This window comes from Mesocricetus auratus, unplaced genomic scaffold (genome assembly GCF_017639785.1).
Source record: "Mesocricetus auratus isolate SY011 unplaced genomic scaffold, BCM_Maur_2.0 Super-Scaffold_100009, whole genome shotgun sequence".
NCBI classification, from domain to species: Eukaryota; Metazoa; Chordata; class Mammalia; order Rodentia; family Cricetidae; genus Mesocricetus; species Mesocricetus auratus.
This window is the reverse complement of record NW_024429193.1, coordinates 68009299-68081387: the sequence shown is the minus strand read 5'-3', so window position 1 is coordinate 68081387 and position 72089 is coordinate 68009299. Positions and strand designations below refer to the sequence as shown.

General features: G+C 43.7%; 2 protein-coding genes across 2 annotated transcripts; both read left to right on the top strand.

The window, feature by feature from the left end:
• The first annotated feature begins 21013 nt into the window (after positions 1-21013).
• Cd5l (CD5 molecule like) lies at positions 21014-34662 on the top strand. The gene is made up of 6 exons (XM_013120552.3): positions 21014-21142; positions 23827-23862; positions 29914-30237; positions 31285-31611; positions 32161-32472; positions 33858-34662. The coding sequence occupies exons 1-6, from the start codon at positions 21118-21120 to the stop codon at positions 33881-33883; spliced, it is 1050 nt and encodes a 349-aa protein (XP_012976006.1). The 5' UTR covers positions 21014-21117; the 3' UTR covers positions 33884-34662.
• A 10130-nt stretch (positions 34663-44792) lies between these two features.
• On the top strand, positions 44793-60002 carry LOC101842094 (Fc receptor-like protein 1). The gene is made up of 11 exons (XM_021233054.2): positions 44793-45015; positions 49019-49039; positions 51410-51694; positions 52554-52841; positions 53009-53287; positions 53568-53696; positions 54700-54724; positions 57457-57539; positions 57756-57827; positions 58371-58402; positions 59460-60002. Exons 1-11 carry the CDS (start codon positions 44985-44987, stop codon positions 59529-59531), a joined length of 1317 nt encoding a protein of 438 aa, XP_021088713.1. The 5' UTR covers positions 44793-44984; the 3' UTR covers positions 59532-60002.
• Positions 60003-72089: the final 12087 nt, after the last annotated feature.

The window sequence follows — 72089 nt, the reverse complement described above, 5'->3', positions numbered from 1 at the left end:
GCACTTTCTCAAGTGCCTCTCAGCCATTTTAGTCTCCTCTATTGAGAATTCTCTATATAGTTCTATACCCCGTTTTTTGATTTGATCCTTTAGTGTTTTTGCTCTAGGATGTTTTCTATTTTAGAGAAGCTTACCTGTGCTGCTGAGTAAAATATATGTTCTTTGGCATTTGGGTGGACTATTTTTATCTCTTAAGTCAATTTAATGTATGTCATTTAATTCTGATGTTTCTCTGCTTATTCTTTGTCCAAATGACCTATCTATTAGATAAAGTGGCATATTAAAATAATCTACTATTGATGTTTGATGTTAATCTTTATCTACAATTCCTGTAGTACATTTTTTAATGAAATTGGGCACACCAGAGTTTAGTACACATATGTTTAGGATAGTATTATCTTTTTGGCTAACTGTTCCATCGATTAGAATTAAGTGTCCTTAATCTCTTCTGATGAATTTCATTGCGAAGTCTGATTTTCAGGTTTTAAGATATCGATGTCTGCTCACTACCCAGTTCTATTTGTTTAGATGTTTTGTCCATCCTTTTACTCTAAGACAGTGCTATCTTTAGAGCTAATGTCTGTTTCTTATAAACAAAAGATAAGTAGATTTTGTTTCTTGACCCATCCAACAGCCTGTGTCTTTTGATTGGTGAATTGAGGCCATTAATCTTTTATGGTCCTACGTTGATTACAGTCAGCATACGATTTTTGGTGGTGTTGTTTATGTTCTCAGTGGTACTATGCATTTCAATAATTATAGCTTCTTTTGCTTTTGTTCTACAGTCCATTGGTTGTGTTCATTCCTTTCTTCAACCTGAGATACTGCTTTCTGTATTTTCTTTAGGTTTTGTCTGTTGGGTATAAATCTACCTATGCGGTTTATATGATGGGAAAGTTCATCTCTCTCCTTCAATTATGACAGATAGTTTTGCTGGGTACATTAGTCTAGGTTGGCAGTAGTGATCTTTTAGGATGTAAAGTCATTGCTCCAGCTCCTCTGGGTTTCAGTTTTCATTGAGAAATCAGCGGTTATTCTGTCAGGCTTTCCTTTTTGTGTGGTTTGCATTTTTTCTCTTTCAGCTTTCAACACACTTTCTTTGCTCTTTATACTTAGTGTTTCAGCTATTTCCATCATTCTTAAGCATCGCTCAGATGTGAATCCTCTTTAAGTTCTTTGAGCTGTTCTTTGTGTCTTCTTTAAATTCCTTGACTTCTTTGATGAAGTTTATGATTTTTTTTAAGTTCTGGAGTTCATCTAGATAATTCTCATTGCCTCATGTAGTTACAAGCAAAACTAAGTTATTTAAATATAATATGTGTATGTAACAATAATCAAAGAAAAAGAAGCCATGAATTTGAGAGGGAGTAATGGAGGGCATAGAAGGCTTGAAGGGAGAAGGGGGAGAACATGAGAGGGTTTCATGGAGGGAAGAGAAGGTGGAGATAAAATAATTATATTTTAGTTAAAATCAAAATTAAGAAAAAAGAAATTAATTACCGTAAGGTTCTCCCCTCAGCCCACTTAGAATGGTCATCATCAAAAATACAGATAAAAAGCCTTCTGGCATAGATCTTGGGAAAGGACACACTTTTGCACGGCTACTCAGAGTGTAAACTAATACAGCCACTTTGGAAATCAGTCTGGAGGTTCCTTAAATCACTAGGAGTAGATCTACAACTTGACCTAGCCATAGCATTCCAGGCATATACCCTAAGGAATCTGCCTTAGGTTTCTTTTCTTAAGTGATTTATTTTGTCTGTCTGTCTGTCTGTCTGAGGGTGTTAGATACCCTGGAACTGGAGTTGCAGACAGTTGTGAGCAGTCACATGGGTTCTGGGAATTGAACCCAGATCCTCTGGAAAAGCAGTCATTGCTCTTAACCACTGAGACATCTCTTCATCCCCTGTCTTATGGTTTCTATTGCTGTGATATACACCATGGCTAAAAGCAACTTAGGGAGGATAGATTTATTTCGTCGTACAGCTTATAGTTCGCCATCCAGGGAAGTCAGGGCAGAAACTCAAAGCAGGAAGCTGGAGGGGTGCTCCTTCTTGATTTGTTCCTTATCGCTTGTTCAGACTGCTTTCTGATGCTATCTAGGAAAACCCACCCCAGGATCACATCATCCACAGTGAGCTGGGCCCTCCCACATCAATCATTAACCTAGAAAATGTATCCTGCCCCACAGATTTGTCCATAGGACAGTCGGGAGGTGACATTTTCTCATTTGAAGTTCCCCCTTCCCAAATGACTATAGCTTGTGTCTAGATGACAAAACAGTACCAACAGAGAGCCCAAACCCTATTACAGAGATACCAGCACTTCCGTGTTCATCGTCGCTCTCTACACACCAGCTAGGAAAGGGAAACAGCCTAGACGTCCACCAACTGAAGAGTGCATATTGATATTACTGATATTACACAGTACATAAACACAACGGAATTTTATTAAGGTATAAAGAAACCCGGATCTAGGAAATCCTCAGGAAAATGGATGGAACTGAAAGAATTATGCTGTGCGAGGTAACCCAGCCACGGAAAGACAAATGCTGCATATTTTCTCTCCTAGTCTCAGGTGTTTGGTTTATGTATCTAACTTGGAGCACCTCCAGAAGGGAACATGAGAGGGAGCCTTGAGGCAGCGGTGTGTATGGGGCAAGGTGGCCTGAAGGAGGGGCATTGTGGTTCAGAGGTAAAGCGAGAGGAAAGAAGGGTGATGTTAGAGGCGGAAAGATTCAAACAGGGAGAGATGAAGGGGAGCAGGAATTGGGAGAAGGGAACTAATAAAAATGAGGAGGTATGAAAAAAAAAAACACCCAGAAACTTGCTCTCTAACAATCTAGTTAAGAAACATAAGAGAGTTTGAAGTCAGACAGCAGGCAAAACTGGTAGATAGTTCTAGACCTGGGGTCACACAGATAGCCCTAGTTAAATTCACTGAGACACAAAGCAAAACAGATGGTAATGAATATGACAGAAGTATCTGTAAAAAAGAAAGGAGACTGGCCAGGCAAGGAAAGAAATAAGCTGTGGGGAGGTAACCAGAATGCATTGCATATGTGTATTAGACTGTCAAAGAACAAAACTGATTAAAAAGAAAACTATAAGCAGAAGCAGAGATCCACAGCCAAGCACTGAGCCAAACTCCTGGAATCCAGTTTCAGAGAGGGAGGAGTGATGAACAAAGGGGTCAAGACCATGCTGGGAAAACCCACAGAAACACCTGACCTGAGCAAGTGGGAGCTCATGGACCCCAGTCTGACAGCTGGGGAACCAACATAGGACCATACTAGGCCTCCTGAACGTGGGTATCAGCTAGGAGCACTGGGCAGCCTATGGGGCCCCTGGCAGTGGAACCAGTATTTATCCCTAGTGCACGAATGGACTTCAGGAGCCCATTTCCCAAGGAGGGATACTCTCTTAGCCTAGATACGCAGGGGAGAGCTTAGGCCCTGCTCCAAATGACTTTAACAGATTTTGATGATCCCTCATGGAAGGCCTCACCCTCCCTGGGGAGTGGATGGGGGATGGGATGGGGATCAGTGGGGGGCATGGGAGGATGGAAGGGAGAGGGAACTGGGATTGATATGTAAAGTAAGATTGTCTCTAATTTAAATAAAATCTATTCTATATAAAAAGAAAGCTATAAAAATGAAAACAACAGGGAATAACTTAATTGGATGTCCAATAATTTGAGACTGAGTTGAGACAGCAACTTAGTTTGCTCACAATTGATGCAGATTTATAGAAAACCAGGAAATAGACTGACAAAAACTAGAAATAGGGGGCTAGAGAGATGACTCAGAGGTTAAGAGCATGGGTGCTCTTCCAAAGGTCCTGAGTTCAGTTCCCAGCAACCACATGGTAGCACACAAGCATCTATTATGTGATCTGGTTCCTTTTCTGGCATGTAGACATATATGCTGGCAGAACACTGTATGCATAATAAACAAATCTTTAAAAATTAGAAATAGACGAAAATTGTGTGGATTCAGGGTATCTGTGAGAAAGGGTTAAATGGAGGGAAATAGTTAAAATATTTAAGGAAATGAGACCAGAAATGGATCCGTTTGTACATTGATTGAAAAAATTTCTATTCACTCACAAGAAAGAGACCTAGGGACTTTTTAAAGCCCTGTCAGTCGGGGGTGCCGTGGCAGGGCACGGAGGCTATGGCCTCGATGGGGGTCACCACAAAGCCACAGCAGACTGCTCTTCTGCAGGCTCATGAGTGAGAGGTCCAGGCTCAGGCCAGACATGAGATGGCGCCCAAGAGTGGAGTCCATAGGAGGAAGCCTGCTGGCCTGGCTGCCTAGGCTGCAGCTACTGTCTGTGTCCTGCTGACTCCAGAACTGTCCCCAGTCTTTTCATGCCCCCACTGGGCTCTGCCTGAGCTGTGCTGGACTCGCTGGGAACTGCCCCTAAGTGAAGCATGGTAGCTGAGAGCTAGGAGTCTGGCCTTGCTCATCAGGAGACCCCAGTCCACTTCCCTTAGCCACGCTCCAGCCATGTGAGCAAGAGAAACTATAGCCCTCTGGGAGTGGTTTTGTTGGCTAGGATTTGCCCTGCTTTTTGCTAGCATGATCAGTTTTTATTTCTACAATTCATTAGGTAATGAGTATTTGTGTAACTTGATCTTGATTAACCCACATTCCTGTTCCTCTTTTCAGTGGGAAGTCAACAGAGACAAGTAGCTCCTAGATTCCCCAGAGAAGCAGCAAGAGGGGAGGCCAGCCACGTTAGTGCCAGTCAGTCCTCTGTGCAAAGCTGCTTCCCTGGACATCTCTGATCCAAACCTGGGCCTGGTGATGGACACTGACTCCCGTGAGAAAAGGCCTCTCACCTGAAGGTTTCTGACTAAACGTCTCAGCAGAAGGCCATGAGAAAAGAGGAGAGGCGCTAATCCGGGGAGGTCCTCCCGAATTGAGAAGCACCCCCACCATGGCTGGCCATCATTGGCTTGTGCTGCACCCCACGGAGGACAATGTCTGATGGAGAAATGAGGGTCCCCCTGGAGTCACACACACAGTTTCTTCCTGGGCACCTCTTACCTGCCTTGGGAATGGCTCTCTGGGGAATCCCAGTCTTCCTCCCTAGAGAGCGCATGGTTAGCTTTGATCCCTGTGACTAAGATGACGTCTGTTTTCCCCTAAGTCCCACGCCCCTTCTCGGTGTCTACATCATCCGTGCTGCATGTAGCCTGAGTGGTGGAGTGTCCTTTCTGTCAGCCCTTTTATTCCCAGAGGTTGGGAGTAGAACGATGAGATGATACAGCAGCAGTTCTGGAACTCTTTGCCGGGGAACTGAATAACGTATTTCACGGCATTTTTCCTTCCTCAGTCCAGTGGAGGTCAGCGGTCGGAACTGTCCTGTCCCCTTCTTCCTCCAGTCTGCTGCATCTCCATCCCTTCTTTCCTTCTCCCCACAGTTGCTATTCCAGGGTCGTCTCTCTCTGTTCATAGTGTGTTTCTTGTTTTGAATATGACTGATCCCTGTGAATTCCTATCAAGGACATGTTTCAACGTACTCTTCCATGTGCTGGTTCTAGTTATTGTTTTATTTAAGTTGTTTATTTCATCTTGGTTAAATTTTCTTGGGTCTTGGGAAGTTTGAAATTCATCCATTTCTTTAATCTTTTTTTTTCAATTTGATGGAATGTAAAATTTCAAGATGTGTCCTACTGTTTTATTTTTTAAAGAATTTCATTGGTACCTGGTAACATCTTCTTTTAAATCTCCAGTTTTATTAATTTGTCTTTTTTCTTCAGCTACTTTAGCAAAAAGAGCGACCAGATCAAATTAATAAAGTTAGAGTTGAAAAGAGGACATTACAACAGAGGCTGACAAAGTTCAGAGAATCATAAGGACACACTCTAAAAGTCTGTACTCCGTGAAACTGGAAAACCTGAAGGAAATGGAATGTATAACCTAACAAAGTTAAATCAAGATCAAATAAGCAAATTAAATAGACCCACAACCTATACTGAGATAGAATCAGTTAATTAAGTCTCCCAACCAGAAAAGCCCAGGGCCAGATGGAGTCAGCATAGAATTATGCCAGATCATCAAAGAATTAACTTCACTACTCCCCAAATTATTTTACAAAATAAAAACTGAAAGAACATTTTGTAATTTTTTTAATGAGGCCATAGTTACCCTGATAGCTAAACCACACAGACTTAACAAAAAAGGAAAGTATAGACCAGTGTCTCTATGAACATAGAGCCAAAAGTTCTTAATAAAATATTTACAAACTGAATCAAAGAATACATAAAAAAGACCATCCACCATGATCAAGCAGGCTTTGTCCAAGAGATGCAGGGATAGGTCAACATACATAAATCAATAAATGCAACCCAGCACATAAACAAACTAAAAGACAAAAAAATCATATGGTTGTCTCATTTGATGCAGAGAAGGACTTTGACAAAATTCAACATCCCTTTCTGATAAAAGTCCTGGAAAGATTAGGGATACAAGGCCAATGTCTAAACATAATAAAAGAAACAGACAGCAAACCTACAGCTAACATCAAACTAAACAGAAACTCCAAGCATTTCTGTTAAAATCAAGAAGAAGACAAGGCTGTCCACTCTCTCCAAGGCTGTTCAGTATAGTATTTGAAGTCTTAGCTATAGTAATAAGATAACTGGAAGAGATCAAGAGGATACAAGTAGGAAAAAAGGAAATCAGAGTATCTTTATTTGCAGGTGATATGACTTTATACATGAAAGATCCTAAAAACTCTACAAGAAATTTTTTTTACAACTAATACAAACTTTCAGAAAAGTAACAGGACACAAAATTAACACACAAAATCTTCAGCCTTCTTATATGCAAATGACAGATAGACCAAGAGAGAAGTTGTGAAGCACATTGGTCAAGGATGTAAGACTGAAGACCCAGGTATATCTGATTTTTGAGAAAGTAACAAAAAAATACTCACTGGAGAATGACAGTGTCTTTTTTTGTTTGCTTGCTTGTTTGTTTGTTTAGTTGTTTATTTTGGTGTGTGGATCTATTAGCCCTCTATTGTATGTGTAGTTTACCCCTTTCTGTAGGCTGCAGCTTTGTTTGAATGATGGTGCCCTTTGCCATACAAACCTTTTGGTTTTATGAGGTCCCGTTTATTAATTGGTGTTATCAGTGCCTCTGCTACCAGTGTTCAACTCAGAAAGTCTTTTCCTATACCAGTGATTTCTAGACTCTTCTACACGGTTTTTTTTCTATTAGATTCAGTTTATCTGGCCTCATGATGAGGTCTTTGATCTATTTGGAGTTGAATTATGTTCAGGGTGATAAGTAGGTATCTATTTAGATTTGCACACAGACATCTAGATTGACCAGCACTGTTTTAGAAGATGCTTTTTTTTCCCCCAGTGTGTATTTCAGATGTCCATGTGTGGATTTATGTCTGGGTCTTAAATTTGATTTCATTAATCAGCATGTCTGTTTTTGTACCAATACCATTCTGTTTTTTAAATATTGTTCTATATAACAATTTGAGGTGCGAGATAGTGAAGTCTCCACAGTTCTTTTAGTATTCAGGATTATCTAGGATGGAGTACAGGTTTTAATTATGTTTTATGATTCTGTGGATTTCCTCCTGTCTGTTGTTATGTCCCCCTTTCACCTCTAATTTTATTAAATGGTATCTTCTCTCTCTACCTTTTAGTTAATTTGGTTAAAAGTTTGTTGATCTTATTGATTTTTCTCAAAGAACCAAATCTTTGCTTCGTTGATTCTTTGTTTTGTATTGTATTGTTTCTATTTTACTGATTTATCCCTGAATTTTATTATTTCTTACTGTCTACTCCTTTTGGGCGTTGTTTCTTCTTTTTGTTCTAGAGCTTTCAGGTGTGCTGTCAAGTTACTAGGATGAGATTGCTCTGGTTTTTTTGGTTTTTGTTTTTTTCATGTAGACACTTAGTGCTATGAACTTGCCTCTTCAAACAACCTTCATTGTGTCCCATTAGTTTGGGTACATTGTGTATTCACTCAATTCTAGAAAGTCTTTAATTCTTTTCTGAATTTCTGTCTTGACCCATTTTTCATTCAGTAGTGAGATGTTCATTTTCCATGACTGTGTAAATTTTCTGTTGTTGATATCCATCTTTAATTTGTTGTGGTCTGATAGGATTCAGGGTGTTAGTCCAGTTTTCTTGTATCGATTGAGACATGGTTTGTGTCCAAGTATGCGGTCAATTTTGGAGAAAGTTCCATGAGGTGTAGTGAAGAATGTGTTGCAAAGTAAATAAAAGATCCAGAGACTGATACTGGGGTTCAAGCTGAAGATCAGAAAAGCAAGCTGGTCACTAGCTCTTACTCTATCTCAGAATGAAGGTGATCCTGTCTCCACCAAACCTCAGACTGTAATTTCTCCTCAGTTGTGGCTAGAGAATCCTGATACTTCAATATCTTCCTATCCTCAATGTGGCTGGAGAATGTATTTCCTGTTACTGACTACTGAAGACCCTGCTCTTATCTTTTATATCCCTCTAGTGCTGGGATTAAAGGCATGTGATCCCAAGTTCTGAGATAATCTTTGTGTGAGTTGTTTCTCTTTAGGACTAGATCAATCTTGTGCAGATCTAGGTGGCCTCGGACTCACAGAGATCTATCTACTTCTTAATCTGAAGTCCTAGGATTAAAGGTGTGTACCACTACCACCTAGCTTCTGGCTGCTGGATTTAAAGGTGGGTATCACCACTGTCTGACCTCTATGGCTTGAGGCTGACTTTGCTTTCTGAATCCTCAGGCAAGCTTTAATAAATCATAGAAAAGTCAGATGGAAACCTATTACAGTACAAGTTTAAGGAAATAGACATATAAAAAGATTTGAAATTCAGAGCTATGGAAGAGTTTCCCTATAATTGGTCAACAATACCCCCACTAGACATAGAGGCTAACAAATAAGCAGTCCAGGGACAGAAATGGCTTACTTCTTTTGAAGTTGTTATCCAGTGAGATATCATAGACTTCCAAACACTGTGGGCTATCACCGTTGCTCCAGGTTAACCTCCAGAACTTGATGGTCAGACCTTATTGCTGGAGACACCACCACATCCTTGAGTCACAGAACATGGAGAACAGAACTGGTTCTCAACTGAATGCTTCATCCCTACCGACTAGAATTCACAGTGTAAGAAGGTGCTTTTCACACCACTGCAGAAGAAAAATAGTCATCACTTGGGATGGTCCGAATGGCGATCACTGCTCCTTGACATGGTTCCAGCATTTTGACTTTGCGGATCACAGTTCTCCAGAACCTTCTGTTTTTAATGATTCTCACTATTACACCTTTCCCTTTGGGGAATTTTGTTCATGCTTTAAAGGATGAAAATGTGTAAAACTGCAGCCTCTTTAAACGAAATAACTCTTAGGAAAAACCCCCACCACTGTGAACTATACAGTGTGATTACTCCACTGTGCCCTCCTGATTATACCCAAGAACAGGAAAACTGGAGATTTACTAACTGGACACACCTGACCCCAAGGATAAAATGCCTGTAGTCCAGATCCAGAGCCTGAGGCCATTAAGGGCAAGAGTTTAATTAGTAAGTACAGAGAAATCAGAATGGTACAGTAAAATCAGAAAAAGGTAAAATGTCAGGACTTTCCCTTTTGGGAGCATATGAGGGGAACAGACCCACATAGTAAGACTAAGACAAAGGAACACAACTAGGGAACAGCTTACTAAAAACGCTGCATCATGCCCCTTGAGGAATGAAAACTGCTCTTAAATTGTAGTAGAGAGTCTGGTCCCCCAAAGGAGTCCTTTCTCCAAGGTCAGGCATTTGGATAAGGAGCTCCATTCCCACAGGGGCGTGAGGAAAGTTCCTGCTTGCTAAAGCAGTCTTTCTCCTAAGCTCTGACAGGAGGAACTTGTGGCCCTTACAATGTTGTAAGAGGGCTCTTGGTGGAGTCACTGAACCTTTGAGAACAAAGGCATTTAGACATTTGCTGAACTTACTGCTCTTGTCTCAGGAAAAATGTTCTAATGAAGCTAATGGCCCCTTTCAATCTTGCCTGTGGCTAAATTATTGAGTTACAAAAGGTGCATTCTTTTTTTTTCAACAAATGTGCTAGCAGCCATTCTCCCAACCCATCCCAGTGATTCCACACATCTTCTTTGGGACCTAAACTTCGATGAAGTAGATCTCTGGCAATCAATCATACCCCACAAACTACAATACTGACTGGTCTGGCAAGACATGCCCACTAGTGCAATATTGGCACAAAAAAATCATGTGAGTAACCAACCACTTTCTGATTGAATTTTAATTCCTGTTCCACAATGTGGAATTCATGCCTGGCACCAAGAACTTATGGTTAGACAGGTCATAGGCCCTAGAGAGAACCTCTTACTGTTGTTCTGCTATTTGGACATGGTATTAAATCAATTCATCGTTATGTATCTCAATTATAATCTGAGAAGCTTCTGTTTGAAACCCATCAAATGTAGTGACTAATAGACTGGGAAGTGCTCAGTCTTAAATGGATGGGCATCTACATCACACCTCTATCTCCTAAGACTTAGGAATCACTGTGGATGATGGGGTGGTGGGAGCAGTGTAAGAGCCAGAGATGGATGACTACAAGGAAACGTCTCCTTGGCACAGGAGGACAGCTGCACACAATGATTCACAGAAGTTGCAACAACATGCACAAGACCTATGCAAGCCCAAACCATACCACAACACATCGTGGGGATGGAAGCTGGGCACAAGATCCCACCTATCGCCATGGAGCAATTGTTTATTTCTGGGAGAAGAAGAGAAGAGACACAGTCTTCTTTCCTAGAGAAGAGATACAGTCTTCTCTAAGACTGTAGCCCCTGGTGCGTTGACTGCACCACATTAGAAAACCATACAATCATTAATATTTGGGCAACACAGGTTGGTCTTGTTTTTTTTTAGGTGGCAAAAATTAGAGAGGGTAGAGAAGGGAGGATGATAGATCTTAGAAGACCTGGGGGGTGGTAAATATGATCAAAATGCATTACATGAAACTCTTAGAGAACTAATAATTTAAAAAATAGATAATCTATTATTGGAGGGTAATCTATGTGAGAACCTGAAAAATATACACACTTCTGATATGAAACCTGCCTGTATAGATTGTTTCCCATTGTGGTTCTAGACAGCTAATTTTGAGTAGGCATATGAAGATTTGAGCCAAGGCTATGTCCATTCCTCCAAACTCCAGTGGACACATGCAAAATGTTCTGAGGGATATGTAAGATGTTTGTTTATTAGGAGAAAGGTAAAAGCAAGTACATGGAAAACTCTACTTAAAGCTATTCCTTGATTCCATTCCTTGTCATTTGATAAAGTCTTGGTTTTTCTTATAAAACCCAGATGTGCAAGATGGCTTAACATTGATGACATTGATGACAGCCTCACATATACCTGTGGTGGTATATTATTTATGATTTATTAAAGTTTGCCTGAGGATTCAGAATGCAAACTCAGACTCAAGCTATAGAGATCAGGTGGTCATGGCACACATCTTTAATCAAAGGACTCAAGATTAATAGGCAGACAGATCTCTGTTAGTTCAAGGCCACCATGGCCTACACAACAGTGAAGAGTAACAGTTCATGCCTTTGATTCCAGTACCTGGGAGCACACGCCCCAGCACAAGGGAGGTATGTAAGATAGGAGCAAGGTCCAAGAGCTGGAATTCAGTCTCAGGATTCTCCAACCATGTTGAGGAGAGCATAGCAGTCAGTCTGAGGTTTGGTAGAGCCAGCATCGCCTTTCGGTCTGAGGTAGAGGTTAGAGCTCGTAGTCAGCTGCTTTGCTTTTCTGATCTTCAGCTTGAAGCTTGAAGCCCATTATCAGTCTCTGGATCATTTATGTTTTGTGCTACATATGCCCCCAACCAAATATTCTAGTAATTACCTTTCTAGGCTTTAGTGTTTCTGCCCAAACTAAGATTATTTGGAAAACAGTAGTTTCAAGAAAGTAGCTGTTATCAAAGATTTTGTAGTGGTGAGTTGAGAAAGATGAGAGATGTCAACAGTTTATACTAGCCTCTCGCAATAACATAAACCAAGTGAAATCCTATAAAGTTTTAACTATCTTCAAAGTATCTCTTCTCAGTCTCAAAGATGGTGAGTCTTGATATTGCCCTTTAGGATATAAGGCTTCAGTATCTATGCCCCCTTAGTTCATATAGAAGTATATTGATGTTCTTATAGAGCTATTACCTCATGATGCCACAGGCATGCTTCCAGTGTGGAAGGCAGCTGCTGTAAGTTACTGCTCTGCAGTAGGTTTTCACATGGATAGTAACAGGAAAGAAGATACTCAATAAGGGAAAGGTATGGGGAGCTTAGATGTGTGCCAGGCTGTGGGTTGCCTTCAGGAGGACAAAATGGGGCTGAAGAGTGGACTAGAGGTCTTTTACTAGTCATTAATGCAGCACTCACTTCTCTGGATTCTTACGACTGTGCATGCTCTATTGAGTGAGTTCCTGAGAATAAGGGTTTCCAGGCATTCTCTACTGCCACCTTTCATATGTTAATACCTGGACCCTTCTCTTGCCTCAATTCTTTCATTTATAGTCGGATGGAAATTGCATTACCAAACTTATTTAATAACGCTGTTTACAACTTATTTATACTGGCAAATGATAAAGATTCATATTAAGACATTAATACTAGGCTAAAATTTTAGCCAATTACTATTTATAAAATTTATTAGTATATAGTTAAATATTAATATTGACAAAGTGTTAAGGATGAATACTATATGAATGAACAAAAGGATGCAACAGGATCACAAATAAGAGTGTACCTTAAAATTCTGATGTTTAGATACACATGATGGTGCATGCTTGTAATCCCAGAACTTGGAGGGCTGAGACAGGAGGATTGCCACATATATGAAATGAGTTTGGGTTACTGAATGATATCCAGGCAATCCTGGGCTACATAGTGAGTCTCTGTCTCAATACAACAACAAAAGAATCCTTGTTTACATGCCGGGATTAAGCCTTTTGTTATGGTACTTAGGTCTTGAGAAAATGTTATTAGAATTGGGATAGAAATATAGTGGATATTACAGCAACATAGAAAGGGAAAGAAGTCCTATACTTGGGCTCTGGCTGAAGCCTCTTACCAGCGGACAATTGAGAATTTCAGCACAATTAGCAGCTGTTGTGAAGGCTGCCTACACAGAAATACTATTTCAGTTCATGGTGATATTTCAGATAAAATGATCAAATCACAATGAACCATGATTAAACCCTAAGTATTAATTACCTTTGAGTAAGGCCTTTCTCCTTCCCAGATCAAATCTTCAAATTTCTAGATATGTCACTAGAAACTTCATTTATAATATATATATATATATATATATATATATATACAAACAAAACAAAAACAAACGGGTTTTAACTGTCTTGTGCAACCCCTGCGACCTGTCACAATCCTATCCAAATATCTTCAAAAAGTAGCCACCCTAGAATCTCTTTTATTTACAAAAAAAAGCAGGAAAAAGAGCCTCCTAGCAAACTTTTGAGATGTAACATAAGAGCAACCAAAATTGTCCAATGGCTTCAGCTAAAACATTTAAACATGGCTTTTTCAAGACCCCGCAGAAATACTCTTGGTTGTGTCTTATTCTTTCCATTAGCTGGATGCATAAATCTATGTTAAAATTTATTCTTAATAAACTCCAAGTCCTCCTCATAATTGTTTGTCCCAAAATATTTTCTGTGGTAAAGCCAAGAGTCCCATTTTAATCCCTGAGTAGAATTCCTTGAAAAGAATTCCTCAGGTGGCATTGCGATGGACTCACTAGCTTTAATAAACCCCTCTCTAACTGTCCTCCTGCTACAGGGGCGATCAGTAAGAGCTCCCCAGCAGGGCTAAGATGAGGTGAACTGAGGTCGACAAGTAAGGATGCAGGCGACAGAATGTCTCTTCTTCCTCTTCCTCCATCTACTTCGTGACTGTAGTGTTTCTGCACATTACCACCATCTCCACATCTCTACCTCCTTGCCAAGAGTAGACAGCAAGTTCCAGTAAACGAAAGGGCTGACTGAGAGGACACGCTTCTCCCGCTTAGGTCACGTGCAGGAGGGATGCTGCAGACACGGCGTGGGGGGGCAGGGAGGGGAAAACAAGCGGTCTTCTTGGTCACAGGGATCAAAGCTAACCATGCGCTCTCTAGGGAGGAAGACTGGGATTCCCCAGAGAGCCATTCCCAAGGCAGGTAAGAGGTGCCCAGGAAGAAACTGTGTGTGTGACTCCAGGGGGACCCTCATTTCTCCATCAGACATTGTCCTCCGTGGGGTGCAGCACAAGCCAATGATGGCCAGCCATGGTGGGGGTGCTTCTCAATTCGGGAGGACCTCCCCGGATTAGCGCCTCTCCTCTTTTCTCATGGCCTTCTGCTGAGACGTTTAGTCAGAAACCTTCAGGTGAGAGGCCTTTTCTCACGGGAGTCAGTGTCCATCACCAGGCCCAGGTTTGGATCAGAGATGTCCAGGGAAGCAGCTTTGCACAGAGGACTGACTGGCACTAACGTGGCTGGCCTCCCCTCTTGCTGCTTCTCTGGGGAATCTAGGAGCTACTTGTCTCTGTTGACTTCCCACTGAAAAGAGGAACAGGAATGTGGGTTAATCAAGATCAAGTTACACAAATACTCATTACCTAATGAATTGTAGAAATAAAAACTGATCATGCTAGCAAAAAGCAGGGCAAATCCTAGCCAACAAAACCACTCCCAGAGGGCTATAGTTTCTCTTGCTCACATGGCTGGAGCGTGGCTAAGGGAAGTGGACTGGGGTCTCCTGATGAGCAAGGCCAGACTCCTAGCTCTCAGCTACCATGCTTCACTTAGGGGCAGTTCCCAGCGAGTCCAGCAAAGCTCAGGCAGAGCCCAGTGGGGACATGAAAAGACTGGGGACAGTTCTGGCGTCAGAAGGACAGACAGTCAGTAGCTGTAGCCTAGGCAGCCAGGCCAGCAGGCTTCCTCCTATGGACTCCACTCTTGGGCGCCATCTCATGTCTGGCCTGAGCCTGGACCTCTCACTCATGAGCCTGCAGAAGAGCAGTCTGCTGTGGCTTTGTGGTGACCCCCATCGAGGCCATAGCCTCCGTGCCCTGCCACGGGCCACTGCAGGGCTTTAAAGTCCCTAGGTCTCTTTCCTGTGAGTGATTAGAAAGATTTTTGGTTTCTTTTTCTTCAAAAACAGACTTACCTTTGATGATTAAAAAACAACAACAACAAAACCATTAACAGGAGCTGGAAATAGTCATTTTGAGTGAGGCAATGCAGACCCAGAAAGATAAAAGCTGCACACTCTCTCACGTGTGGACGCTAGCTTTGACTCTTTAAATTGCATTGTTTATAGAAATCAGAATGCCACAGCCATGGCAGCATGTGTTTTAAGGAAAGAGGGAAAGAATGCAGATGACATGAATGTAGGAAGGTGAATAATGAGAGAGGAAGGATTATACGTAGTGGAGGGTGGGAGGCAAAGGAGAGGAGGGAAATGGAAATTGGCTGACTAATACTGAAGACCCTTGAAAATGCCATATGGAAATCTAAATGTTTCTCAAAATATATACATATATAACAGGGACTTAAATGAAGTTAGCCTATTATGGGAGAGAGAAGAGTACCTCCTCCAGATGCCATGGACTCACAAGTAAAAACTCAGTGCCAGGGATGGGTCACCTCTTTTCAAGTTGTTGGTCAGTGGGTTCCCATAGGCAGCCTTCCCAAATATTATAGACTAGTGCCATTGGTCTTGTTACTTTCCAGTACTTAATTAAAGCCTCGTTGCTGTAGATGTCATATACTTTTGAGTTATAGGACACAGAAATCAAGCTTTATCCCTTCTAGCTAGGTTTCATAGTACTGGGAGTTTCTATGCACATTACTGAGGGAGGAAAGTCATGAACAGTCTTCCCCAGCACTGAACTCAGCTAGCTACAATAACAGTGAGCTTGGAAATGTGCTGGGTGCCGACTCTTATGGGCATAACCAAGCACTTCTGATTGAATTTAAGGCCTGTTCTACAAGACAGAGCTCATGCCTGAGAGTTTAATTAGGTCAAGAATCCATGGTTATGTAGGTCACAGTCCCTCGGAGAGCACCTGATAGTATCATTCTTGTAAGTGGGTTTCTATTGCTGTGATAAAACACTACAACCAACAGCAACCTGTGGAGGAAAGAGTTTATTTCAGCCTACAGTTCCTCATTACAATCTATCACCGCGGGACGTCAGGGCAGGAACCTGGTCAGGAGCTGATGCAGAGGCCATGGGGGTGCTGCTTGCTGGCTTGCTCGAGCTGATGCAGAGGCCATGGGGGTGCTGCTTGCTGGCTTGCTCGAGCTGATGCAGAGGCCATGGGGGTGCTGCTTGCTGGCTTGCTCGAGCTGATGCAGAGGCCATGGGGGTGCTGCTTGCTGGCCTGCTCCTCATCATTGCTCGGTCTGTTTTCTTGTACCACCCATCCACAGCTGCACACCCCACTCCTGGTGGAGTAGGTCCACTCGCATCAGCCATCAATCAAGGCAATGCACCCCAGGCCAGTCCGGTTGGGGGCATTTTCTCACTTGAGCTTCCCAGCATCCACATCAGGTGGCTCACAACCATCGTCATCTGCTCCAGAGGAACCCCTTTCTTCTACAGGCAAAATACACTCACGCGCGCATGCTTCCCTTCCCCTACGACTAAAATAAATTAGATAAGAGAGCAAGGATCATGACTAGTCATAAGTTATCATTTGGGGGGGGGTAAGAAAGATTATGAGAGCCAGTGATTGAATTCTGCAGTGGAAGAGTATTGGCTGGATCTGACAGGAATGTTGCACACATAAACTCACAGCATCCGTGACAGCATGAATAAGGCCTACACAGCGCCAAGCCAGCCAAGATCTCGTTGTGGATGGAGAAGGGGCTCATGAAGTTCTCAGCTTAACTGAGGAGCTATTGCAATCCATGGCTAATGGGGGAAGGTCAGTCAGTTCTACTCAGGAGTGTGTTCTCTGAGAGGCCACTCAGGCTCCAATAGATGCACACAGACAGCACTAAGTGGATTCAGTGGGCTCAGAAACGGGCCACAGGGATTTCGGAGGTTAAAGTGGCTGGGGAAATGGGAGAGGAGGGAGTTGCAGGGAGATTTGATTAAACACATTATGGGCATGTATGAAATTCTCAAATGATGAAAAAGAATGTAAGTAATAGAGTGTTTATTAGTAGGCCCCTTGGTTGTGGTATGAACCAAGACAACCTATTTTCTCTTCAGTTGTTTTTTTCTTGTAAATTAAAAAAAGTTTCTCTAGCCAAGTGTAGTAATGTCTGTCTATAATCCCAGCACTCAAAAGTTGATCCAGGAGGATTATCAGGAGTCTGAGGCCCCAGCCTTGGTTACACTGTAAGCGCCAAGCTGGCTGCAGAGTGAGACATTGTCTAAAAATAAAAATTTAAAGAAATAATAATACAGAAGGTTGGGGTATGAATCAGCAGCTAAGAACCATGGCCAACCGTGACTGCTCTTGCAGAGGACCCAGGTTTGGTTTCCAGCATCCACAAAGAGGCTCAAAACCTTCTGTGACTTTAGTTCTAGGAAATCCAGTGTCCTCTTTTGGCCTCCTGGGACACCAGCACATGTGGTCCACATCCACATAACACTGAGACTCGTAGAAGAAAACTAAGTAAATAATTCCAGACTTTATGACTTTCTACAGCTCCCAGCCCAACACAGCCTTGCAGACTTAAGACAAACGTTCAACCCATCTTGACCTCTGCTCTAAACACTGTGCATTCTGTTCCCATTCTCTTCCCTTGGGCTAGTTCAGGGGTCCAGTGAGCGCTCTCTCCCTCTCTCCCCCTCCTGTCTCCCTCTGAGACTGTGTCACTACGTATCCCAGCCTCTGGCATGCTAGTACTACAGGCATGGGTCACAACATTCCATTCCAGTGTTCTCTTAGGGAGTCTTTGTCCCTTCCAGTTCTTCCATGCTGAAACCAGAATACATACTCTAAAATGCTATTGTAGGGATTTTTCCTGGAGAGATGTGAACTGATGTCTTACCCCACACAGGGCACCAGCCAACACATCAAAGTAACAATCCCACCCAAATCCAACCCACTGAGGCAGCAAGTTGATTTGGCATGAGTAACCCCAAAATAGTTGTATCACTGAGAAGTCATACTCCAGCCCATGGCCACATCTTTCCAACTGTGTGGATGGCGGAGTCTCTCCCACTCTCAGTCAACTTTCCTCCTCCCGTAAAAACTCCTACCTGTGGAGACCGTTTGCAGCTGGGGCAGAATTGTGTCTACTGGGATGGGGACACAGGAGGAGGTAGTTGCTGTGTCCTCGGATGAGACCCTAACCATCTTCCCTCTCCCGCCTCTCTTAGAGAACGTACACAGGCCGATCTTGTTAAGGGCCTCTTGTGGGTGATTCTGCCTGATCTGATTAGGACGGTAATGAGCGGTTAAGCTTGAGGAAATAATTCCACAATGGATGCATAATACCGTAGTGGCGGCTTATGTCCTATGAAATAATGTCCCTGGTGACTGACAAGCTTGTGTTTCCTTTCTTGTGTTCTTGACTCTGTTAATAAGGTATTTTATTGAGAAAATATTTTGTCTTTTTTACCCTCCCTACTCTTCTTTTACTTAATTTCGTATGTGAAATATATTCCTCAATCACAAGTCTGTGTTCTCCAGGGTAAACTGCTGTTCGTGTCAGGGTTCTAAAGGAAGGAAGAGAAGGCAGAGCATTTTAGTTACAGTCTGACCCAATGGCCATAGAATGTTGACCACTGCCGCCACCCTGCCACCCCCGCTGCTACCTGTTTTTCTGTAAATGGACAACTGTGCATCTGTTTGCACGTGCTCAGCCAAACTTTTCTCATGACAACGCCCGTGTAATCACTTCTTAAGTCCTGGTCAAATGTCACCACCTCTGTGATGGCTTCCTTGAATAGCCCCAAGGAGAAGCAGTCATTTCCTACATTGTGTCCCCAAAGCTCTACTTCCCTCTCTCACACAGATTTTATGTGTTGCTGCAGTTATTAGAGTTACTGTTTCGGTATTCCAAGGCAGCCCCCATTCACCCGGTCACCCCCCCCATCCAGCACACTATCGCTCACTTTCTTCTTCTGAAGAAAGAAATTGCTAGGATATGGGCCTGCACCTTTAGACCAGACCCCAAAGCCTGCATCGTGTGACACCTTGCAGAGCTCTCTGGGACAGTTAAGAAACAGTGTGCTGTGACTCCTTAGCTCTCCATGCTCTTTGTCACACATGCTCTGTTGAATCAAATCAGGTGAGGTAGAACTCCCTGCCACCCCTAAGAGGTTATGACATTAGGTAAGGTAGAACTCCCTGCCACCCCTAAGAGGTTATGACATTAGGTAAGGTAGAACTCCCTGCCACCCCTAAGAGGTTATGACATTAGGTAAGGTAGAACTCCCTGCCACCCCTAAGAGGTGATGACATTAGGTAAGGTAGAACTCCCTGCCACCCCTAAGAGGTTATGACATTAGGTAAGGTAGAACTCCCTGCCACCCCTAAGAGGTGATGACATTAGGTAAGGTAGAGGTTATGACATTAGGTAAGGTAGAGGTTATGACATTAGGTAAGGTAGAGGTTATGACATTAGGTAAGGTAGAGGTTATGACATTAGGTAAGGTAGAGGTGATGACATTAGGTAAGGTAGAGGTGATGACATTAGGTAAGGTAGAGGTTATGACATTAGGTAAGGTAGAGGTTATGACATTAGGTAAGGTAGAGGTTATGACATTAGGCCTTTCCTGTGTCTTGGGATGGTTTTCTCAGGGAGGCTCTCTGAAGTCTCCTTTGGCCTCCTCCCACCGTGTCCTCTTAGTGTGGCCCCTCAATCCCACTCACAATGGAATTCCTCTCCAAGTTTTAAAGGGAAACCTCTCCTTCCCTTAAAGATCATTTTAGATCTCCATATTGTACTGTCTAATGTTCTCCCTTCCACCTCCAGGCCCCAGGGCGGCCCCAAAGTCTTCTCTTTTTAATAAACTTCACATCTGAAGGGAACCCTGAACTATGGGTCAGCTTCCCATCCTGAATCTCCTCACACTATTACCTTCTTTTATAATTTTTCAAACAAGTAAACAAAGAAATACAATATTAAGAATAAACCCTACATTGATCCAAGTCTCATGCTAAGTGGCGTAAGATATCGCATCATCAGGGAATATGTCCTGTGCTAGAAAGAGTGATGGTTGTGTTCATGTGTGACACTGTGTGTCCACTAAATTCATCTGATAGCTCCTGAAGGGCAGGTAAAGAAGACAGAGGGCTGAGGATCCCAAGGAATACGAGACTCAGTTTGTTTCCTTCATAATTTACACTGGAAGGCCATCTGAGTCCTGCAAAGGATATCTGTCCATCACTACAGGTGCCTGTGACCATCCAAGTCCCAAGTCAGGCACAACCAGCAAAGCCTAGAAGAGCAGGCTGTGCATTAGGCCTTCTTCTGTTCAGCACCTGGGAAAGCTGGTTGAAGGCAGAAAAGCCTGCCCTAACAGCAGAGGTAAACACGCAGGCACGGATTATGGATTATGGATCATGGGATAGGTCTTTAAGAGTATGTTGACATTTATTCTTTCGCCTCTGGTGACTGTGTTCCCTAGGTGCTTCATTCAGAAGTCAAGTCATTCGAATTGACTGACTTGCCCCACAGACCTCACCTTTGGAGGCTACTTATGGTCTAGACTCCTAACGCAAGAGGACCATACTTGGGCACCTACCTTCCCTTAGGAGAGCTCATTTTCACGTAGGAGGAGATGAAGCAGTAACAGGTTGAACGAGGCTTTCAGTACAATGAAGGCACGACAATAACACCCCCTTTCTTCAGGATCTTAGTGGCTCTCAGTCACCTCCATTCCTCTAGGCTTGCTGAACTCAGCGAATCTGTCTCCATCATCTCTGAACTCAGCATATCTGTCATCCATCCCCCGGGCCCATTGGCTCTGGGCCATTTGATAAAGCTCCTGCTGCCCTCAGGACGTGTCTCTTCCTTCCCCTAGCATTCAAGCCAAACATTGCTGCCTGAGACCTTCACCCAGCCTCACTCAGCACACCACCCTCAGCTGCCGGCCTCATGGCTCTGCTCTTCAACTTGCTCGGTGAGTGCCTCTGCTCCCGTTTGTCTAGACTTCAGGGCTTTCTGGAAACTTCACCAGGAGGGCAGTCTCCAATCCTGATTCAGATATATGGCTTCTAATAAATGGTAACTTGTTCTAAAGCTTAAAAAACTCCTAAATCCATGCTTGGAGTTTGCCTTAATAGTCACGTTTTTGTCTATTTCCCTATATTTACACAACCTTGCACACATTTCCTCGTACACACATTCCCTTAAATGTACTTTTACTAAGCGGGATGACTGGATGTTGGGTACCAGTCAGATAGAGTAAGGGAGAAGTACAGCTGTCAAGTGGGGATTTTCTTGAGTAGCTCACTTACCCCTTGGGGTATTGTCTTTCTGTAACAAAATTCCATCCACCTCCTTTCCTCAATACTTTTTAAAAAGGACTTCATTTTTTAAAAGGAAAAAAGGAAGTTGAGATGCAAAACAGTCACCTTTCATTTATGTATTAGTCTAGTGTCCTATGATAGGTGTTTCACGCGTTTCTCTAAGTTTCCCAAGGTCAGTCTAGCTCAGGAATTCTCTCCCAACCTTTGGGGTGGAACAGCCCTTTCACAGAGGTCAGATAAGACCATTGGAAAACACAGACATTTATGATATGATTCACAATAATAGCAAAATTACAGTTGTGAATCAGCAGCAAAGATAATACAAGGAACTGTATTAAAGGGTCACAGCATTAGGAAGCTTGAGAATTATCTAGATATTGGATAATCTGGAGTTTTGGATACAAAGAAACATGTATTTTAGCCATGACTCTTAACTGAATTTGTGAGTTACCATACTTCTTTGAAGTTTGCTGTCTTTACTATGAAGTAAAGATGTTACATTCTCCAGAAGTTTTTATGAGGATTTTGTGTGTTGTGCCTATGTTTAACAGAGGAAAACACTATGTTGTTGGACAATCTTATTTTGAGACTGAAGCTGGCCAGTTTGTCTAGGGTGGTTAGCCAGTGAGCACTGAGGAGTCTCCTGTCTCTGTCCACTGCTAGGATTACAAGCTCATGTCCTACTAGAAACCTTTTAATAATGTGATTAATATGTGATCTGCTACCCTAGTAAGTCACATGCATTTTTAGTGTCTTGATTACTGAGAATATTGCCAAAGTCCACACTGTTCTTTCACTTTCAGACATATATGTCCAGTGAAGGGACCTGACTATGTCTTAAACATCTCTATATCTCAGTGGAAACGAGCAACAACTAGTCTCGCCTTCACAAAGGCCTTCAGATCTCTGCCACCTGCACTTATTCCTCCTGTCAATGGTGTTCAGCAGCTCCAAGCCAGTTCCTTCAGCTCCTGTGTGTCAGCCCGGCACACTCCCTTTGCTTCTAATGTCTCCTGTGTTGTGTGGGAGCTTACGCACTGTATACACATAGTATGACTGAGCCTTAGGCATTGTGGCACACAGGGCTCAGTCTCTGACTGAAGATTAAGAATAAGAGGCCCCTCCGGGCATGGCGGCACATGTTAAGGTACGAGAGAAGTCCCCATAAGAGAACACCAGTCACATATGCTGTTAGCAAAAGCACTTTGTTATCCCCATGGCAACAACGAGAGAGGCTGGACTAGAGGAATTCCAGGGAGGGGAGGTTAGTCTGGGGGTTGATTGGTGGGTTTAAACAAAAAGTTTACTGGTTACTACAGGATTGGTTAGGGGTTTAGTACCCGGTTAGGGTCTTTTCAGCTGCAGGGTGGGAGAGACTATTTTTAGTTCTCTTAAGCTTGCACAAGGCTGTGAACTGCCCTCTGATTGGTTGCCCCCGGGTTGCAGCTTTCCCAAGAACTGCTTGCTCAGCTGCAGCTGGTTCCAGTGAACTGATACTAAGGCCTGGTCCCTGGCAGCGGTCATTAGAAACCTGTCATGGCCCTGGTCTGGCTCCCTTGCCCTCATTTAATTATATATACACATTTAATCCCAGCACTTGGGAGGCAGAGGTAGGCCAGTCTCTGAGTTCAAGGCCAGCCTGGTTTGCAAAGTGAGGTCTAGGACACCAAGAGTAACTGAGAAACCCTTCTTTAAAAAAAAGAAAAAAGAGAAAGGAAGGGAGAGGAGAGAGAGAGAGAGAGAGAGAGAGAGAGAGAGAGAGAGAGAGAGAGAGAGAGAGAGAGAGAGAGAGAGAGAGAGAAGAGGTTCTTGGGAAGCTATTTATAGAAAGAAGTTTTTGAAGATTAATCACTGAGCTGTTTGAAACTCTAGGCTGCTCCAAAGACACTTGTTCTTTCAGGAAAACCCTATCACTTACGCGGTGGGCAAATCACATAATTGAAAATGCTTAGCTTCACGGGCAATTGAGGGTTACAGGGCTTCACAGTGTGAAGAAGGTGGCAGAGTGTCCAACCACACAAAACACTCATCACCACACTCCCGCGCGAGGCGGCCGCAGTCAGTCAGAGTAAATGACGTAGTGGATGCTGCCTGGCTGGGCCCAAGGCAGAGCTGAAGGTACAGACAAGAGCAACTAAGACAACTAATCCACTAGAGTTGACCTCTGTGACTCCCGTGGCGTCCTTTGAGGCTGCTGCCAGGAGAAGGCCACGACAGGGCCGCCCTTGGAGGCTATGTGTCTCCCGTGCTCCCTGGGCCTTCTAAACGTGGGTGGTTTGAATAATTGGAAATTGACTCTGACCTTCCTTCCGTTTTACTTTCTTTCTTCCCTCAGCCATCTCGGCCATTTTCATTGGATCCTGCCTCTCAAGTAAGGATGTATTTGTTTGTCTGTTTCTTTGTTGAGTTCTCAAGAGAGAAGCCTCTAGGTTTAGGACTGAAGAATAGCTGTAGCTTCCTGGGCTGTGAAGTGATTCAAACCAGGCCAAGCAACCGTCCTTTATTGTCTGTGCCAACCCACCGGCCTCGTGTGGATGGATTCCCACCTCCAGAGTCTAAATGGGTTCAGGGATCCCGCCAAGGGTCCTCCTCTATGGCCCTAGAAGCTCATGCAGCATCCACACAGGACAGACAGGTCTTCGCATCAGGCCCTTTTGTGGCCTTGCCCAGGAGAGAGAGAGAGACTCCTTTGCTCTTTCTGGATTCTGCGGCCCACGTTTGCTTCAGCCTTACCGGCAGATTTGGGTAGCAGGGCTTCCCCTGTGCAGTATGTGGCTCCACCAGCAAAAGGGAGACTGACGTTCAGCCCGCACCATCTGCCTCCTCCAGGAGCCTGCACAATGGTGAGCGTAATGCTGCCCAGGACAGAGAAGGGAAGTGGGAGGGGAGGGGAGGGAAGGGGAGGGGAAGAGCCGCAGACTACGCTTTCGGTTACCTTTACACTACCCCTCCACGCTCTCTCTTGCTGGATGGTAGAGGCTTGACCAGAGACAACTCCATTCTGTGGTGATGTTTTGTTTATGATCTAACAAATAAAGCTTTCCTGAAGATCAGAGGGCAAAGCTAGCCACACTAAGTTAGCCATAGAGACAAGGCAGTGGTGGCACACACCTTTAATCCTAGCACTAGGGAGACAGAGGCAGACAGATCTCTGTTAACTCAAGACTGCCATGAGACAGATGAAATTGATCCAGTCTAAAAGAGAAACGGAGCTCACACAAAGGTGATCGCAGCACTTGGGATCCACTCCTTTAGTCCCAGCACTGGAGAGGAATACAAGGCAGGAGGAGACAGGAGCTCAGGGCAGTCTGAGCAGTGTGAGGAGCAGTGCAGTCTGGAGATGCAATATGAGAACAGGCTCGCCCTTTCAGTCTGAGCATTGGTAGACGTGAGAACTCCCTAGTGGTTGACCACTTTGTTTCTCTAGTCTTCAGCTTTAACCCCAATGTCTGTCTCTGGGTTTTTATGATTCGCACTACACCACACATTATTCTAGTGAGATCCCGCCACATAGATGCAACATTGATGTGTGAGGGCGCTGCTCCTGGGTCCCTACACAGGTGCTGAGGTCACTTGAGCTCTTTCTCTTAGCCTCCTGCTCTATTTGTAGTCTCCTCACACCAAGGATGTTGGTGTGGTGTGTGTGTGTGTGTGTGTGTGTGTGTGTGTGTGTGTGTGTTCTGCCAGGACACCCCTAAGAATGCAGTTGCCCTCTCTGTCTCTTCCCTCAAGCTGAGTTTCCTCAAGTCGATTATCACCAGTCAATTCCTTCCTACTCATTCTCCATGAACTCTTGGCTTAAGTCATCTTTCCTGGAAACTGCTCTCTACACTTCTACTCCATTAAAAAATAAAATAAAATAAAAATTTGTTAGAACAAGAATTTTACAGTCCAAAATGAAGTTAGCCCACACATGATCCTGATAGCAAGCTTTTCCTGATCTGCAAGATAATGCTAACCCAGATTCTAATATTCCATCCAATGACCCAAAAATTACCTCCACATGACTCTCTTGATTTATATCTGTATCCAGGCACACAAACTTGAAACTCAAATTCACAACGATGGGGACTTCCTTAGTTTTCTTTTCCAAATAACAGAGCATCCGTCATTTCTTGACAATTCCATACATGTGAACAATGTATCTTGATAAAAGCCATTCTCAGTTTCTCCCTCCTACTTCCCCCAGACACCCTCAACAAGTTCCTCTTCCCCCTTCATGCCCTCTCCTTAGAGCAAAACCAACCAAACTAACTAACTAACTAACAAGCGCACTGAGTGCAGTTGGTGCTGCCGATTGGACTGTCAGCTGACCCTGTTGGCTTGACCTTGTAGCCGCCATGAGTTGGTGAAATTGCTGCACGGTGTTCAGAAGACAACATTTCACAACACTCCTCCCCATCCGTACCTCTTCATTCCTTCCTTCTCCTTCCCCACCATGCTCCCTGAGGTGCGGACATAGGCGGCTCATTCAATGGTCACGTTTTCTCAGTACTCTGGCCAGCTGTGAATCTTTTCATCAATGGATGCCCACTGCAGTGAGAAGATTCTCTGGCCAACGCTGAAGAAAGCACTAACATACATGCACAAACACAAATATTTGCAAGGCAGTTTGACAACATGTCATTTATTAAGACAATAGCAATAGGTTACCCCTCCATGACCTATGACCTCTCCATGGATGTTTGATAAGGCTTACATCGCCAAGCATGAATTCCCTCTGTGAAGCAGGCCTCAAATACAATCCAAAACAGTCGATTACCAGCATAACTCTCATGCCACTATATTGCACTAGTTGGCATATTTTTCCTGGAAAGTCAGTTATGGAAGGCACGGCTCACCACTAGGTGGTGATTTTTCTCCCTCCGGAAGCCTGAGCAGTGCCTTTTGGCACTATGAAAGGTATCAGGGAGGAAATTTTCAGGTCATTTCCAGCTTGATTTTGCTACAGCATACAGCCAAAATATGATGTGTCTTCAGCAATAGTATATTAACATCTGCTTATAGTCAGTAACCAAGGGCAATGACAATGCTTGTATTGTTTATGGAGCTGTTGGGCCCTTCCTAGCCAATAACTCACAAGAGGTATGTCAGACTGGACAATGAGATTTTCATGTCTTCTAGTGAGAAACATTATGAACATATGCACAGTAACTTATTCAAATTCATTCTTCTTTCAAAAAAATTGTATTTTTAGTTATCCTTAAAGTAGTGGGTTCCCATAATGGTTTTAGATAACTTACTCCATCTTTTCCTCTTCTCCGTCTTCAAGCTCCTAACCCTACTTAAACCCTTAACCTCTATAATTTTTACTATTTCTCTACTTTTATTTTATCCTATCCCCTCACTCATTAAGACCTCTTCCCCTCTCATGGGCCTTTCCAGGTTTCTTCATAAACATTCAAATTAAACATACAAACCTAATCATTTTCTTCTAGAGAGAGAACTTGTGATGCTCATCTTCCTGGATCTGGGTTACCTCAGTATGATATTTTCCAGATACATCCATTTTCCAGCAGACCTTGTAATTTCATTTTTCTTCAAAGCAAGTAAAACTCCAATGTGTATATGTACCACATTTCATTCTCCATTGTTCTGTCGATAGACATCTAGCCTAATTCCACTTTTTATCTTTTCTTAGTTTTTAATGGTTACATTTTAATTTATAGTCGTGCTTTTAATTCATGATACTGCTTTTCTCCCTGAAAAATTAAAATGAGCCAGTAGACAAAACATAAATTTCCAAATAAAACTTAAATTAGGCAGACCACTCTGGTCTTAGTCAACTGCTGTCCCTGAGTGGGTTCCAGGTCTGGAGAGCTTGTGAAAGGTTGAGACACAGTACACAGTGGGAAACCCAAACCTCAGGGATAATCATGGTGGCCCATATTAAGGTGTCAATCTCAGGACTAGCCATAGACCATCAGACCAGATGTGGTCTTCTCTAACACATTTGACCTCTTGGTTGACTTTGCCATTAATGAAGTTGTTATTAATTAAGTTGTCTTCTATACTACTCTGAGGCTACAGCAGATTTGGCAAGACTGTTTTGAGCTGTAATAAAATCTCTCAAGAGGAATAAATGCCATCTTGTTCCTCATCCTTCTCTGAGTACATAAACATTGTCTGATAGGCTTGTCTTCAGCTTCCCTAACTGCCTTCTCTGCCCTATTTCCCGGTGGATGGGAGAGAATTTGTTTGTTTTCTTCCATACACAGGGTTTTAATAAAGAAATACAACTAAGTACTTGACTCCTCAGAACCCATGGGGAGGCTCCCAAGTGCCTTCCTCTTTCCTGTTGGCCTCTGGTCAAACCACTGGGGTCTAACCATTTGAAGCTCTGACTCTTCCCTTGTCAACTTCTTTTGAGCTAGGTTTTTGGACTGGGATAATATTGTAAGAAATAGCAAGAGAAGGAAAGAGAAAGAGGAGGAGGAGATAGAAGGGGAAGGGGAATATAGAGGAGAGAGAGGTGAGAAGAGAGTAAACAGAAGAAAATGTATCGCTACTACCTCAGTCCAACTACCACAAGAGAAAGTCATAAAATGCCAGGGTCCAGCTCCAGTGGGGTTCTTGTGCCACAGAACGGATGTGTGAAGTCTGCAAAAATGAGGAGTCTGACCACAGGTTGTCTTTCAAACTGATCACCCTAACTAGCTCAGGCCGTTTCTATTTATACAAGTTCCAATGCATTCAGGCATAAGCAGTTTCAAAGCATTTCTCTTTTTTTTTCTACCTCAAGATCTAGCAATTTCATTCTTTTTTTATTTATTTTTCAGTTTAAATTTAGATAAGAAACAGGGTTGCTTCACAAGTCAGTTCCAGGTCCCTCTCCCTCCCCTTCTCCCATGCCCTCCCCCCAACCCCCCCATTATCATTTTCCAAGAATCATTGTCATTTTAGTTTCTCTTCTTCTTTCCTACTTCCTGGATGTCATTGACCTTTACCTCATATCATTATATGGCAAACCAAATGTTTATATCTAGCGAGGTACATCTTATTCATATTATACCCTAGCCAGCAACAAACTTTGGTTACAAAGTAAGAGATTTAAGCCCTGTGATTAGTCCTTAACAATATGAAATCAGCTGAGTATATTGGGATGTTGAGGATATCATTTTTCAGGTATATACCAGTTTCTGAGTAATCTGCATGTCACTTTTTTTTTTTTTGGTTTTTTTGAGACAGGGTTTCTCTGTGTAGTTTTGGAGGCTGTCCTGGCACTCGCTCTGTAGACCAGGCTGGCCTCGAACTCACAGAGATCCGCCTGCCTCTGCCTCCCGAGTGCTGGGATTAAAGGCGTGCGCCACCAACGCCTGGCCTGCATGTCACTTTTATTATCACTTTTATTACATGGATTGCACTTATAATAATTATTTATAAGTTCTCAAAATAGTAATGATTCATACCTAACTCTTTAACTATTGGGACTAAACTTCCATTCTTCTTGACAATTTCTGCACATGCTACCCTTTTAAGAGAACTGGGAGTTTTAGATTCCTTTATTGATACTTCGATATTGGAAAAGTGTCTGAGTGTTCATGTCTTGGTGCCAGGGAGATGACTGACCTCTCACATGCTATCTCTTTTCCTTTCTGTGTTCCTATAAGGTTTTTAATGTCATCTTTTAAGAAACCCTTTTCTTGATTCTTACGTTCCTTGGAGTATATCTTTCTCTTTTTGGAATTAAATAAGCACTAATCATTAACCTTAGTGAGTTCCTCCTGCTTACTCGGAGTGACTGCAGAGGCAGCCAGGGGCAACCAGAGAAACTGGTTTCTGTAGCAGATCAGAGAAATTTAATTTTTCTGTGGAGGCTTTTGTTCCCGGTAAACTCAGGCATAATCACGACTAACAAAGCAAAACTAAGAGTTACCACAGGATTAAGCATAGCAAAGGTTAGAGAAGCCTGAAGTCCATGAGCTCCCTAAGATCAACACAGGAGTTTGCAGTATTGTTTCCACAGGTCCTTGCAAATGGATGGGATTCTCCAAAGGACCGCGCGGTTTAAGAATTACAAAAACATCATCCTTACTCTTTTGTTCTGGGCTGGGGCCCATAGTGATAGGCATCGCTTCTAGGAGGAGAGATTTCCTCATCTATGAAATTGAGAGTAGACATTTACTGGTCCTCTCATTCTGACCACTAGAGGGTCTAAAATCTCTGCCAAGTCTTCAGCCAGCTTCTTTGTCATCAACAATCTGATAAAGGATATCAGTACATGTATGTCTTGAAATGGCATTTCTTAGATGTGTACGATTAAGATCATAAACATATCCTGAAGTTCCTTTACCTCTCCTAGTCTGACTACAATTTCCCCATGCTGTCTGTCAACGGTATATGGACCCAAAATGACTGTTTATAACCCCAAGCACACTTTTGCTTCTCTGAGGCCTCTGGCTAGTATCTCGTCTCTTTGCAGAGTCTCCACCCAAAGTGCGGCTAATAGGAGGTCCCCACCGCTGCGAAGGGCGAGTAGAGCTGGAGCTCAATGGCCAGTGGGGGACTGTATGTGATGACGGCTGGGACTTGACTGATGTGGCTGTGGTATGCCGGGAGCTGAATTGTGGAGCAGCCAACAAAACCCTAAGTGGTACATTATATAAGCCAGCAGCACCAGAAAACCAACGAGTTCTTATTCAAGACGTCAACTGCAATGGGATGGAAGACGCATTGTCTGAATGTGAGCAAAATGAAGACGTTTTTAATTGCCCACATTCAGAAGATGCTGGGGCACGGTGTGAGGGTAAGTATAGAGGACTCAAGGACCATCTTCCAGTAGCCTGTAGCCAATGTGACCATTCTGTTGGTCTTTCTTTCCTGTCATGGACAGTGCTACAGTGAATGATGGCATCATCCTTCACATTTGATTGACTGTGAATCTTGGATAAAATATTACCCATATTGCTTCTTTCTTAGTTTCCAGTTAGCTATGAGGTCCCGTTTCTCTTATTCACATGCATGCAAACAAAACACACAGATCCATCAGCGGCTGAACACTTGTTCAATGCCTATGTCTGGAGCTGGGATATAGCTGTGGAAGAGCACATGGGACTTCATATGCGCTCTTGTGAGCATTTCAGTTCTGTCTGTCAGCTTAGCTGGGGAGACAGGAGGTGCTGGCAGGAAACCAAAGCAGTCTCGGAGACAGATGGACACAGGCATATAAATGTGCAGCCAACGGAGTTGCACAAATAAATGGACACAATGTCATGTGTTCCTTCACTGTTCTACATAATTGGCTTCCTATGAATTAACAGTATTGCATGCTTTCTCCAGAGACTGTGACGTCACTGCAAGCCTGGCTCTGTGCCCTTCTTTTTGTCTCCTTTTTAAAGGATTTACCATTAAAGAAAAGACAAGCCCCCTGTCCCCTCATGTTAAAGTCTCCTATTTTTTAGGAAAGCCAGGGTTTGGAAACATTAGCCTGGAATACTTGATTTATTCTAACATCAAGTCAAAATATTTTGGCATTTCATGTTGATGTATGTATTTATTGATATTTAAATATATTGGTTAATATAATTTAAATGTCTCTTGTAAGGAGCAATAAGAAATCGAATATGGAAATAATTTGAGAAACTAAAATGCTACAGAAATGATTATGATTTACCTGGGGACCACAAAACCGTCACTTCATCCCCTTGCCACCATCCACTAGGTGGCGCTTACGACTCCAGTAGCCTTGTCCTGACCACCAAGAACTGAGCCATGTGTAATCGGACTCCCTTTTCTGAGAGCCCTCGTTCTGGTATGGGACAGACACTGTTCCTTCTTTTCTTTCCCGACGCAGATGCCCCTTTCAGCCCAGAGAATGTGCGGCTCGTAGACGGCCGGGGGCACTGCCAGGGCCGAGTGGAGCTGCTACACCAGGTGCAGTGGAGCAGTGTGTGCAAAGCAGGCTGGAACTTACGGGCCTCGAAGGTGGTTTGCAGGCAGCTGGGGTGTGGGCGGGCACTCCAGACCCACAGAGGCTGCAGCAAGATGGCTCAGGGCAAAGGACACATCTGGATGGGCCAGATGTCATGCTCTGGACAAGAAGCAAACCTTCAGGACTGCCCTTTTAAGCCTTTGCAGAACCACTGTACCCACAGCGAGGACACATGGATAGAATGCGAAGGTAATGGAAGATAATGATCCCGCACCCCGAGACGAGGTCTATTCATTAATATGGAAGCCCAGGCAAGCGATACTTACAAAAGTGCTAGTGCACTGAAAGGCCATTGTAAATTTATGTGTTTGTGTAGATTGCCAATCCCCTTAAGAATGACTCCCTTTGTAGAGGGCTACACAAATTGTGCATTGCACAATCATACTATGAACTGTGATGCAGAATGCTGTAAATAGGGTATGTCTGTTGAGCTCTTTGGTTTGTAATAACCACTAGAAATTCCTTTATACATATTATGTGCCTATAAATGATATATACTAATGAATACAGTATGTATATATATATTTAGAAATAAAGTGAAAATACTCTAGTTAGGGAAACAGACCTGGCAGCAGAAGTTACAAATGGAAGGAGACTTAGGAAAGGAGAGGCTGCCACCAAAACACACGTAAAGAGTTTCAAACTTACTGGTGGGGTTTTGGTAACCATGTACATAATCTTATTTTGTCTCTTTCCCTTTCATCTCTTACGCCATCGCCTCCGTCCTTCAACCTGCAGATCCCTTTGAGCTGAGGCTGGCTGGAGGAGACAACCCCTGCTCTGGGAGGCTGGAGGTGCTTCACAAGGGTTCGTGGGGCTCTGTCTGTGACGACGGCTGGGGAGAAAAGGAGGACCAAGTGGTGTGCCGGCAGCTGAGATGTGGGAAGCCCCTCTCGGAAGCCAGAAGAAGTTACGGACCCGGGGTTGGCCGCATCTGGCTGGATGACGTTGTATGCACAGGGGAGGAGCCGTCCCTGGAGTCCTGCCTGCACAGGCTGTGGGGCTATAACGACTGTACCCACAAGGAAGATGTGGCAGTGACCTGCTCAGGCAAGTCCTACTGACTACGGTTGCACTTCCAAGAGACGAAGGAGGAAGAAAGGCAGCCGCTCTCTAGTGGTCAGGGCGATGCCACCAGGGCTGCAGAACCGCTGTTTGTGCGCGGCCATTTGTGCGCGCCTCCAGGGCTAAGACCAAGGCTTCTAGCACTAGGTTTCTTTTTCTTTGGAGTGGGAGAGAGGTCGGTGATGGGCAAGGATATATATTTTTTAAGTACAATTATTGAACATAAACAATAAGAGGAGTTGATCAATGTTTTTATGTTAAACATGAAGAAAGTAAGTCAAAGAGAACAGTTTTCCAAACCACAAAACGGCTTGTAAATCATACAGCAGAACTAAATGAGTTAGTCTTTCCTTTCCATCCCAGGCTAGTTCTCTGAGGTGCCCCCAATATTCAAGCCCTAAATTTGAGCTAACTGTAGAAGGCAGCTTGACCTCACTCTGTTAAGCTTCCTAAACCTTAGTTCCAGAGAGTATGTAAGAGAGCTGGGTAGGTGACAGGGAGCTCTTTTGAGAATGTTTGTTTCTTGCCAAAGAGTACAGGGTCCCAGACCTGAACCATCGGCCTCCCGGCGGGAGCCACAGACAAAATGCACATGTAACCCCTGACTCTGGCTGTAGGGATACAGCCCAGCTAGGGAATTAAGATAGGGGTGTGGCTATGTGGATCTATCTCTTTGCTTTAAGTAACTAACTCTAAAGTGAACTGATAACTGATTTAAAAAAAATGTGGGGGAACAGTTAATGCCCCCAAAACAGTGCCCTCTGAAAATTGTTTCACCCTGAAATACAGATGAAAAGACTGTTGTCCCATGTACCTCGCAGATTTTTGTGAGTGTATCAGGATAAGACAGCCAACCATCTTTTTTTCTGCATCCTGTATCTATGGATCCAGAAGTATCTGAAAAACAAAGCTACGTACGCCTGTAATGAACACACAGACTTGCCTTATCTCTAACCCCTTAATAATGCAGCACAACAGCTGCATGATACAGTAGTTGTATCTCATTCGGTGTTATAAGTAATCTAGAAATGATTTAAAGCACATAGAAGGATGTGCTTAGATTGTATGCAAACTTCTGTATACTTTATGGGAGACTTTCACACCTGTGGATTTTGGCATCCTTGGGGAGGCTGGTACCAATTGTCTGTTGATGCAGAAGCAGACCTGAACTGTCTGTGACTCACAGGGCCATAACTGTTGTACCTTTGGTTATAGCTCCAGCTTTTGACCTCTCTCCTACCATTGTGGGTTACGCGTGTGGATTAACTCTTTCCTGTTCTGGCCCTTGATCTGCTTTCTGGCCAGTTTACTTGAGGGGAATGAACCTTTCCAGACCTAATTTCACCCTCACTGCATTTTCCTCTTTACAGAAACTACCCCGGACTTCGATGTGTGACCCGGATCCTTGCCTGACCTGGATCCCTGCTGCTTGTTCAGTTGGACCTTGATTCTCCTTGTGGTTATAACTGGCCATGGACGTTAGCCACTTCTCCCCGAGCCTCTTAAGAGTCTGAACAATGTGTGTCTTTATCTCAGGGGTACACCTGCCCACAGTCCCCTTAAGATATGAGCCGCTGCGGTCCCTTGCTGAAGAAGTGTTTCCAGTTGTCCTTTGCCTTACTTTCTCTTCCCAGCCTACTTGGCACAACCCGTCAGTAAGCAACATGGAGGATGTGACAACAAAAGAAGAACTTGAAAGGAAATATGGTTAGACAGTGTTTTAGAGGCGGGGAGAAAACAGACTTTTCTGAATGCTCTTTAAATTTTGTAACAAGCCAAGTGATCACAACAATAACGCTTCACCACTCTGCCACTCTCAGAGAACGTAGCAGCGTGGTCTCCTGTAGGCCTTGAATGTTACTCGTTGAGTTCTAGACGTCTACCCAAACCCATATGTCTGAAGTTTGGTGTCTGATGCAGCAGCATTCTGAGGGACCTAACTGCACCATGTGATCTGGTCCCTCGGCCCTTATGAATGGATTAATCACTGGAGAATCCATGGGGAGGTGGTAGAAACTTTGGGAGTTAGGATCTAGTTAGAGGAAGAAGGCCACCTGGGTGTGCCTTCAGAAGGGGATATTTTCTTCACAGCTTGATCCCCTTCCCCTGTTCGAGGGCTGACTCTATATCTTAGCTGTTGTGAATTATGCTTCAATAAACACGAGTATGCAGGTATTTCTTGATATGCTGATTTTATTTTCTTGGATTTATGCCCAGAAGTCAGTTGCATTTTCATACCCACATGGCCAGCTCATGCCCATGGAGATATCTTCACAAAGTCTTTGAGCAGTGCAGTCCTGCTCTCCTAGGTCCTGTTGGTAGCTCCAGTTGTCCTGAGGGTTAATTAGCAATTTCCAGAGGTTGGAAATTGTGACACAAAGAAGATTGGCTTCTCCAGGTAAGTGGATTTCTAACACGTTGTTCTGGATCTGGGAATGAACATTTCTCACATATGATAGAGACCAGAAAATCAGAAGAAATCCTTCCGTGGAGACACACGGGTAATTACAAAACACACTCACAGACAGAAACACACACGAGGCCAGAAGTTGGCATCCAGTGGCATTCCTGACTTTATGTAACAAACTGCTGTGTAGTCACAGTAATTTTAAAAACTGCGTTGTTTGGTATTGGTTTTAGTGCTTCTAACCAAGAACCCCAAGCAGTTTACTCATTTCAGATTAATGAAGTGATGATCCACCCAACTTTGCTGAGGCTGACCAGATAAGCCAGCTGTTAGCAAGGCAGATATTGCATTACATTTCCACAGCCAAATTCACAGATACCATAGTGTGAAGACAAGGGCCTGTAACAGGAGTACCACTCCAAGGTGTTGACCACGAGTGCCCTGGTTTGCCTGCTTAAAAGCTAACATTCACAGATACGAGAAAACATAACAGTATTTGCTTTTGGGAGTTTGGGTTACATTACTCAGGATGATTTTTCTAGCTTCATCCATTTCCTGCTAATCTTTTATTTTACTTTTTAATAGATTAATAATATTCCATTGTGTATTTGTACGACAGTTTTGTTAACCACCAGTTGATGGATGTCCACACTGTTAAGAGTTTCTGGCTATTTCAAATAAAACAGCAATGAACATGGTGATCAAGTAGCTCTACAGGAGGATGTAGAGTCCTTTGGGAACATGACCAAGAGTAGTGTAGCTGGATCTTGAGCTAGTTCTACACCCGACCTTCTGAGGAAACACCACACTGATCTCCATAGTGACAGTGACTGTACAGGTTTGCACTCCCACCAGCAATGGATAAGTGTTCTCTTTTCCCCACATCCTCACCAGCATGGGCTGTCTTTTGTTTTATTGGCCGTTCTGGTTGGTGTAAGATGAAATTTTGAAGCAATTTTGATTTGCATTTACCTGGTGACTAAGGGTGGCAAACACTTCTTTAGGTATTTCTCAGCCATTTGTGTTTCAACCCTTGAGAGCTCTGCTTAGTTCTGTGCCTTGGTTGATTTGTTTCTTCCCAGTATTTTTAGTTCTTTATACATTTCAGATACTAACCCTTTATTGGATGTCTAATTGGTGAAGATCTTTCCCCTCCTGTGGCCTGCAGCTTTGTCTGAATAATGACGTCCTTTGCCATATAAAAGTTCATCTTCATGAGGTCCCATTTATTAATTATAGACCTTATGAAGGGGTGTTGGATTTTTGTCCAAGGCCTCTTCTGTATCTAATGAGTGATCATGAAGTTTTTTGTCTTGCTGTCTCTTTATATGGTGGGTTACACTTATTGATTTACATATGTTGAACCATAACTGCATGTCTGAGATGAAGCCTACTTGATCATGGTAGATCTTTTTAATGTGCTCTTGGGTAAAGTTTGCAAGAATTATATGAAATTTTTTGTATCTGTTCATATGAGATATTGGTCTATATTTTTTGTGTGTGTATCTTTGTATGGTTTAGGTATCAGGGTAATTGTGGCCTCATAAAAAGAATTAGGAAATGTTCTTTCAGTTTTTATTCTGAGGAGTTCATTCTTCTGTGACGGTCTGGTAGTGTTTAAGTTATCTATCTGGTCTTGATTTAACTTTGTCTGTATCAAGAAAATCACTCATTTCTTTGAGGTTTTCCAGTTTGATGGAGTACAGATTTTTAAAGTATGTCCTCATTATTCTTTGGATATTCTCAGTATCTGTTGTCATGTATACTGTTTCATCTCTGATTTTATTAATGTCGATCTTCTCTCCATGACTGTTGATTAATTTGGCTAAGAATTTGGCAATCTTACTGATTTTCTCAAAGAACCAACTCGTTGCCTTATTGATTTTTTGTATTGCTTTTTGTTTATTTGTTTCTACTGTACTGATTTCAACCCTGAGTTTGATTGCGTGTGTGTGTGTGTGTGTGTGTGTGTGTGTGTGTGTGTGTGTGTGTGTTATTTTGGGGTATTATTTCTTCTTCTTTTTGTTCAAGTGCTTTCAGGTGTGCTATTACATTTCTAATATGAGATCTCTCCAATTTTTTTTAATGTAAGCACTATGGTCTATGAACTTGTCTCTTGGAACCACCTTCGTCGGGTCCAATAGGTTTGGGTGTGTTGTTGTCCTTTTCACTCAATTCCAAAGTTTTTATTTCCTTCTTGTTCTCTATCTTGACCCATTTTTTCACTCAGTAGGGAGTTACTCAGTTTCCATGCCTCTGTAAGCATTCTGTTGTTTCTGTTGTTGTTGATATCCATGGTGGTCAGAGTGAATGCAAGATGTTATTTCAATTTTCTTATATCTATTGAGACTTGCTTTGTGTCCAAGTATGAGATAAATTTTGGAAAAAGTTCCATAAAGTGCTGAGAAGATTGTGTATTCTTTTGTGTTCTGTAAATATCTGCTAGGTCCATTTTATTTATGACACTAACTCCAGAATTTCTCTGTTTAGTTTTTGTTTGGATGACCTGTCTATTGGTGTGGGGGTTATTATATGTTTTAAGCTATAGTAATGTTTCTTTTGTGAACTTGTATCCCTTATGACTGATGCATAAACATTTAGAATTTCTATTTCCTCATGGTGGATTTTTCCTTTGATGAGTATGTAGTGTCCTTCCCTATCTCTTCTGAAGCATTGGTTTGAAATCTATTTTTCAGATATTAAAATGGTCTCATCTGCTTGCTTCTTGGGTCTATTTTCTTGGAATACATTTTCCCATCCTTTTACTCTGAAGTGATTCTATCCTTGATGGTGAAGTGTGTTTCTTGGAAGCAGCAGAAAGATGGATCCTGTTTTCTGATCAAATCTTTTAGCATGTGTCTTTTTATTGGAGAATTAAGTTCATGAATACTGTGAGTTATCAAAGAGTGGTATTTACTGCTTCCTGTTATTTTGTTGTTATTGTATAGACTCCTCCCATAATAAGTCTGGATTACTTATTCCTTGTGTTTTCTTGAGTGTGGTCAGCTTCTTCAGACTGCAGTTTTCCTTCTGGTGCCTTCTGTAGTACTGGGTTGGTAGATAGACCTTGCTTAAATTTGGCTTTATCTTGGAATGTTTTCTTCCTCAATCAATTATGACTGACAGTTTTGCTGTGTATAATAGTCTAGGCTTAGAGTTATGGTCTCTCAGAATTAGTAGAACAACCTGTCCAGGACTTTCTGAGTTTCAGAGTCCCTGTTGAGAAGTGAGGTGTTGTTCTAATGTGCCTGCCTTTTTACGGCACTTCGTCTTTTCCCCTTGAAGCTTTTTATACCCTTTCTTCCTTCTTTTCATTTAGTGGTTTATTATGTGCATGAGGAATTTCTCTGTTTCTTGTTTTGTATGTTTCTTGTATCCTGATAAGCACCTCCTTCTTCACTTTGTCCAATTTTTCTTCTATGATTATGTTTTAAATGTTTTCTGTTTCTTTGATTCAGGTTTTCTCTCCTTCTTCTAGCCCCATTTTTCATAAATTTGACCTTTTTATAGTATCTCTGTTTTCCAAGACCTTTTGTTTCTGCACTGTTTTTAGATTTAACATTTCCTTTGATCATCTCTTTTACCTTGCCTTCAGCACCTAGACTCCTCTTCCATGCGTTGTACTCTGTTGGTGAGACTTGCCTCTGAAGCTGTTCAGCATCCCAAAGTTCCTATTTCCAATTTTATTTCAGTTTGAGTTCTGTTTTTTGTGCATGGTTCTATTTTTTATTAAATCCTACTTTCATGTCTTTAATTGTTTTCTTTATTTCTTTCAACTCTTTGTGTTTCCACAGACTTTTTTTTTAATTTTATTTTCCAGTTTAAATTTAGATAAGAAACAAGGTTGCTTCACAAGTCAGTTCCAGGTCCCTCTCCCATTCCCTCCCTTCCTCCCGAGCCCTCCCCCCCCCCCCCCGTTATCCCCTCATTTCCCCAGGGAGGGTGAGGCCCTCCATGGGGGTGTCCATAGTGTGTCATTTCATATAGGGCAGGGCCTAGACCCTTTCCCAAGAGTTCTGGGTGAGAGTGCACCTCACATTGTTCTATGGGAGTCCAAAGTCCATGTGTATACTTGGGATGGGTACTGATCTGCTGCCCAAGGCTCAATAGATTCCCTAGGCCTCCTCACTGACACCCAGATTCAGGGGGTCTTGATCAGTCCCATGCTGGCTTCCCAGGCTGATGCCTGGGATTCAAGAGTTAACCTTTGTCTGGTCAGCTGTTTCTGGGGGTTAAACCAGCCCAGTCTTAATCCCTTTGATCACCAGTCCTCCCTCTCTGTTACTGGCTTTCTTGAGTTCAGCTCAGTACTTAACCAAGGGAGTCTGCCTCTTCTTCAATCAGCCACTAAATAAAGTTTCTGTTTCCCAGACTCTCTGGCCATAGGATTGAAGGCTGGCACTCCCCAGATCTATGTCTAAAATCCATATATGAGAGAGTACATGCCATGTTCCACAGACTTAATAAGGGATTTTATTCATATCCTCCTTAAGGTCTTCAGACATATTCATAACTGCTGTTTTGAAGTCCTTGTCTTGTGCTTTGACTGTTTCGCACTGCTCACGGCCTGCTATAAACAGGGTTACTAGTTTTGGGTGGAGGCATACTGTCTTAGTTGTTCACGTTTGTGTTTTCATGCTGGAATCTAGAACACTGGATGCGCATTGAGGTGATTTTAGGCGTTGATGTCTGGTCTTGTCTTTGTTGGCGAGTTTATATATTTTGATTGCTGTAGCCCTCGCTGGATCCTAAGATGGTGTGGAATCTGTAGTTCTGCAGTTCAGTGTATAGCAGAGAACCATAAGGTGAGCTAGGAGAAACAGGTAACAAGAGCTATAGGATCCAGTTCACACCAAGAGGTGAGGTCTCAGGGATTTGGAGGTATGGTGGGAAACAGGTTTATGCAAGCAGGTGGCAGTGGGACAAAGAATATGTCTGGAGAGACAGGGATAAAGGGCTAGGGTGCCCAGGGTCTGTACCTAAGGCAGAGTCTCCAGTGAATGGATGGAGTTTGGACAGGAGGAAGGCACTTCTGAGTAGACTGCTACAGAGCGAGTGAGAGACCAGGACAGCCATGATGGAGACAGGAAGGACGGTGAAATTTGCTCCTGTGCAGTCCCGGTACAAAGTGTGTCTAGGTATCTGTGGCTAACACAAAGAATGGAGATGGGCTAGAAGGGAAGGCCGAGAGGGCCCACAAAAAACAGCTAGGCTGGGTCTGCACCTAAAGGCAGGCTCTCTTTCATAATTTCTTAGTGCTGTCAGGCCAACTCTTGGTCAGGAAGAAAAAATTTTTAATTTTTTTATATGTTTATTTTAAAATTACATATTATAGTGGTAATTTTTAATCTAATGGTAATGTGTTGCTTTTAACGAAACTTAAAATTAACCTTAAAAGTGTGTGTGTGTGTGTGTGTGTGAGTGTGTGTGTGTGTGTGTGTGTGTGTGGTTTTTTTTTTTTTTGCCAGTCTTGTACTTTATTGCCTTCCCACCAGGCCTTGACCGCATACTTGCCAAGCAGGTACAGCCTCTCCTTCCTCTGTTGCTTCTTGGTCTTCAGTTTGTCCTTGTGTTTGGTGAGCCGGCGGCACATGGCTCTATTCTTCTTGGATTGCAGGCCCAGAGGCTTGCACTTCTTACCTTTGTAGAATTTCCTGAGGTTTTCTTTTTGAGTCTGGGTAACTACGGTAAGGACATGGGCAATGGATTTGTGGACGACTCTTATCTTGGAGAGTTGGGACACAGCGGCGCTGCCCATCACCTGGAACTGCTCCACCTTCAGATGGGCTAGTTATTTTAGCGGCTCCTCCTTCTCACGGAGCAGGTCCCATAGCTGCATTGCTCACTGCTGAGGCCTCCTAGTCCGAGAGAAAGAGGAAGAGGCGGGTCCCCTTAAAAAGTATATTTGATGCCACATCCTAACTGGATGAAGGACCAAGTCATCTCTGTCTTAAACATTTCGTGCCAGGAAAAAAATGAAAGAGGAATACAGAAATGGAGGGGAGGAAAATGTCATTGAGGAAGGAAAAAATGAGTGGGAAAGTTGTAGAATTCTACCCTAAATAAAGAGTATAGGAAGAAAAAAATACAGATACCATACAGCAAAGATTATTTTGAGAAACTGTAAAAAAGATTTGCTTGAGAGGAGTTAATTATAGCAATCATTTTTAATAAAAATATTCTATTATCTGAAAATGTCAAACAATACGTCTTTTTCTTATCCACCCCAGTTGCTCCCTTTATCTCTTCCCAGCTCTACTCCCATCTCCCTACTCCTCCAACTCTCCTACTCTATTATTTTATATTTAAAGTTTTCAGAATTTCCCATGTGAATACCATATTCCCATCCTTTCCAGCCCTCCTTCTACCCCCTCCAACTCCTCCCATGCCTCCTCCTTCTGCAGAGAAGCGATATGCCTCCCCTTTCTAACTCCCCCTCAAACTCATGACCTCTTTTCCTTTAATACATATTACAAAAACATATATAATATATTAATATTATATTAATATAAAACTGATTCATAAAATATTATGTTTCTATTGTGTCACATATATTTATATTTAATTGAATTATATATTTTACAATTAGTGTATATAATATATGTATATCTTACTAAGTGTGTTTAGTGTCACCAATGCATATACTCATGTTTAGTACTGATCACTTGCATCTTAATTAGGGTTTCTACTGATGTGATAAGACACCATGACAAAAGAAACTTGGAGAGGAAAGGATTTACTTCGTCTTACAGATTCTAGTCCATCACCCAGGGAGGGCAGGGCAGGAACTCACGGCTGGCACCTGGAGGCAGGAGCTGATGCAGAGGTTATGGAGGAGTGCTGCTCACTGGCTTGCCCCTCAGGGCTTGCTCAGTCTGCTTTCTTAGACGTTCAAGGGCCACCTGCCCTGGGGTAGCAAGCACTACCTGCTTTGAGATAGACCCACCCATGTCAGTCACTAATTGAGAAACTGCCAAACAGGCTTGCCTACAGGCCAGTCTTACAGATGCGTTTTCACAGTTGTGGTAACTCTATCTTGTGTCAAGCGATCAAAACATAGCCTATCGAGGAGCTCGTCCCTGAGGAAAAATGATTCCTCCTTGCTCCACAGCAGTTTACGCCCTGTACCTCTTCATGTACCATGCAGACCCCTTTCTCAGCTTCTCACTCCAAGTTCTTTAGAGTATAAATCCTAGCCACACCTACTTAGGCTTTATTATTCCCTACGGTGCTGCCTTTATCCCCTCCCTCTTTACATCTCCATCCCATAACAGACTTGTTTGCTAGCTTCCTATCCCCTAATATCTTGTTCATGGAGGCATGGATTTAGTCACCTACGCAGGCTGCCTCTGGTGTGTTTTGTTTACAGGGAAGATGAACTTCTGGTCTGAGTAGGAGTAGTCAGGAAGATGCAGGCTGCTCATCTGTGACTTGCCTCATGGAAACAGATTGCACATGTTACTAACTTTACGGGGCGAGAGTAAAGCCCAGGCCAGGATGGGTCAGTGGTGAAGTGGTGGGAGGGACCACACCTTCCCCAGGACTGCTTAGATGAGCACATCCCTGGCCCTCTGTTTAAGCTTCAATCTCATTTTGAGACCCTAAAGATGAACCAGGGAGGTCACTGTATCTCTTGTCCCTCCTAATAAGGCCACACTGAATAAATACCCTCTTTCTGTTGTTTTGTTTTTGTTGTTGTTTTTTAGTATTTATTTGACTGTGTTAAGTGACTTATTGAGATTGAGTGGCTGCAGCTGACTAGTATTTTCTAAGCAAGAATGGATCAAAGCAAGGCCCTGTCTCCAGGCCCCCAATGGAATAGGGACTCTGACTGAACCTGCCTAGCAGGCCTGTAGCAGACAGAAAGAGATCCAATCTCAAAGGAATAAAGACGTGGTTTATTCTGGAGTGAATATGAGTGATCATGGCCCAGGAGCAGATTCAGGTTTATCCCCTCCCCCCCAAAAAAAACATGTTCCAAAGAAGTATAAATTTCATTAACTTTTATAGTAACAAAACAAAGAAAGTCATAAAACATACTTTTTGGGGAGTGAGGAGGGTGGAGAGATGGCTCAGAGGTTAAGAGCACTGGCCACTCTTCCAGAGGTCCTGAGTTCAATTCCCAGTGTCTACATGGTGGCTCACAGCCATCTACATGCCAGAACACTGTATATATAATTAATTAATTAATTAACTAATTGATTAATTAAAAACATACTTTTCAGTTATATTGGTACATGTACATGTTCAAATATGTAGGTACATGATATAGGTGGGTTATAGCAGAGCAGGGAGGCCTAACAGATTATTAGGCATTTGGATGATGGAAACTAGGGGTCTATTCATACATTTCCAAAGTATTTACATAATGGTGACAAAAGAGGGTAGTTCATGTATAGAGGAGAACAATGGGTGGTTATTAATTGGCAACATTCCAACCTCTCCATATCCCTGAAGTTGTAGTCTTTGCAGACACAGCTTATTTCCAGAATTTTCCATTCACAGACTACAGACTGTCACCACTGGGTGCAGACTGTGACCCTGCGTTTAGTAACACACTCATACACACACACACACACACACACACACACACACTATCCTACAACCATTACTGTGGTTGTGTTTATATCAGTTTACCTTTGTCAAAAATCATTACACAGTGTACTTACAATGAATTCATTCTAGTTCGTGCTAATTGTACTCCAACGGGCGGGTTTTTAAACCGCCTTTAAATCTACGGGACAGTGTGAAAATATATTTAATGAGAAGAAACTGAAAGGCACTGGAGCAGGACACACAAAAAAAGAGATGTGAAACAAGGTAGCAAAAGCCCCTCGCTCCCGGACGTCCGGCTTCTGAATTTCAAGGGCTGGTAGCTTTTGTGTTGGGCCTTAAAGTTCAAATTTGGCAGACATCTTCACCTGGGTCCCCCCCCCCCCCCCCGCCATAATCACAGCTGCTGGCACAAGCTTCTGGTGTCCAGCAATTTCCCTGAAGAGGTAGCTGGGTTACCAAGGCCAGTCTCTTTTCCCTAAAGTTGAGTATGTCCATCTCCATCCACTTCTTTCCCAGCCATTCTCTTTGGACTTGTTTGGACTCCAGGCTTAGGAGGACTTCTCAGTCCCCCCTAACAACTCAGCCTTCATGGATTGCCTGGCTACCCTTAATCTCAGATGATTAAAGATTCAAGGAATGTTGAAAAATAAAATAGTTCATTCGCCTTTAATCCATAATGTGAATCACATACAAGCTTCAGGCAACAAAGGGACGGTGACACAAATGTAAAGAAAGCAATGGGAGGAATTGCACACACCCCGACTTGGGTAAGGAGAGGAATGGTGTCACAGAAACACCAGACTTGGTGGCAATGGTGAGCTTATTCCCGTACAGAGACTAGCTGGTGCATACTCACTTCCTGTATTGACTTCAGACATCTCCCAGTTTGTATACTTTTCTGTGACTTTTTAAAAAGTGCTTCATGTTCATTTGTTGGGACATTGAAAATTTTAAAAAGGCAGCGATATCTGTATATATCAGCCTACGCAACAACGGCAAACACCGACCATAACCTGGGAGTAATCCCTTCAGTCCCTGAATCAGACACAGCTGAGAGTGAGACCCCAGGAGAAGCTTCAAGGAAAGAAGGGTGTGTTTGACCAGACACTTAGGCAGACATCCTTAACCAAAGATGACAATGTGCTGTGGGAAACTCAGCAGGACTAAAGCTCAGTGAGGCTCTAAGCCAGAGCCATCTCCCTGCAACCCCCAAGACACATGGGTTCTTAAAGAAAAGAAAGTCCTCATCTCCCAATACACAAAATCTCCAAATCGCGGAGCTGAAGCAAACCATATGAAGGAGCACCTTCATTTTTTCAGCTTCATGGAGGAGGAACCAAGATTAACCGCGGGAGAGCTTTCCTCTCTTCTGCTATTTCTGTAAACTCGTGCTGAAGGTTAACTTCCCATCCTGGCTTCCTCAAACCCCAGAGATGCTGTCACCTGTCGACTCCCCTGCGAGCAGCTTGGTTTTGCTTTCTTTTTTTCCTTGGGTGAGAGGCACCTTCAAGTTACCATCCCCAGCCTGGCCCTCATGCTGCCTTGGCTCCTGCTGTCGATCTGTGGTGAGTTGCACAACTGAGACTGGGGTCTGGGGTGGGGGTCTCAGTTCTTGAAAAGGTGTCAGGAATTATGGGAGTAGGTTTCTGCCTGGGGATGCTCTTGTTGCCGCTGTCTCTATCACTGCCTGTCTCTCGCTCATACACGGATATACATGCGTGTGTGCACATACACATGCACACACACACACACACGCACGCACACACATGCACACACACATACACAGACACACACACACACACACACGCACGCACACACATGCACACACACACGCACGCACACACATGCACACACACACGCACACACATGCACACACACATACACACACACACACGCGCGCACACACACACGCATGCACACACATGCACACACAGACACACACACACACACACACGCACGCACACGCATGCACACACATGCACACACAACAAATTCATCTCTCAGTTCCTCTTCTTCTATCAACATTATTTCCTTTTATTCAGCGTGGAACTTTAGTATTTCTCATCGCCCCTCCTCATTCCCTTGTACTCACAGTTAACTTTCTCTGGTGTTGTATATCTAAACGGCAGCTTATCTTCCATGGCGGACAGGCCTACTCTCCACAGGGCTCAGGTGCTGCTCTCCATCTCCACACTTTAGGGTTCCCTTGCATCTGTTTTCCTACCGCAGTCAGATGACACATTCCCATGTGCTCTAACTGTGTGCAAACGGGCGAGTGGTACAGTAATCAAAGGCTTGCCAGACTACTTACCACATGTAATGTGGGAACCAAATCACAGACGATCTTCAGATCTGCTGGAGAACCTCATACGCACGTCTACAGCCCTGTTTTTCCACTTATGGGAACCATTATCGCCTATCTTCTCATTTCTCCTCAAACATAATCCTTTTTGGTCCCATTTTATAACTTTGATTAATACTTTATTCAAAAGGTAAAAACAGCAGGAAGAAAAGTCTCCATACTTCTACTGCCATGCCTACCAGCTACCTATCTTGTCTCAAAGAAGGGAGTGTCTGCTTACTCAAGACCCTCCTCCTGCCTTACATTTTTCCCTCCTCTCCGGCTTATTCCCATCAACGCGTGGGCTTGCTTGGAAATCTTTTTTTTTTCTTTCACGCAGCATCTCCCTTCACTCTGCTCTCGGTGACTGTCTCAACTTGACTCACTTCCCCGATTCTCTATTTTAAACTTCATTTCTAGTGAGACTGGCCCTCCCGAAGCTCGAGATTCTTTTCCCCAGATGTTTAGAGTTGTATTGCCTGAAGCACAACCAAAACAGAGACCGTCTCTACCTCATCAAAGATCCCTTCACACCCTCAATCTTGTCCCGTGAGCTCTTCTCTCGCTCTTGACCCAGGCACCTGCTCAGTCCGCCCAGCTCTCTCTTTTTTACTTTAATTTTAAATCGCTTGCTTCACAAGCTCGCCTTAACCAGCCTTCGTCCCCGTCACTCCTCAGAAACTGTTCTCACTAATGCCATCCACCACTTCCACATCCCCTCAGCCAGAGGTCACATCCATCTCCCACTTCCTCAGCCAGAGGTCACATCCATCTCCCACTTCCTCAGCCAGGGGTCACATCCACCTCCCCACTTCCTCAGCCAGAGGTCACTTCCATCTCCCACTTCCACATCCAGGGGTCACTTCCATCTCCCACTTCCTCAGCCAGAGGTCACTTCCATCTCCCACTTCCTCAGCCAGAGGTCACTTCCATCTCCCACTTCCTCAGCCAGGGGTCACTTCCATCTCCCACTTCTACATCCAGGGGTCACTTCCATCTCCCACTTCCACAGCCTCTCCGGGTTAGGTGCAATCGACCACGCCTCCTGCAGGACACTTTCAGCTTGGTCTCCAGAATGCTATGCTCTTCTGTTTTCTTTCTGCTTCACATCTGCTGCTCTTGCTGTCTCTGCTGAATTGAATCTGTCCTCAACATGTCGACAGCTTTGATGTAGACACCTAGACTTCCTCTGTAGTTCCTTCTCCATATTTACACAGCGTTGTCAGTTAATGTGCCGTGCTGTCAAGCTTATCTCACCAGCTAAGACTCTTTCTTTAGATAGCAGCCAATGACAACTCGGGTGTCTACCAGACATCTTAAAAAGCTTTCTTGATTTCTACGTCTGTCACCACTATGCTTAATTTACCCATTTTCCCCACAACTTTTCTGTTTCAATAAATGTCATCACCATTTTTCTGATCCCTCTGGCCAAAAATTTAGAAATAGTGCTTAATCTCTTTCACCCTCTCCCCATCTCCTTCTCTCCCTCTCTCTCCCCCTCTCTCTATCCCTTCCTTCCCTTCTCTCTCATCTCTCCCTTCCTCTCTCTCCATCCCTCTCCATCCCTCTCCCCCTCCCCTGCCTCCCTCTTTCCCTTCTCCTCCTATCTCTCTTCCTCCCCTTCCCTCTCTCTTTTTCTCTCCCTCCTCTCCTTTCTCTCCCTCCCTCCCTCTCATGGTTGCTACTCTGTGCCAGGAGTACTCTGAGTCTCCAGACTGTCTGAAGCTTCAATACAACTTATTTTTTCTGCTTTATTTTTAATTTGAGCAATACTTTCTGGAATAATGTTCTATTTAATTAAAAATTTTAACAAAATAAAAATGTAATTACACTTCCCCTTCCTTGTCCTCATTCTAACCCTCACACATTAATAACATTTTTTAATTATTATTGTTCCATATATGTACATGAATAAGTAACTATAACCTGTTGAGTCAAGTGTAGCTTGTGTTCATACAATTCCAGGGCTGATCACTTTGTATTGGACAACCAATTAGGGGACTCATCCCTGGAAGAGGATATTCCTCCACACACTCAGCAAACATTATTTGCCTGTATTTCTTTATCTAGGGGCGGGGACCCACGACATTTCCCCTTTGTGCATTGGCATGTGTATTGATATTGTCATTGTTCTGCTCTTCTTTAGGCAGCCATATAGCTGAGGTGTCGTGGGTCCCGTTACTCCTTGGAAACACACTTTCACGGCAAAGTCTCTGATCCTCTGCTCTTACAATCGTTTTGCCTCCTCTCCTGCAATGCTCTCTGAGCCTCTGGTGCTGGAGCTGTCTCCCGCTACAGTGTAGATTCCTTGGCAGTCGAGTATCCCCAAGTATTTCTTTATGAACAAATACGAAAGTATGACTGTTCTGCTAGCTCCCTCTGCTTGCTTTCTACTACCTGAGGAAGTAATTATTCAAATAAGCATTTAACAAAGTGGGCATTTCAAACTAAGCATAATAAAAATAGTTAATAATTATAAGACAATCTTGATTAGATCTTAAAGAACTTTTAGGCACTACTCCCAGCACCCTGGGCCCAGGCACTTGTCTCTACAAATCGCCATCTCAGTCTCACAGAGAAGGAGTCTCAGGCTCACACTCTAAGACCTCCTGTCTTGTAAGAGGAAGAGAGAATATCTGTATCTCTACTACCTAGTGACAAAGCCTGCATTTTCCCAGAATTTCCCATTCTTGACAATGATATCATCAAAAGGAGAGACTATCTGAAGAACTCCAATTCTTCTTTCTCTAAACCCAAAAGTCCTCTGATGGGAAGTTGGTAGCTCGTGGGGTTCCATGCCTTGAGACAGAGACCTTTATTCTTATTATTTGACTTTTGCTACATACCTGGCAGTGGGGCCAGAGATGAAACGCAAGATTCTTAAGAGGAGGAGGGAATAGAGAATAAGAGCAGAGGAACAAAGGACAGGCAGTTAAGAGCGAGGCAATCTTCTCTCCATCACAGAGACAGAGGTTACTGAAAATTACCTTATAATTATAGGAAGGACGGTGTGTCTTTTCTGGATGATACAGAATATGGGGAAAGAAACAGAGAATGAAGAAAGGAATTTGGGGCGGGGGAGGACATCAGAAGAAGGGGAAGAAGAGGGGGTTGTGTGGAGGGCACGCGGGAAGGAGAGGGTGCTGCAGGGATAGCCCTTTGGAGAGGGTTGGCGGTGTCTGTGGAGCTCACTACCCTGGTTCAGCTCACACTGGTTTCTTTTCCAGCTCCACTCTGTGAACCTGCTGGTGAGTTGTGCTTCCCAGTCTTCCTCACAGTCTAGGGAGTGTACCTTGTCACCTCAATCAGCACACGAGGCCTGTGGATGACTGAACAGCCATGCCTCTGCAGGACACAAACTTCAGAGACTTCTGGGAGCACGTTGTGCCCTGTGTCTGTCCAGCTGGGTGAGCTGGTCTGGAGACAGCCTCCGGGCAAGTGTGGAAATACGGTCACTCACACAGCGGTGGCAGAAAGTGTTAGAGATTTACTTAAGAGTCTGTTCTTCAGAGGCCCTGGGTCCCCTCTGTGCTGTTCAGTTGGGGGATGCACCACCAATGACTGAAAAGATGAAGCTACAGAGTCACAGCCCAGCTCTGTAGTTAGTCCCCAGCGATAGGCAGGCAGACTCCAACACCGCTGCCCCGCCATCTATAGCTCCGCCCTAGTTGTAGCTGTTCTGTTCTCTCTCTCTCTCTCTCTCTCTCTCTCTCTCTCTCTCTCTCTCTCTCTCTCTCTCTCTCTGTCTCTGTCTCTGTCTCTGTGTGTGTGTGTGTGTGTCTGGCATATGCAAATTTAATTAATTGTCTTACCAGAAGTAACTTTCTCTGTGAAGTTTATGCAAATCTACTGGGTCTGAAATGATCTCCTGCATACAAACTATGAGTCACAATGCTAAAAAAAAGATTGCCTAGTGCACCCAAGCAATGCAGGGTCGGAGGGTCCCCCATCTGGTCTTCTGGGTCCCTCGCTGGTATCTAGGCTTAACTCCCGTGTGCTAATGTTACGTGTGCTGTGTTGCGTGGTTTCCCCTTTTCCTCTAACCCCAGGCACTCAGTCACAGCCTACAGAGACATACAAACCCACATCAAGGACGAGGAAATAGTTGGTTTACATGTTTTTAAGGAAATCTCTGATGCTTGAGAATTATCTGAAACAGGCCATGAACTACAAAGAAAAACCCCAAACTCTTGCAGAGAGGTGTGTCTGGTTTCTTGTTCCTTGTCATGCTGGCCCTGGCAGGAGAGAGGCCTGAAGGTGCCTAATGCCTTTCTTTCTCAGCTCTGTTTCAAATGCTGTGAAGTTTATATGGGGACCACAGATGTCCACAAAGAGAAGATGCAGAGTATTCCATACTTAGGACAGATGCTAGCTGTAGGTGTAACTAATACCTAAAAGGATCCTGAAAAAAGCCTTCATGTAAGAAGAGTTTGAGGTCATGGACACTGAACTAGGTATCACCAGGGACACACATGACTTGGTATTTTTCATCTGGTAAAGAGAGATAGTTTCTCTTAGTAAACTATAAAAGTCTCCCAAATTGAGAGCTCTAAGGGCTAAGCAAAATGCCCAAAGAGACTGGCATTTCATGGGCTGATGGGACAGTGAGGGAGATACGGGGAGAATGCAGCTTCAAAGCTTCAATCATCTTTACATACTCATAAACGAGTTCCTAAAACTCCAGAGCATGTATCCCTAAGAACTAAGGCATGGATTAAATTTTTATCTCATCTCATGGATTCTGCAGAGGTTTGTGTAGGAGTTCTGAATCAAGGGATCTGGGCTGTGTGGATGATGGGTTCAGGGAATTTCCAGGCAAGTGCCCTCCCTTTTCTCCATCAAGAACTGCAGCATGAGAGTCAGAGAAGAGTCGACAGAGAACTGAGGCCCCTTCTTGTTTCCATGGTGTTGCTTCCATAACAACCGATTCCCCTGTTGTGTGTGTCTTTGAAAGTAATGTCTGAGATGGCAGGAAAAGGGGAGCCTTTTTTCTTTTCAACATGATTTATAACAAAGGTAAAAGAAATGAGATGAGTTTTAGTTCAATGGTAGAACACTTGCCCAGCATACGTAATGCTCAGCTGCCTTGATTCTGGTACTACCAAAAGGAGGAGGAGGAGGAGGAGGAGGAGGAGGAGGAAGAGGAGGAGAAGAAGGAGGAGGAGGAAGAGGAGGAGGAGGAGAAGGAGGAGGAGGAAGAGGAGGAGGAAGAGGAGGAGGAGGAGGAGGAGGACTTGTCCTTGAACAACAACAAAAACAGGAGGAAGAGAGGAAGGAAAGAAAGGAGGGAGGAGGGGAGGAAAAAGAGAAAAGAGAGAGACAGAGTTTACTAGACCGGCAAGCTTCGCCATGCCCAGTGACAATCTTCAATATACTTGCTATAGCATAATTCTTAAAATTATGCCAGAAACTTTAAAACAAGATAATGAGATCTAAGCCACAGGTAAAGATTGCCTTCTAGAAGCTGGTGCCATTGCACAGGGTTATGGTGTACCAGAAGGAGCAGCCTCGTGGCTATGAGGGAGGTGGTGGGAGATGTTTGCGTTCCTGAGGCTGAGAACACAAAAGACGCCTAATCAGGAACACTGCCTGGAGTTTGTGTTTATGCTTTTCTCTAGAGTTGTTTCTACACCCTGTGCTAGAAGTCAGTTCTTCCCATCCGGTAGAGGGGCATTCCGTAACCCTGACCTGCAAGACCCAGGTCCTCACACACAGCCCACATATCCAGCTCCTGTTCTGCTTCGTCAAGGATGGCAAGGTCCTTGGGTCAGGCTGCAGCTACTCCCCAAAGCTTCAGATCCGCCCCATGTGGAGGAAAGACCCAGAGCCTTACTGGTGCTCGGCAAAAGCAGAAACTCACAATATCAAGAAGTGGAGCCGGGCAGTCGACATACATGTGCAGAGTGAGTGTCTAAGCTTGCTCTCCCAGAGGCTCTCCCAGAGTCAGAGGCTGGTTAGAGAAGAGCAGGACAGAATGTCTCCCACGCTCCTTCCTGAGACAGTAGACACTGGGAGGAGCTACCAGCTTCCCTGGTGAAATAGCAAGAAAGGGCTTTGTGGGGGAAACGTGTCGAGTAGGTTATTGGAGAAGAGTTTATGGAAGACTCTACAACAGAAAAACGATGTTTTAGTACCCTGTACCATGTGATTCCATGTCAGGGTCGATCATCAAAAGCAAATGTCCAGTACCTACAAAGGGTTGAAATAGTCTCAAACGTCAACACTGGTAAAGCAAAATCTACCCCAAACTGTAAAAACCTCGAACAGCTCACACATAGCAGATTCTACTCTAGTGCTTCATACGTGTGATGTAAGTGATCTCTAATACTGCAGGAGGCAATGATAGTCACACATTTACAAATGGAAATTGGGTCTAAGAGAAATTAAGTCATTTGAGCAAACACACACAGCAAGTAAGAGTTTGAAAGAGTATTCATAGCCCAGCAGTTTGATTTACAACTTGGACTAGAAATCACTATAAGGTAGTAGAAATTATGTTATCCTAGGGTGGGAGATGACATCACATACTCTACAGTAGCTGTAGAGTGCTTTTCCTACCCTGTGACTACCAGCCAAATCTAAGATGATTCCAAGTCAGCAGAGCACCAGCCCCAATGTGAGCTATTGAAGTCACCAACTTTGCCAGCCCCAATGTGAGCTATTGAAGTCACCAACTTTGCCAGCCTCTCAGGGTCACCACACATACTCCTCTCTGAAATTCTTTCTACTCAGGGTCCTCTTCGTTACCTTGTGTTCCCACAGGAGTCCCTGTCTCTGATGTGAGCTTGGAGACACGGCCCCCAGGGGGATGGGGGATGGAGGGAAACACACTGGTCCTCATTTGTTCCGTTGCTAACGCTACTGGAAACATAACATACCTCTGGTACAGAGGAACCCTGGGTTCAAATCTGGAAACAAAGATACAGCATTCACTGACAGCAGAGTTTGAGATCCTCAAAATGAAGGAAAGCAGCGCTGGGCAATACTACTGTGCAGCTGACAATGGCTACGGTCCTGTTCTCAGTGACCTGGTGAATGTCACTGTCAGAGGTAAGTGACACAGTCACCGCATCTACAGCATGTCCCGCACGAAGCTCCACACTCCCCCGCGCTGCCCTTAGCGACTTGAGTGGGGTTGAGCCTCTAGAGAACAGGCAGACATTATGGGTCTGTTGCGCCATCGAGGCACCCTTCTCTAATTGCTCACTGTTGACCAGTTCCAGTGTCTCGCCCCGTCCTTACCTTTGGGGACTCTGGAACCCAGGCTGTGCTGGGGGACCTGCTGGAGCTTCGCTGTGAGGCCCCGAGAGGCTCTCCTCCAATCTTCTATCAGTTTTACCATGAGAATGTCATTCTGGGAAACAGCTCGGCTCCCTCTGGAGGAGGATCGTCCTTCAACTTATCCCTGACTGCAGAACGTTCTGGAAACTACTTCTGCGAAGCCAGCAATGGTCAGGGTGCCCACCGCAGCGAGGTGGTGACTCTCAACCTAACAGGTATTGGTCATACTTTAAAACTGTCAAGGTCGGCGTCTCTTCCCGAGAAAGCATCAGTTTTTCCAGTGATGTATGTCAAGGGCAGGGCTTCTGTACGTGATGCTGCCATGGGTGTGGAGAACAGAGTTTGAACGCCTATCTTCTTCCATCAGAGCGAGAAGCAAGGGTTCTCTAGATAAAAAGGACACCCTCCCCCATCAGGAGCAGCCTTTGAACATAATCCACACACAAGACGTCTGTTTTCCAAACTCAGCCCTTCCTTACCGGACTCCATGCGCAGGTCTCTCCTCGGTGCCCATTGAGTCTGGAAGCAGTCGCCTCACCTCAGGAGTTACTGAGTGGCTGGTTGGCTGTCTTGGCCCCCTCACCATGGCCCTAATATTTTGCTACTGGATGAAGAGAAAAAGAGGTTAGTAACTTAATATATTCATGCTTTGCTACTGTCACCATTTTTTCCAGAAGCAGATTGCATTTGTGGCATGCATCCTGCAGAGTAAGTGCATGCCCGTGTGTCTTCTCATAAACTTTCAAAGCCTGCTAAAGCACTATTTTAACAAAGTTCACCAGCTGATATCTTGTTCTTCCGTGATTTAATTTTTATATGAAATTAGCTATTTTTTAAACTAGAGCAGAAGCGGCTGGTCGCTTAGCTGGTTAAAGCACCTGTCTAGTAAACTGGAAAGGAGGAGCAGCGCTTACCTACTCGCTTTGGCTAGCTCCAGTCTGTGCAGTCTTACCCAAGGGCACTGCCACACGCTTTTACTTCTCCCTGAAACACAACTCACGTCCCTCTGGGTTCTGATCATACCCGATCTTTCTCTCCTTGTAGATGAAACACTGCTTTTCTCCTGAGAGTTTCACCTGGTAGCATAGTCAGCAATTGCTCTCCATTTTGGATTTTAAGTTATTTACCTCTTTCTGAGTTTATCACAAGCTATAGTTTCACAGCTGTTTATGTTTCACCTTGGGCTCCTTAAGTCTCCACTGAGCAAGTTGAAGATGGTCAGTAGAGGACGGTGTGAGGCGATCCAAATCTCACTTGAATTCCAAGCTTTTCCAACATCTTTGGACACCTCCCAGCTATAACTTGGCCACGGCAGAGCCTGGCTCTGGGACTCTGGGCAGGATAAGATTCATCGGAATGGTTGCGAATTCAAAGCAAAGGATGTAACAGACAGAAAGTCCCAAATCCTGTTTCGGGTACCCACCGGCTTGGGAAGTTGTTGACTTCCAACTTTTTGGAGTTGACTTAATGCTGCTGGACCTAAATTGTCTTAGTTGTGATATAAAGACTGTAAGTGTCCCCCAGAGGTCCACTGGGGACGTTGTGGCATCCCAACCAAGCACCGCCAAGGCAGGAGGGCAGCTAAAGTAGGGCCCCACTGATACAAGCTCTCATTTTCTTCTTGCAGGAAGACAATCAGATGACCCACTCAGGTGAGAGCCCTGATTTCTCTATGCACTAATGATGCCGTAAACTTACTTTAAAAAGCTATTTCTTTAAGATTATAGTATAATGACATCATTTTCCCCTTCTCTTTCCTCCCTCCAAATGCTCACATATGCCCCTCCCTGCTCTTTTTCAAATTCATGGCATCCTTTTTCTTTTGATTATTGTTATATAGATATATGTACATGTATACACATATGTGTTTCTAAACCTAAATACAATCTGCTCGGTCTGTATATTGACTTTATGCTTGTTTCCAGGCCCAACCATTTGGTATTGGATAACCGATTGCTATGCTGTTCCCAAGGGAAGAGCACGTCTCCCACTCTCAGCATCCCTCTGCTGCCTGAAGTTCTCTGTGTACAGTCTTTCCCTGTCCAATTAAATATGTCTGTCTTTGTTGTCTTTGTTTAGGCAGTCATGTTGGCGAGGCTTCATGGGTGTAGCTTCTGACATTACTGGGAGACACACTCTCACAGGAAACTTTCTGACCCTCTGGCTCTTACACACTTCCCCACCCCCTCTTCCACAATGTTCCTCAAGTCTTTGGTGCGGGAGTGTTTTGTAGATGTATCCATTGGGAATAGACTTCACAACTCTGTGTGTTGGTTGGTTGTGGTTTTCTGTAATGGACTCAAGCTGTTGCAGAGAGAAGATTCTTGGTTGACAGATGAATTCATCTGCGAGTATAAGGACAAATATGTAAAATGTAGTTAGGAATTATGCTGGTTTAGTGACATGGTGGTCGTATGTCCTCCTCTAAGATTGATGACTTCACTAGCCCTGAGTAGCACTATCCGCTACTGAATCCTTAGGCTTATCATGCCACACTGGCTGTTGCGGTTCAAAGGTGTCACTGCTGGATAAGACCGTTGGTTGTTTCCCTCCCCAAGAAACTTGCATGGCACCTTCTGGTACCATGAAAACTTAAGACTCTGGTGCCCTCTCTCCTGAGCTGCTTCCCTGTTTCCCTGCACCTAAAACTCACTCCCGGGTTCCCCTATTGGCAACTTCGAACATCAATTTGCTATTTCTCTTTCACTAATTACTTTAAACTATTTCTCCATTTTTCGCAGCTGCTTCCTTCCAATGCCTCTGCAGTTGTAGTCTCTTGATTTCTCTTGGTCTCACCACCGGTTTAATCATGTAGTCAGCTTTACTTACTGTTGTTCTTTTGTAAAAGTTTAAAAATTAGAAAACAGAAATTAGAAAGGCGCACGAGATGGAACCGGGTCTGGTGAGATACAGTACGAGCCATGGAGAGTACATTAACCATAGTTTATTACAGTGGCGGCAGAGCCAGAGGGGGTGGAGGAGGGGGAGGGGGAGCGGCGAAGGGAAAGAGAGGAAGCATGGAGGGAGAGCAGAGAGCAGAGGTGAAGAGAAGTAAGACAGTGTAAGAATAAAAGTGAACCGGGAGGGAAGTTGGGGGGTCTGTCCTTTAAAGGGGTCCTTTGCACCTGCGTGCAGACTGTACTCATGGAACCCTGGGCTGTCCAGAGCGCTGCCTGAGTGCATTCTGCCTAGTGACAGGGCGGGCCAGCATAATGCCTGAACCTTTCACTACAGCAGAGGAAAGCCCTGAGAGTCTAAAAGTATTTTAGGACAGATAAGATATATAAGCTACGAGTCTCTGAAATGCAAGACAGAGAGTAAGAGATATACTGGAGATGTTGTTGGGGAGGCTTGTTAGAATCTTAGACGGGGAAAAGATTTCTAAAATGCTTGCCGGTTCCAAACTTGGCTTGTGTGTCTTCCACACCAATGATAAGCACTCATTCCATATCCCAGCGGTGTAGCATGTACATGACCACTTTCTTCTGTTCCTTCCTCACGCTGCCTACTCGGCCAGCTGTCTGTTTTTAACTGAGATGAATCACTACACCTTTACTTAGTACCCTGCTCTGTTCCAAGGGACTAGCAGTTAGACTCCCTGATAAGCAGAAAGACAGGGACAGGAACGATGACTGCGTGATAAAAAGAATGAACTTGTAAGACACTGGCTTCTTCCCCCGCCCTCCTGACCTGGGCACCAAAGCCTGGCAGCTTAAAACAAAGGCCTTGGGTGATGTGTCTCCTGCCAATAGGCCCCTGCTGACAGGCGGGCTCAGGTTCATGATGCTGTCAGGACACACACAACAGTTGTAGGCCAATCAGACATCCGGTCTTTCTTCACCTGAGCAACCCCAGATGGGGAGAAGACGATCCTTCAAAACAAACAAACAAAAAACCCAACCCTCAGGGAGACTCCATCTTTTCGAGTCACCCCTGTGTGCTGAGGGCCTCTCCCTATGTGCCTGCTGGGTGTGCGGCTTCCTCACCCCTGGCAAAAACCCTTTCTTCAGCTGCTGATTCTGTCTTCCGCTGCCCGCCGCGTTCACAATTTCTCTGCTGTTACCTGCTGCACTCGAGGCTTTTCCCGCCTTTGAATTCTTTAACTGACAGAGAAGACGGACCTGATCAGGATCCCTAGCTGGTAACCGTTACATGTGTGGGTGATGCCGTGGTGAACCCGCGCCCTGGAACACATGCTCTGGGGCAGCACACAGAGCCCAATCCTGCCCACTGATAAGGCCTCAGCTTCCACCACACAGCTGTCCCCTCCAGCTGTTAATCTTTCCATGAATTAGTGTCCGGTGCAGAACCCTGTCCTTCCCATTGTGCATTCTCGGCAGTCACGCCCGGAGCATCTGGGATGGTGTGTGTTTTGTGCTTGCAGGAGCCCTCCCAGGCCTGTGCTCCGAGAATCCAGCTACCTCAACTCACCTGACCCAAGGCAGTTACAGTCGGTGTATGAGAACGGTAAGGCTTCCCAATGACCTGAGTCGTCACGGCACAGGCTGGAAAGGGAGGCTATCCAGGGTGTGGTCTGCTCGCCAAAGTCGATTCTGCCGCAACCCAGTCCCTCCACAAACAGAAGATCCACCTGCCTTGGAGTTTGTGAGAGGAGGTGGGTGTGGAGTGAGTGAAGGAACGGGAAGAAAGGGTTGCTTCAGTATGTCTCCCTTCTTGTTTCAGTGAATGTTGTAAGTGGCGATGAAATTTACTCACTGGTATACCATACCCAGCAGCAGCTGGAACCGGCAGCGGGTAAGAAAGGGAACGGGATGGAGTCTTCTCTGACTTCCGTCTGTCCCAGAACCGAGAGGACAGTCAATGGCCCCGCTCGGCAATGTGGCAGTGTTTGTCCTTAGGGCTGGCTGCAGGTATCACTATAGTTACTTTGTTCTGGAAGCTGTTTCAACTAGAGCCCAGTGCTGTTGTTAGACTGGCCTAGTGCATGTTCACACGGCCGGGTTTTCAAGGTAACCCGAAGACGTCAGCTGCTGCCGAGTGACCTGCATGGCCCTCGCAGCTATTGCTCCTGCCATCCTATACATGGCAGGCCCAGAAAAGGAGAGAGGTATCAAAGTGTCTCCAGTGCCAGAAGGGCCTGTGTACCCACCCACCCCAGGCTGCCCATTCTTCTGGGGACTCTGAGATAACGGTTCACATGGTAGAAAGGAAGGCAGGAAATGGCGCTGAGCTCAGTCTAGGGAAAACAGGCCGGGGCAGAAGCGAGCTCTACTGATGGAAGGATGTAAAATACTAATTATAAGCGGACCCTCACAGTGCTTACTCTTTCCTCCACAGCTCAGTACGTGACAACGCACAGGACAAGTGAGGTAAGCCGGGTCTTCCCTGTCCTCTGTGTGCCTTCTCTGCCCCCCCTCCCAGACTGTCTTAATGCCTTTCCATAGTATTGCTACTTAGGAGGAGGAAAAACACCACAGTTCTTTATCTACCAGCATAGCAGAGATAAAAGGCATTTAGCTACAGCAATAATCACCATATGAGGGAGTTTTGGAGGCTTATGGATATATTTCCTTGAGTAATGTGTTGACATATATAGTTCAATCATGGTTTATACTTATCTAAAAAGTTCTATTTATTTGAAAATCTCTGTTGAACTGTACAGCCATCACCTAGTGCTGTGTAGCTAGCAATATGAAGTGAACTAAGTTAATACTGAACAATACTCAAAAAAACTAATGTTGCCTTTAAAACCAGGCCTTGTGAAACATGCACAAGGCCATCCTAACAACAGCATTGGGATCTACTTGGCACAAACATAATTTGTATTATGAAAAATTCATAGTTTATAACTCCTGGATAATTCGTGATATCTGTGATGGGGCTAGAGAGGTGGCAACAGTTAAGAGGCTCACTGCTCTTATAGAGGACCAGAATGCAAGTCCCAGCCAGCCACCTGCCTCTCCAGCTCCAGGGGACCCAGCGCCTTCTTCTACTCCCCATGGGCACCTACGTTCATGCATACACACAGGCAGCACATATACGCACAATTAAAAAATTCTAAAAGTCATCCATGATGCCACAAAAGTACTTCTGAATGCCCACAAGTATCGCAGGCGCTTCGCAGCTTTGTCCAGCATAGGGTGGTCTCAGGGCAGAACTCAAGTCCTCAGAAAGCCTGAGAGCATGTTCAGTTTCCTTCATTCCCATATCTCCGAGTAATGGCTGCACATAGTGTTGTTCAGCAAGCACCTCTGGGAGCTTCAGGAGTGGACAGGCTCCTTTGACAATCCTGGCAGAAGGCCACAGCCTTCCAAGAGGCTCCTTTTAAGGTAGTGTGGTTGCACATGACAAAATGCATCCAGGTTGGCCAGGAAGAGGCCCAGGGGAAGACATGTTCTTCTGTTTTCTCTTCTTTGGTCCCTCCAGGTCTCCCCTGAAATCTATTCCAAGCCAAGGAAGATAAACACTGCATATATGGACTACGAGGACACTATGTAAAACTATGTGAACAGCGTCTGTGAAGAGCTGTGAAAAAAACCAAAGGCCTGATGGGGACTCGGGGGACGCTGGGGAAGGCTGGCTTGCGGTACACCTTCCCCACATGCTTCCCTTCGCCCACCCAGTGTGAAGTCGGTACAAGTCCTGAAGGAAGCACGCAGGAAAGCCACCTTAGACCCAGAAGCTGCGAGGACTGGCTGATGGCATCTGATCATTGCCCATTCGTGCTGGGGCGTGGCAGATCGCTTGCTCTTGTTTACAAGAGGAAAATGGTGTGATGAAGGCAACTGAGGTCTTAGAGCAGAGGGACTTAGAGTGCACAAAACCAACGCCAGTGACGTTGCAGGTCTGCTGTGGAGAGAGAGCTTTGCTTCCTCCATACACATATCCTGTCCCCACCTGAAATACCTGACTCTGTGTGCTTTGAGTCACTGTCATCAATTTAGAATTAAAGCACAGTTTCAAAAATTATACTGTGGCTCCATTTCATTTTAGTGACGTATCTGGGGTGCATAGGCTAGTCTAGATCCTCTCATGATTATAATGGGGTGCATAGGCTAGTCTAGATCCTCTCATGATTATAATGGTCGTTGAAAGGGTCACCAAGTTCTAAGTTTTGAACTTGGTGCAGCATTTAGACTAACCTTTATAAATATGTAAATACAATATTTCTTCTTGAATTGTCAAACTTTTTGAAACCATGGCCATTTGGGCCTGAAGCCTGCTTTAATTTTATATCAATTACTTATTCACATTTATATATTAAAACAATTTAGAAATAAGTAAAGTCTTTGTTATGAGATATCACAAATGGTAACTACTGTAAAAACGTAGCCTGTATTTCTCCAGGTGGTGGTTTATCATGCATATAAATACTAGATAATTAAAAGCACAGCTACTCAAGTAGCTGAAACACGTGCAGGACCGTATGTATATCTATCATACTACTTCAACAGCCTGGAGTAGTATGCTGTGGAGTGCTTTGTTGTGTATTTATATCATAACAGGTGCATTTTTCCTTCTACATAGTAGTAAATCTATATATCCTAAAACTGATTGTCTTACTATGTTTGATCATTTTAACTTTTTTTGAAACAGAACCTTGTTATGTAGATCAAATTTGCCTTGATTTTGAGATTCTCCTGCTTCGGTCTCTGAAGCTCTGGGTCTATGGGCATGTGCCACCACACTCTGCGCTTCTTAACAGTTTCAAATGTGTGGTCCAGGGACATCATCTACTCGCACAACATCTTAATGCCTCTCTCACCACTGATGGGTGTTAAAGTTGTTTCAAAATTTCATATGATAAATGCAATGTCCATTAAATGTCCTCACATTTACACTCTCCGGTGAAGTTGAGTACATTTGGAAATCTGGGATAACATACTGTTACTAAATGCTCCTAAATTTCTCTCCAGTAAGTCTATACAAATCTATACAACCCTCAACAATATAAGAAGAAATCGATGTGTGGGGAAAAGATATAGTCGATTTATTTTTAAATTATTCATTCAGTTGCTCATCTGCATATAAATTCAGTTATAAGTGAGCGGTTCTTCTACTAGCTTCTTGTGTTTAATTTTTGCCTTTTTCATTTTCTTCTGTTTTTCATAGATGCAAAACTTGTCTTTTAAATAAAAAAACAGTAAAAAGTCTTATAAGAGTAAATCAGAGAGGCTGAGAATTTATCTCAGAGGTAAAGCATGTGTCAGCATGGTCAACGTCCCAGTGTGATCCCCTGCTCCACAAAACAAAAACAAACTAGAAAAACTGGGAGCCAAGATGCTTGCCCATCTTCCTTATTTGCTGTAAAGCAGTATTTGTCAAGGTCACTGAGTACAATATTACTTTTAAATGTTAGACATTTGAATGCAGGCTGAATTGTTTTTTAAGGTTTTGATCTGCTAGTATGTACTTCAGTGAAGCAGGAAGGTGCAGGTGACTAAGCAAAAGTTTGGATAAGAATGGCCCCCGTGGGCTCATATACTCGAATGCTTAGCCTCCAGCAAGTGGAACTCTCTAAGAATAAAGGATTAGGAGATGTGGCTGACCCAGTTCTCTTCCTTTCAGACTGTGGATCAAGACATAGCTCTCAGCTACTGCTCCAATACCATGCATGCCACCACAGTCCCTACCACGACAGGAAAGGACTAAACCTCCAAGGCAAGGCCCCAGCCAAACGCTTTCTTTTGCCTGGTCATGATGTCTCTCCACTGTAATAGAACAGAGACAACGACACTGTCGGTTAATTTTGGCTTCCACCAAGGACAAACAACAACGCTGTCCTGGGGAAAGGAGGAGTTTAACCTTCATTCTAACCAAGAGGTCTCTTCCAGAAGAAGGTCTATTAGGAAGGAGTGACAGAAGTAGAGATCTCCCCCAGGAGCAGGCAAGGACTTGAGAAAAGTGTCTTTTAAGGGATATTCCCTCACAATAGTCGTTTGTTGGGATCTAGGACCAGGGGACAGGTGGAGGGCGGAGAATCAAGCACCAGCATCGATGAGGAAACTGATCTGGCACTCCCCTGCAGCCATGATTGTCCACGGCCCCTCAAGATATAGTTTTAGGGCAGAAACCTGTATAGGAGGCCCTGAGGCCCATCAATGATTGGGTGGGGGAGAAGACCTCTGCCTCAGTGGATTCTTGGGGAACTGATCCTTCCAGCAATTGACCTTACAAATAGGGCAGGGTCCCAGGGTGACCTACATCTCCGAGGACACTTCCTTTGGAGGCGGCCTTCAATTCACAGAAAGCAGGACCCTGGTTTAGACTGTGTTCCCTCAGGAACTTCCTTGATGGCAGCCAGAAGTCCCTCATGACGCTTGTCATTGCATCTTTCCTTCTCTATATCCTTGCTTTGCTTTCCTGATCATGGTTACAAAAGACCACAGAAGCAGCCTGAACCAAACTGTTTTGTGGTTTACCTGGCTCAATGGCCAGCTTTTGAAGCTTTTTCATGAGTCATCACCAATGCTTGGGTGGGTTTTTCTATGATGCAGCTGCCTTGGAATCATCCATGCTTCTGTAAATAACCCCTCATTCTTATTCGTGTAAGTAACCCAATTATCTCATTGCTTTACAAAGGTGAACTTTGATCGAATCTTTTCTTTGGTTGATTATTGGTGTCATATTTGGAAGTAGATATCTGTTCATGTTGCCCTGGGAAGTCACACAACAGACATCCATGTAATGTCCATAAGACACCGTCTCTCAGTAGACCTCACCATTCAACCCCAGTTCATACTTGAAGCATTTTGATCAGTTATGAGCCTTTGTATTAACTGCTATGCACTGCAAAAAGAAACCTCTCTGATCAAGGCTGAGAGCTGAGCTCATCTATTGATAGAAATACCAAGTAGTTAGAAGGCAGCTTTATAATACATACATTTAGCAAAACAATAAAGATAATTTCCCCCCTCACCAGAGCCTGTGACTTCCCCAGCACTGGAACCCAGAACTCACAATAAACAGTGTCAGTTTCCTCCTGTGGAGCAAGTCTTAAAAGCCAGAATGTTCCTTGGCTGTCCATATAATAGCCATGCAATTATTGAACCGGTTGGCACATCTTGCCTAGGAGATGTTTATTTTAACATTCTTGGTGCAATGCTAGGGTAGGCCATTGATGGCTTTTGACTTGCATAACACCTTCAGGCACTATGGCAGCTAGCCAGCAGGCAGGAAGCATCCAGTTCAATCTCAGCTTGATTTACCAATGTCCTAAACTAAAGTGTGTGGTGTCTTCTGCAACAGGGTCTTATCATCAACAGCAATGACTCTACCCTGCATTATGCAAGGAGCTCCTGGGTCCCCCTTAAACAAAGACTCAGAGGTTTAGGAGGCATAGAGTTCCTTGTGCTCACAGATTAACACTAGGGGAACCTGGAATTACCATACAGGATTGCTCCTTCAAGGGAAGGAATGCACAACATATTACCTACCCAAAAGGCTGGGAATGAACATGTTTAATAGCCTGGTAATCTTTGTGCTTTCTGTGTGGTCAGAGACCATACTGTTCCCTCTCCCAGACCCTTATCATAAGTATGTTTTTTTTTCAGTCAATTTACAGAACCTACCTTTATAGAAGGTATCACTGTACTGCACAAAGAGTTTCAATGTAATCATGCCCAATCCTTAGTTACTTACTTTGCTCCTCAAGAAAATTTGTGTTAATTATAACCATGAACGTTTTTACCAAATTACACTGTGCTTAATTATGCCTAAAATAAACCACTTCAGACTCCTGAAGTTTGAACCAACCCAGGCTACTTAGACATATTGAACCAAACTTCCTTCTTACCTCCTATGGATCATCACTTTGCTGGTCATAGAGTGAGCAGAGAATCCCGAAGGAAGGTATCACATACCTGGCACTTGGATTTTTATTTTCATAACCCATGGATTCCAAGAGTAGCATTCTTAACCCATATAGGGCTTCCATTCAAATGTTTTTGCCATCTATACATCTGACAGAGGGTTAATAGCCAGAATATATAAATGATGGGGAATGTTATTCTGTGTATATGTTTCTCTCAGTGGTTAACAAATAAAACACTGATTGGCCAGACAGGAAGTGATATAGCTGGGCAGAATCGGGATATAAGCAGGAACAAACAGGAAATCACTCTTTTCTCTGTGGAAATGATGAGCAGTCATGTAGCAGGCAAAGGGGCTGCAGGTCTGGTATTCCCCGGTAAGACAAGACCACGTGGAAATACTAGCCAATGACAAACCATGCCAACAGCCAACAGTATTATAATTAATATAAGTCTTGTATGTTTATTTGGGGCTCTCAAGGGTGGCGGGACCCTGCCAGGACAAAGAACCTCTCGTAACATAAAGAACTCAAAAACAAAGAGTCAAGGAAATAAATGGTCCAATTTAAAAATGAGCTAGGATAATCCTTAACATTAACCTATAAACATTTGTGCTTAAACCCACAGATAAGTGTAGTCTTTATCCCTCTGTCTTAGAGTTTCTATTGCTGTGAAGAGACACCATGACCATGACAACTCTTACAAAGAAAACATTAATTTGGGGTGGCTCACTCACAGTTCAAAAGTTCAGTTCATGGTGGGACATAGCAGCATGCAGGCAGATGTGGTGCTAGAAAGTTGCTGCTACATGTTGCTATGCAGGCTACAGGAAGTAGACTGAAACACTAGGTGTGACTTGAGCATATGTGAGACCTCAAAGCCCACCTCCACAGTAGCACACTTCCTCCAACAAAGCTACACCTCCCAGTGGTGTCCCTCCCTTTGGGGGTTATTTTCTTTCAAAGCACCACATTCCACTCCCTGGTCCCCAAAGGCTTGTAGCCATATCATAATACAAACACATTCAGTGCAATTTCAAAAGGCCCCATAGTCTATAACAGTCTCAAACTTATTTAAAAGTCTAAAGTTCAAAGTCTCTCCTGAGATTCATGCAATCTCTTAATTCTAATCCCCTATAAAAATCAAAATCAAAGAGCAGATCACATACTTCCAACATATAGTGGCACAGATTATACATTACCATTCCAAAACATAGGGAAGGGAGCATAGTGAGGAAATACTGGACCAAAGCAAGGCAAAAAACAGCTGGGAAAAGTCCAAACTCTCCAATTCCTCTCAGCTCCTTGACTGCAACACACTTCTTTCTCTAGGCCTGTTTCCATTCTGTTATCAGCTTTCCTCATCAGGTATTCCACAACTAGGGCATCTCTGTTAGCTTGGGTTCTCCAGGCTTAGCCTTCACAGCTTCATGCAATGGCCTCTCTAGGCCTCCATTCAGAGACACCCCTGACACATGCCTGGCTTCAGTGGCTTTTCTAGTCTTTTGAGTGTAAATTCCATAGCCCCTTTCTTCCACCTTTAACTCCAGAATCATGTAGCCAAAGGTGCCAAGTTCTGCTGCTTAGTGGGGCTAAAATATCACCTACTTGTTCAACTATATCTTCACCAGTTTTCTGTTTTCCATGGTGAGACCAGGCTGGCCTCAAACTCAGAGATCCACCAGCCTCTGCCTTCCCAGTGTTAGGATTAAAGATTTGTACCACCACATCTGGACCTTCCTTCCTTCTCACAAGTTGGAAACTTAGCTAGGTGGGATTTCTCCCTGAGATCACTACTCCTTTATTTTGCTTCTGAACACAGAATTTAACTTTATTCCATTTCCTGGTATCCCTTTTCTCAATAAGTACATGAGTATTATTTGCTCATCTTGCTCTTTTTCATTACATAACTCCATTGGGGTTACCACCAAAAATAACATGGCAGAGTCAATACTAGGCTGTTTTGAGATTTCTTTTGCCAATGGGATTAATCTGAAACTCTTTATTTTAGCCTGAGGCAGACTCTTTGGATAAGGGCAAAAAGCAGCCCATTCTGCACCAAAATATCACAAGGACAACCTCTGGAAAAATACTAAAATTCTTCTCCTTGGAAACCTCCTGAGCCAGCCCTCACTCCCAAGTTCAGTAACTCTTAGCACCACTGTCTTCCATTCTCCTACTAGTATGGCCCATTAGTCAGCACTTAAAGCCTTCAACTGCTTTTCTAATTTACAGTCCCAAGGCTCATATTACTCCAAACAAAAGCATGCTCATGTCTATCAGAGCAATAACCCAGTCCCCAGTACCAACTTTTGTCTTAGTTAGGGTGTCTATTGCTGGAAAGAGACAACATGAGCATGGCAACTCTTACAGAGAAAACATTAAATTGTGGTGGCTCACTTACAGTTCATTTCAGTGGTTCAGGCCATTATCATCACAGGGGGACATGGCACCATGCCGGTAGACATGGTGTGGAGAGGTTGCTGCTACATGTTGCTATGCAGGCAACAGGAAGTAGACTGAAACACTGGGTGTGACTTGAGCATACTTGAGCCTCAAAGTCCACCTCCACAGCAGCATATTTCCTCCAACAAGGGCACACCCAATCCAACAAGGTCACACCTCCTAATAGTGCCACTCCCATTGGAGGTCATTCTCTTTCAAACCACCATGCCCTCATCAAGGAAACCTGTCTTTGCAACAGATAGAGACTATCTGAGAAAATCATAGCTAATCAAAAATGCAGTTATGAAACCTGGTCCTAATGACTATATCTACAAAACACCTCCATACTTAAGGCTCAGGGGGCCTGAAAGACAGTAAGAAAAAGAGGATGTAACAATTAGTGAAAAAGAGGCCTTGAATTTAAGGGAACAAATAACACCAAGGTTGTTTGTTAAACCCTCAAGGAATAGTATTATTTTATATTTACCTAAAATTATACACAACATATAGACTAACAAAAACCCCAGTACCAAGCATGAGAATTCTCCTTTAAAATGGTTGGTCAGAGTAGTCTTCCAGGCAATATAGATTGTGAGTGACTTCCAGACTCATGTGTTATGGGTAACCAACAGCTGTGCAGTTGGATATACGACCCACTCAAAAGGAAGAAAATCATGTCTTGTTCTGGGAACCTAGCCAACTTCCCATGGGTAGTAGGGTCATAGATCTTAGAAGAGGATCTACTATCGCCGCTTTACTAGACCAGCCTAATTCCTAGCTATATTCTATATCTTCCCTTTATACCCACAGAGAACTGTGGCTCCCCCCTTCATCAAAGAAGCTTCTCTTGACAGCAAATGGAGAGCATCACAGAAAGCCACAACGGGGCACAGTGCAGAGACGAATGGATCGTGGGGAGCCCGGCCACAGTGGATGCATCTCTACCACAATTCCTGCATCTGTGCCTCAGGGAACACCACAGACAAGGGCATGGAAAGATTGTAGGAGCCAGAGTACCGGGAAGTCTGCTGTGAAACAGTCTTTCTTAGACATGGCTGCATAAGCAAGATCTGAACAGTGGCGATATCAATGGACAGCTGACGCGGGATGGGAGCATCTCCCAGGGTCACACTCCTGGACTAGGAACTTCAGGGAACTGAAAGTTAAGTTTTCATGACTTACTTTCTCCTTTCCTTTGCCTGGATATTCTCACCTAGGTGGTAATGTGTGATGGCTGTTTTTATTATTATTCTTTGGGAATTTCACATCACGAACCCCCAGTCTCTCTCATTTCCTAGTTCACCCATGTCTTCCTCCCTTCCCTTATAACCTCCCCCAAAAAACAATAAAAGTTTTGGGTTTTTTAAGTGCAATGTCTTAGTTGGGATTTCTATTGGGTGTGAAGAGACACCATGACCACTGCAACTCTTGTAAAGGAAGACATTTAGTGGGCTGGCTCACAGTTCATGACCACAGCAACTCTTATAAAGGAAAACATCTACTTGGGGCTGGCTCACAGTTCAGAGGTTCAGTCCATTATCGCCATGGCAGGGCTTGGCTGCACAATGAGAGGCATGGTTCTGGAGCAGGGGCTAAGCAGCAGCAGAATACTATGTACCACACTGGGAACAACTTGAGCACATGAGACCTCAAAGCCCACCCACACACACATGCTTCTCCTTCAACCCATGCACACATGCTTTTCCTTCAACCCACGCACACATGTTTCTCCTTCAACCCACACACACATGCTTCTCCTTCAACTCATGCACACATGCTTCTCCTTCAAGCCACCCACACATGCTTTTCCTTCAATAAGGCCACCCCTCCTAATAGTGCCACTTCCTATGAGCCAAGCTTTCAAACACATGAGTCTATGGGGGTCATTCCTATTCAAACTACCACATCTAATTTGTGTTATCCATACATTCACTGGAGCATGGTCAAACTTTCAGTGACCTGCCACTTAAGTAGAACTGAGTTGCTCCCCTACCAAATCCCTCCCAGAAGACATCAATTGTGGGGGACCTACATCAGCATCCTTATCACACTTTCCTAAGAGTAGATTCCTGTTCAGCTGTTACCTTGTTTGTTTGTTTTATTTTTTGTTGGCTTTTTTTTTTGAGGTGTAGAATATGGTGTATGTAGGGATTGTCACAAAAGCTCCCTCTTTCTCAACTGTGTATCTGCAGCTATCAATATCACTGCAAAAGTAGCTTCCTACTCTTTACAGTCAGTGGGATCATGGGTCATGGGCTTCCACATGTTTTCTTATGACATCACACACCCTAACTGCAGCAGGGTCATTGATGCAGACAGGGTCCTCTACAACAACTCGGATCCAGACATCACCTTGACCTCAGGTGGCAGCACAGGCCACTCAGATCACTATGACCAAAGGTGGCAGCATGGTCCATAGACATCAACATGGCTTCAGGCAGCATCCCAGACCATGGACATCTGAATCTCCTTCTTTGGTAACACAGGCCACAGACATCAACACAGACCCTGGCTACAGCAGGACATTGGCCCCAAACATGGCCCTCAGCAGCAGCAAGGATCCAGACATCACCACAGGCTCAGATGACAGTGTAGGCCACTCACTTCAGCCTGAACCTCACCACCTTGTGGTCTCCAGTTCCAACTCTCTTCACAGCACACGCACCACCCTGCTTGTCTTTCTCTCCCGTCTCTCTACCAGATACCTGGTCATCATAGTGGTGACCCCTTGCCTACACCACAAAGCAAGGGGTGGGCCTTGCTGTCTTCTGCCTGTGCTGTATGAGACAGAGGGCAGGCCACTGTGATGTCTCTTTAAGCCCTGGATGTTCACCTCCAGCTTCTTACTTCAAGAATCTTCCACATCTCTACATATACCTAAGCATAGAACTCAAGATGACTTTGATCCCAGCACTAGGGAAGCAGAGGCAGGTAGATCTCTAAGTTTGAGGCCAGCCTGCTTTATAGAATGAGTTCCAGGACAGTCAAGGATAGCCAGAGCTACACAGAGAAACCCTGTCTCAAAGAACAAAATCAAAAAAACTAACAAAAACTCAAGATGGCTCTGCAATGACTCCTTTTTGGTTCCTTTCTTGTCTTATATGGTTCTCTGATTAAATAGTCTGGTCCAGCAAATTCTGAGAAGGTTGTTTCTAGGCCTACTATCAAAAGCATTTTTTTTTCTTCCCCTTGCTCTTTAGTGATCCTCAGAAAGATTCCTTCTGAATACAGGACACATACCAAGTTCACCAATACATCCTCCCCCAAACCTCCTTCATCAGACTAAGGCTAAGATGCCATCATCCTGAACCCGTCCTCCTGTAGCAAGGAGTGAGAAAAAGAACCTTTTAAAACAATTGTCTAAAAGAGTATGTTCACTAGTCTCCTCTGACCCTTCCAGCCCTCTGCATTCCTCAAGCACAGAGGAATTCAAAAGTCTGAAACAGCTCCTCAGAACTTAATTAAAATCACATATACCCAGTTGGTATCAAAATTTAGAATTGCTCAACTGTCAGATCGTAATATCCAATGAAAACTTGATGTTGCAATGATATATTACACTTAAATCAGAAAGGTTGAAAAATATGAAACAAATGCTTAAATATTTGGTCAAAAAACTAAACTCTAGGAGCTAGAGAAGGAAAGCTGAAAGATTTCAAGGTGAATTTATTAAGCATGCCAATCGATTTATAATCTCCTTACCCAATTCTCTCTCCCCTTTTATGTCCATTGTTCCTTTATTCAGTATCCAACATCAATTAGTAAGCCAGCTTAGTTTTGCTTGGTCCTTCCACTATGTGCTGGCTAGTAATTATGTCAACTTGATATAAGCTAGAGCCATCTGAAAGGAGGGAACTTCAATTCTGAAAATGCTTCCAAAATAGTGGTTTGTAGGCAAGTCTATAGGGCTTTAAAAAAATGGTGATTGATGTAAGGGGGCCCAGCCCATTGGGGGTAGTCCTGTCTCTGGGCTGGTGGTCATGGGTGCTATAAGAAAGCAGGCTGACCAAACCATGGAACAAGCCTGTAAGCAGAACTCCTCTGCATCAGGTACTGTCTCCAGATTCCTACCCAATTTGAGTTTCTGCCCTGGCTTCCCTTAATGTCCCTTAATGATTCAAGACATATAAGCCAAATAAGCTCCAAGGTGCTTTGGGTCATGGTATTTCATCACAGTGGCAGGTAAGTAACTACGACACACCACATCACTTTTTTCTCCTTACTTTTATTGAATATACATAACTAATAAAATTAGTTGACTACTTCAAGGTAGAAACATCCAGCTACATATAAAAGTAAGTCTATCAGAATGATAGCAGGAAAAGAAACGACAGCAGATTTTTTTCAACAGTATCTTTAAAAGGAGACTCACTTGAAATGATGTATTTCAAGTTCTGAGAGAAAACAGCTGCCAACCCAGACTATTACACCCAGCAAAATTATGTATCATAATTGAGGAGAGAGTATTTTTTAACATGGAAAACTGCAGGATAACATAATTGAAGAGAATGATGCACGAAATTTTTCAAACTAAAGAGAAAAAGAATACATCCAAGAGAGGAGAAAAAAAGAATGGACTATGAGATAGTAATAGCTAAGTGGATGAGGGTTGGGAAAATAAACACCAAACACCACAAACTCAATGAAATGAGAGGAAATCACAGGCTTCTCAATAATAACCTTGAATGTTAGTAATCTCAATTCTCCAATTAAAAGACAACTAACACATTAAATTTAAAAACAGGATCCACCTGATTGTTACAGTCAAAAACAGATTCCACCTGAAGGCGAAAGGATAGGGAGAAAATGTGTTTCGGGGAAATGGAACAAGCCAGTGATAGAATTCTACAACTGGGTGGATTCCAAACCACAGCTAGTCAGCCAAGATTAAAGACAACACCAAAACACTTCATACTGATTAAGGGAAGAGCTCATCAACAAGACGTTGCAATCCCTAGCCTGTACGCTGCTACAGCTCATGGAAGTCTTGCCATCCCTCTGAACCTAACCCTGAGGTTTGCCATTTTTCCATGGGTCTGAGGCTGGATCCTTGACATGATCAACTCATGTCAACAACACACGTTCACTAAGGATTTCACACACTTGGGGCTTCTTATGGTCCCCTTGAAATACCTAACTTAGGAACACTCAATTTCATCAAACCACTATTTATAAACTCTTAGATTAATCCTAACACAGGAATAGTGGATGATTTTAATATTGTTCTCTCACCAATAGAAAGATAATTCCAACGCAAAAAGAGAAAAAACATCTTACTAAATGGTATCTTGGGTTAAATGGATCCCAGACATATACATACATAGCATTCCAACACTGAAGATCATACATTCTTCTCTGTACCCCATGAAGCTTTCTCTAAAACAGATCATATAGTAGGATACAAAGCAAGTCTCAAAATGTTATAAAATTGAAATCACTTCTCTTCTATCTGGCCATTATGGAATAAAACTAGAACTCAACAATAAGATTTACTATAGTAATCACAAATTTTCATGGAGATTAAACAACCCACTATTAGAGAAAGAATAGGTCATAGAAGAAATCAAGAAGGAAATTCAAAAATTCCAAGAGTGAGATAAACATTCAATGGATGATATATCAAAACTTATGGAATACAATGAAAGCAGTTCTAAGGGAGAAGTTTATTGCTATAAATGTTAGGGACTTGGAAAATTGAGAATAAGCTGAACCCCCAAGGTAGCATATGAAAACGAACACTTAAGATGAGAGAAGAAATTAGTGAAACAGAATTACAGGTGAAATGGGAGAGATTATAACAG

Coding starts and splice junctions, on each gene's coding strand:
- Cd5l (XM_013120552.3), top strand. CDS start 21,118: ATGGCTCTGCTCTTCAACTTGCTCG. Junction 23,863..29,913: donor CATTGGATCCTGCCTCTCAA/GTAAGGATGTAT, acceptor GTCTCTTTGCAG/AGTCTCCACCCAAAGTGCGG. Junction 30,238..31,284: donor TGCTGGGGCACGGTGTGAGG/GTAAGTATAGAG, acceptor TTCCCGACGCAG/ATGCCCCTTTCAGCCCAGAG.
- LOC101842094 (XM_021233054.2), top strand. CDS start 44,985: ATGCTGCCTTGGCTCCTGCTGTCGATCTGTG. Junction 51,695..52,553: donor AGTCGACATACATGTGCAGA/GTGAGTGTCTAA, acceptor GTGTTCCCACAG/GAGTCCCTGTCTCTGATGTG. Junction 52,842..53,008: donor GGTGAATGTCACTGTCAGAG/GTAAGTGACACA, acceptor ACTGTTGACCAG/TTCCAGTGTCTCGCCCCGTC.